Genomic DNA, 71,251 nt, shown 5'->3' with positions numbered 1-71,251 from the left:
TAGAGCACGTAGGAAGTTACCTCGAGATCAGAGGAGATTATCGCAGTGGTCCATTTTGTTCCTCAAAATAAATAATCAACTAATAAAACAAGGAAACCTCAGGGAAGGTGGCTTCTCCTTCCCAAACCAGGGTGTCTGGCTGCAGGGCAGCCCACCCAGCGAGATGTGGGGAAGGGAGGGAGGCCCAAGGCAGGGCAGGGGAGACCCTGGAGGGAAGGTGAGTGTACCTCAGGGAGCCATGGCAAAGCCAGTGGCCGGCAACACCGAGGAGGGAGGATGTGCTGAAAGACGAGATGAAGATGGGAGAGTCATCCTCAGATGCTTCAGCCCAAGCACTGGGCAGAGTTTTTGGGGGGCGACCTGTGGTAAAGCGCGCCTGCCTCACGCCAGGGAAGCGGTGCGGAGGAAGGACGGCCCTGCCCTCTGAGGGGCTGCAGAAGGCGCGGGGGCTCTCACAGCCCGCCTAACTCAACCCACCAGCGGGGCCCTTCACCTTCATTCTCCCCTCAGCCAGGACTGCCCTGCGGAAGGTTTGAACGACTCCAGCCCACAGGGGCTGGGGAAGGAGCGAGCGCAGCCTCCATGCGCCGCGCCGGGGGGATGGCAGCGGCGCGGTGTCCCCCTCAGCGCGGCCGCCCTCTCCCTGAGGCGGGCACAGCCCCCGGCCTCCCCGCGGCCGCCGGCGCGAGCCGCAGCGCGCGTGCGCGGGGCGGTGTCTCCGGAGAACTCCTACCGCCCGGCGCCGCCGCCATTTTGGTGCTCGGCTCCGAGAGGGGAGGGAACCCGTAGGAGAAAGCGGGAGCCCGGCGCTTCTGCCTCCCCCGCCCCCCCTTTCCCTCCCCGTCTGGCTCCGGCGCTGAAGCACCGTAGCGGGCTGTCCTCGCCACCTTCCCGGGCCGCCTGTCCTTGTCAGCCGCCGCTGCTCTTCGCCACCCGCCCGGCCGGGCCCGCCGCAGGCCTGAGAGAGAGGCGGGAAGGATGCCCTGCACACCCCGCCGCTGAGGGAGACTCGGGGGCCCTGACCGCCGCGTCTGGCTAGCCCCACCCCAGCCGCTCCTCGGTGCTCCGCTTCCAGAGGCACAGAGCTTCCTTCTCCCTTATTCCCCTTTTCCCTGGGCTTCCTATCCGCTGGGCTGAGCGCTAGCCGCTTCCTCCTAGCCCCCTGCCCGCTCCGCCTCCCAGGCCTCCTTGCCCAGGCCTTCCCTTCTCCGGGTCTCTTCCTCCGCCTGGGCCTTCGGGCTTTGCACCTTCCTTCCCCCCCTCCCTTCCCCTTCCCCGCCCGGAGCCATGTCCTCCGCCGCTCGTTTCGATTCGTCGGACCGCTCCAGCTGGTACGTGGGCCCGGTGTCCCGGGCGGAGGCACAGACGAGGTTGCAAGGGCAGCGGCATGGCATGTTCCTGGTGCGGGACTCGTCCACCTGCCCGGGGGACTACGTGCTGTCGGTGTCCGAGAACTCCCGGGTTTCCCACTACATCATTAACTCCTTGCCCAACCGCCGCTTTAAGATCGGCGACCAGGAGTTTGAGCACCTGCCCGCCCTGCTGGAGTTCTACAAGATCCACTACCTGGACACCACCACCCTCATCGAGCCTGCGCCCAGGTGAGTGCCACCCTCCCTCCGCCCCACCCACTGCCATCTTTGCTCGAGGTGGCGCAAGGAGGGAGGGTGTCTTGGTCCAGCCTAGCAGCTCCAGGATCTTATCACTGGATGTAGACTAAGGAAACATTTGGTTATGGCCCTTGCTTGAAGCTCTTTCTAATAGTGGTCCTTAGCCCTCTGGATCTCAGTGACCATTGTGGTTTGCTTTCAGTCAGATCATGCACAGGGCCTGTCCGTACAGTGCATGTACACATATTGAAAGTTACGTCTCCACCACTGGCTGTAATTGCCTTGCAAGAGGGTGTGGTCGTGCTTTGTGTCAACCTTTTCTTCTGGTATTGTCCTTCTGTTCCTGGCATGGTTGAGAAGCTGGTTCACAAGTCTTCTCTATGATTGAAGTGTAGCTGCTGAGCTTAACTTGCTGTCTACCCCTGCATCCACACTGATTGCAACAGAACAGGCCTTTATGTGATTAGACTTGCTACACCATGTTAAGTCAGCTTTAATACATTCTACGACAGCATTTTCCAAACTTCCAGAGTGGCATTTCCACCCCCAAAAAAATGTAAAACATTTATTTGTCACAGTTTGGTTATGGAACTGTTCATCTATATCTGCATACACTACATTGAGAAATGCTATTCTAGGAGGGTGGGAAAATGTGACTTGGCTATGAGCTCATTCTTTGTCCTGTTCCCAGCGTGGGACATACCTGCAACTTGCATCAGTAAACCACTTATCAAGAACTCTAGAACACATTCCTTATTTTTAATTAAGAAAGCCTTTCCCAGTGTCTTATTTCAAAGCTTTTGGGCTTCCTGGATAAAATGAAGTGAAATAAAAGCTAGAAAAATTGTGACACATTAAAAAAGAAATTCAGATTGGTTTTCTTCTAAATTCTGCAGTTTAAAATCATACTATGTTTTGCATAGAATAGAACTATGTTTTGCAGATTAGCAAATTCTTAGCAGAGGAGAATAAGGTTTATAGGCACAATCTAACCTTGGCATAGGCCAGTACTTAATGACAATCAGCATCTTGTCAAAGGTTGACAATAGCTTGTCAAGTTGAAAAACTCAAGTGGTCAAAAAAAGTCTTTCTGTAAAGCTGTCAGGTGATGGGAGGGATGTGATAGAAAGCACTATCTTCAAGAACTCATAACAGTTGCTGAGAAGTCTTCTGCATAATGATTATGCTGTGGCTAGAGAGATAGGTAGGTGAAAAAAAAATCACCATTGCAGGAACGCTTAAATGGAGGTGTCCAGTGTTATGTGCAGGCTTGAACTTGTGGACAGTTGGGAGGGAAAAACAGTCTACACAGAAGCAATCTTTACACTTATCTGTGTTCTCCTTAACCTGGATAATGTTGTGCCTTCCTGGATGTAAAAACTTAATTCATTTATAGTGATGACTGACTTGGATTCGTCAAAACACTTGAAAACTTAGCTGATTCCACTTGGTATTTGTTGGGAATTTTGCGTGAAACGTTTTATGAACATTTTACAGTACCACCTTATTTTCAAGGTTTTGATTGCATATTGTTCTCTCAGTGTACAGAGACAGATGGGACCTAGCCTACCATGAAATGACAAGCTTTTTTATGAAGCAACAAATGGGATCAGCTAGGTGGTTTTCCTTAGCATGATTTTTATTCAAAGCTCTTTTTTTAAAAATCAATGACCTGGTTGATGGTTTGAAATTCTGTTTAAAGGAGACTTACTGCTGCAAGAGGGAGGATGAGAGGAGGCATTTCTGGATATTTTTTCTTAAATTTGTTTTTAGTTAATGAATTAGATTTAGAATAGGGGTGGACAGGTATGTGCTTCAGGACTGTTACTACCAATTCTTGTTTCCCTGGCATTTTGAGGGGAACATCACACACAGGTGCTTGAGCTTTTAAAGGCTACTGATTCTTTTAATTTCATAAAGTACAGTATAAAGAGGTGGTTTTTGTGGTAGGATTAAGTAATTTGTGTATCTAGCCATACACTACTTTTAGCCCTTGGAGATGACACTTTAAACTCACAAAACAGTTGAAAACTGACTGTTTTAAGCGTTCTGTTTCTTTTGTGTCAATACTGAGCTCTGACCATCATTGCAGATATTCCTGAGCTCTTGCTTGTACAGAGTGGGTGCTCTCTAAAGGGTTCCCCCTCTCCCCAGGCTTTAGTTGCTGCAGGGTGTCATAAAGATGTGCGTATCTTTCAATTTAGGGCTTCTGGCATACCTTACAAAAATCACAGGGATTTGACTTCCATCTTATTTTGCAAGTAGCAAAAGAGAATTGAAGTAGGCTAATGACATGCATTCTTGCTATCATAGCTCAGATAATAAGTATGCGCTATGGCCTATATATGTTAAGATTTGTGACAGCTGCTTTGAATAAAACGTATAAAGTTTATGGTGAAAATAGATTGCAGTGAAAATAGTCTCATTTGATGAGCAATCTTACGTGTTGTCACAGACAATGATGTGACTACTGAACAGATGATGGGCAAAGTAATAAATAATGATGTGAATAAATTAAAAGTAATATGATTAATAAAGCAAAGGGATGTTTCTAGATGGTTCGCTTTTTCACTTCTTACTCCATTCTTACCAGTGGATGTATTTCATGTTGTCTTTTATGACGATGTCACCTTTAGGTTATTAGGTATTTAAATGTGCAGTAAAGATAAGTACTTTGAGGCTAATAATTTTTCTGTTGTGTTGTAACAACCCCTTGAGAGTTGAAGTTGCAAAAATTAGGGAGCTCAATTCCTTACTGTTTTCCAGAGAAGAGGGGAAAAGTGTTGTCTCCTAAAAACACAGGATCTGCCTATCTCTGTTCTTAAGGAAAGGAGTTTTTGTATAAATGTGACTGACTGTCCCCAAAATTCTTCATCTTAGTAGGATTCAGTTAGAAGGATGCTGTACTACTAATCAGAAATATAACATTGGACTTCTAGCTTTTAGTTAGAAAACTAAGTTTTTATCATACCCTCCTCTTACTTTTTTCCCCTTTTTCCACTATGCTCCCTCAAATCTGGTATTTAGAATTACTAAATTCTTTAGAAGTGGGTGCTGAAGTTCATGTAGATGTGATGAACTGAAGAGGATTGTTTAGCTCTCTGAGAGCCCTTCCACCCTAAATCACACAAATAATTTTAATTTATGTGTCATGACTCTCATAACTTAAGCTATATAATTAATTTTATTTTATCTTGAGATCCTCACAAGAATCCACAACAGGTGGATGAAGATTTTGCATTATTTCCCCCAGTTTTCTGCATCCATGATAGATTTTTATGGGATTTCTGTTTTTTTTATTGCGCTTTATTTGGTTTGATTTGGGTATTTAGGTAATTGCTTGAGAGCATGAGTTACTCACTAAATGCCTCACAGTGCTACCAAGCTAATACTTTTGTTACAAAGCTGAATAAGTAATTCTCCTCTAATTGGTGTTCCTACTGTAAACTTGGTACTTAGCTTTGTTACTGGAAATAGAAAACAATAGCTATTGATTATACTAAATCTTTTCTAACTGTTTTCTAAACTTAGGTATCCGAGTCCACCAATGGGATCTGGATCTGCCCCTGCTATGTCCACTGCAGAAGAAAATGTGGAGTATGTTCGGACTCTCTATGACTTTCCTGGCAACGATGCTGAGGATCTTCCATTTAAAAAGGGCGAGATACTGCTAATTGTAGAGAAGCCTGAAGAACAGTGGTGGAGTGCCAGAAACAAGGATGGTCGGATTGGGATGATTCCTGTTCCTTATGTAGAAAAGCTAGTCAGATCTACTCATGGGAAGCATGGAAACAGGAATTCCAACAGTTATGGTATTCCAGAACCTGCCCATGCCTATGCTCAGCCTCAAACCGCAAGTCCCCTTCCCTCAGTATCCAGTGCACCTGGAGCAGTGATCAATCCTCTGCCATCTACACAGAATGGACCAGTCTATGCCAAAGCTATCCAAAAGAGAGTACCCTGTGCTTACGACAAGACTGCGCTGGCATTAGAGGTAAGTTTTTCCTCTCAGGTCTTACGGTTTTCAATAGTTTTATAAAATAAGAAACTAAAATTTGTTAGTGGCAGTGTTGGTGTGGATGACTTCACATGGAGCCTGCTTATCTATGTCAAAGAACTCCGAAGAAGTTAGGTTACATTCTGAAGAAAGATCTACAAAAATTGCTTCATCTATACCACTTCCTTTAAGTGACCAAGTTACTTCAGGCCCTGTATTTACCCTCTCTTCTTGCCTGTTCCACATGGCAAATATGTTACAAGGGTAGTGGAGCGTACACATCCTGCTCTGGAAATCAGTGCTAGCAAGAGGGTGACTTTGCTCCTCCCCTTAATCTTGGGGAAAGAAAGAGATGTTTCATTAATCATTGCAGTATTCCAGGTTGAGAACTGGCAGTAGCATCCTTCAGAGAAAGGTAAGGATTGCTGATAAACGTGGACTTTCTGATACTCAAATATATCTCTCACTACAGCTGAGGATCTGGGCAGAAATATATCAGAAGTACTCTAGTCCCTTTTACTTTAGTTTTTAGAAGTACAATTTGAGAAATCTTAAGACTTAAATTTGGGGCAAGGGGTTAGATGAAAGGCTGTTGTGTAGCCTCTAAACTTGTGTTAAACCTTTAAGTTCCTGTGCCTGCCAAAGCATTTTTTATTTTATTTTTATTAGGGATGTCTTTAAGACTAGAGCTTTATTCTGTAAATGGTAAAGAATTCATGTTACAATTGTAGTTCATCTAGCAGAAATGATGGATTGGATGAAGTGTTTAAAGCTATATCCAGACCACTGAGACTGTTACTTTTACATTTATGCTGAAGTCTCGTTAACTGATAGTTCAAAAATGTGTCACCTGGAAAAAGTGCTAGTCTCAAAGATGAAATTTGAGCGTGCTGCAGTACACGTAAATGCAAGGAAACAAGCAAAGGAAGCAACAGGATTTTAGCAAGTAAAATGATAGTAGTTTTAAAAATACTTTTGAACTTTTCCTGTTGCTTTTGCTCCATTACTTTTCAAGTTAAAGCTGTTACCTGTTGCTGATGCTTTTGGCTGAAATTTGAAAGGTTTTATTTGTGACTTTGTTATTCATAATAATTGCCCTAAGTGGTTTTCCTCCTGTAAAACCTCTACAGGTGATTTACAGGGATAAAAGTTAAGTTAAATATGTGTCACTGGATTTTCCTTGAGTCTTATGAAATCTAGCGGCTTGTTATTTGTGAACAGTGTGTGAAAATTATCGTAGAGCAAAGTGTAAATTCACTGCCAACTGCACTGTACAGAAGATTCCTGCCAAAACTACTCATGCTTCTGAAAACAAAGCAAGGCAAGCGATTGATTTTGTTATGTTATCAATGTGTCATGGAATTACTTCAGAGAACTTGCTTTGCTGCAGGGTAGCAGGAGCACTTGGGAGGATGGCCCTCACAAACAGATTTTTCTGCCTTGCTCTTTAGTGACCTAGTTAATTCTGTCATTTCAGCTAGTCTACTGTACCTGTAGGATTCATTCTGTGACCAACATGTAGGTTTGAATTGTTTTGAACCTTCAAATTGCAGAAGTTTTGTTTGAGGGACTCTTTTCTTCCACTGAGTTCTAATCGCTTGTTGCCTTCATGTCTTTGGGTCTCCCACCACTGGCATATTTTGTCTTCCTATGTAGTCTGTTTTCTTTGCAAATGCATCTGAGCCACCATGTGGCTTCTCAAGAGGCTTCAGAAGCAGAATTCTGGGAACTGATCTACATTTTCATTAAAATCAGCAATTGCAGCTTCTCCATACCTATCCGTGCACAGGGAACTTCAGCAACCTCATTATAGCAATATATTTTTTGTCACATGTACTACTCAAAAAAAATCCAGCTTTTTTTCATGGTCTTCCTTTATATTGACTAACACCTGCTGGGACCTGATGATGTATTTAATCCCAACCTCGTCAGGGCTCTACATGTCACTAAATAAAGTGGACTATTTGAAGCTTCTGTTTTTGTAAGAGCACTGAAAGTAGCTAGTGGTAGAGAAAGAACAGGTTATGGGAATATTCTGGGGAAGAAAATTAATGGTGTTCTTTTAGAATAATAATATTTGACAGTACTCCACCTTAGTATAGGTATACTCTAAGTCACAATTCAGCTTGTTAATGTAATTATACAGTGTCTGATTGTGTAATGTCATTTAAATTGATACAGCATTATGTGAGCAAAATATCTGTTTGCTGGCTCTAGCTTTGTGTGGTCAGCACACAGTCAGTACTTAAAAGGAAGAGAACACCATCTGGAGTAAATAAAGCTATTGCGTAGTAATCTGCTTGACTTCCTTTTAAGTGGAGGGATGTCATTCTCCTGGGTCCAGCTTGAAAATGGGACAAGCTCTTTGCCTGCAGGTCCAGTTTTTCTGTGTCATGCTATTGTTTACATAAGCTGCTAGAAGTTTTCTTTAAGAAAAGATAAAAACTCATAGCCTGTTACAGGTAAGTTTGTTTTGTAAGCAAGGTATAACTATTTTAAAATTTCTCACACTTTTAAATAGTATTTGAAATGTGACAGTTTAAGGGCAACTACAATGTTGTTCCTGTAAGGATACTAGTTAGTACCGCATTTATTACAGTTTGGACCTTGCTGGGCTACAACTATTTAGCATTCATATTGGTATTATTGAAGTGACAAACATCTAAATGTTGACTTGGTCCTACTGCATTATATACTTTACGTTTATGCTCTAAAATAAACAATTAATTAGTAATCTGCTTATAAGCTAAAATAAAAGTTTTAAGTACAGCTACTATCTCGGAGCATACAGCTGGTATACATGTAACTTTGGGCATTTCCCTGCACCAGTGAACTATTAGTAAAGCCTATGATAAATGATGTGTATTTCTAAGATTTACATACACTGTTGTCAGTTTAGTTAGTTACCTTGGCAGTTCAGACTTAATGTTTTTAATGAAATGATTGAAGCCTGCAGTTCTCTCACTTATATTACAACTAACTTTGCTACTAATGTGTGTAGTATTTTCATGGGTACTGCATTTAAAACAAAACAAACAAAAAAAACCCCCAACAACCAAACCACACCAAAAAAAACCCAGAAAACCAACAACCCAGATCTGTTTCTGTACTTGTGTGCTTGTAGCCAAGAAGCATTTCCTTCCTTTCTGGTGCTCTAGAGGAAGGAATATGAAGGACAGGGATACGGTGTCATGTATTTACTGGGACTATATTGCAGGGTTATTTACTGCTGTTCTTCAATCCTGCTGCTCTTTGGGAAAACAAGGAGGGCAATTCTGCGTTCAAAGGTTATACAGGATAGAACTTTAAGGAGGTAATGAACTTTGTAAGAGCAGAGGTTCTTTGGCACTGTTACTATGAGAAAGAGCAGCAAAGTCTACCTTAAAACTTCTCAGCATTTAATAACCTGTAGTTTTATAGCCAGCAATAATGTGCTAATGAAGCCTTGTTTTAAGCTGGTGTGCTCTAACCACCATGTGACATGTAGGCAGTGCCCAGTAGGGTAAGTCCTGGTATGTTTTACTTTAAAGGAGCTTATCTCTTCTACACAACAAAGTTCCTTATGTCCAGCATAGGCAGTAGATAAGCTAATGGTTGGTAATTTCCTTAAAAATTAGCAAACTGTTTGAAGGTTGACTGAGGACATGAACAACAAATATTAAATTCAATTACAAAATGGAATGAAATGGCGTAAGGAACCAGAAAATGGGACCAGCAGCAGCCACTAGACTGCCATGTGTTTAGAAACGGTCCTTTAATATCTTGCAAATACTGTAATAAGCATTGTAGACCATTCTGAAGGCAGTAGTAGTCCTAGAGTTTATCTCCAGACTTAACATGGCAGTATTACAGACTCTGAAGATTTGGTTGTTTTTTTTTTAAATAAAAGCTTCACTATATAGCAATTTTTTTATACTAATGATGGCTTCTTCTAGCCCTGTGCCAGCATTATAGTATTAAGTAGTTTATCTGTTCATGAGAGCTCAGACATATCCCTGCATGTTTGCTAGTACAGAGTTAACCCATCACTGAAATGTTTTGGTGAAGTAAATAGCCATTCACCATAATTGTATAACTGACTTACAATATTTCTCTTGAGCTTATTACAATTAGGTTACAGTTAACTTTTTTCCTCTTCAACGGAAAGTTGAGACAAGTAGGCCAAAATGTGCTAGTAATAGAACTTTCTTAATTAGGAAATTAGGCTACTTCTTTCACTAGACAGCAAGCATTGTGCTTTTCTTAAGCCAAGGAAACTCAGTATTGCTGTGTTAAGCATTAAAATGTATCTAAGCCACAAGATCTAGATTTTAAGCAAAATATTGATCCTGTATTTGTGAAGTGTTGATCTGATGACTATTGAATTGAAAGTGACACTGGCAGCAGGACTGTGTCTGTGCTGACATGCACCAACTTTTCAATATACTACCTTGGAAAATACAATTCACAATTACTTCAGAAATTTTTGTGTACAACCTTAATCTTTGTAATTTCCTTTTCTGGTCAAAGTTATTGATGGTTCGTTCCCATCCTGAGAGTGCTGAGCGCCTCACAATAATACACATTCACCCTCAGCACTGTTTGCAGAGGTTGTTTTCAGATGAAACTGAAAGTGCCGTGGCTCACCTAGAGGAGATCCTGTGCTACAGCCAGAGTCAGTGTGGTTCAAGAACTCGGTGGGAGTTTGGAGCTCTAAATTCTGTACAACCAGGACAGCATGCTTAGGCAGATGGACACAGGCCACCATCCTTTAATGAAAAGCAGCACTTTATCTGTAGTGCTGCCACCCAGACTCTGGCAATTGTCCTAGCTGTATTTGAAATGCAAACTTCTATTGTTCTACTCTGTTCCTAGATGAGGCTAGATTAATTGCATCTAGGACTTCAACCTTCTTTGCTGTCCTTTGACATGACATGCTTTCATGTCTCAAGAACAGTTGAAGATCTTTCCTCTGAACTACTTGATTCTCTGGTTTGGACACCAACCATTATTCTGGGCAACATCAGAAATAAAGGATAATTAACCTGTTGGTTTCTTGAATTTTCTAATACCTAAAGCACCAGCTACTACAGTGCCACTTTGTCCTGTGTGCAGTGCAGCTGAACTCAGCCTCTTCTGTGTAGCTCAGCTTTATAACTTTTGGGGACAATGGGATATCAAGTAATTTCTTACAGTTGAGCCTTGTTTATTTTTCTCCAGAACAGGCAGCTCATCTGAACAGTTGTTTCATTTTTGGTACTAATGCTAGTATTACCAAAGAAGGTGAGTTGTGACACTAATTAGGATAATGACTGAGATTCAACACCCCATAAATTCCAGAGCACATTATGTTTTTGACAGCTACTGACCCAGTGGGCTAAAATGATAATTTAGAGTTTTGGTGCATTTTTATATCCTTAAACTTATATTACAGGGCTCTATCAACCATAGAACTATTAATATAAACTTGTTGGAATATCTCTAAACCATGTGGAATTGGTTCACTGTGTGACTAAAATGGCACGCAGAAAACCTCTGCAGTGTATGAATCAGCTTCAAATGGCAGACAGGTATGGAAGAGTCTGGAGTGAATGAAGTAACCCTTCCGACTGGCATGTTCCACAGCTTGTGTTTCCCCAGGGCTTTGAATTCATGCTGTAACAGGGATATAATGAAAGGATGCTATCTAAAATACATTTTGATTTTTATCATTTGGGTGGAACCAAATGGCTGCATTTCAGAAGTATTACTCACTTCAGCAGTTGATACTTCCACAGAGTGATGCTGGCATGCTTTACAAGGGAATTACGTTATCTGAGAGATGCTGAGACTAAGGAAAGCATCATCCTAATTTATAGATAAGGGCCATGAGCTGTCCAGAGTCACACAGGAAGTTTGTGGCAGAGATGAGAATAGAACCAGGTCTCCTGACTCTGTCCTGTGCCTCATCATAAGACAGTCTTCCTTCTGACTGGCTTAAAACTTTGTCTGAAAAAAACTGTGTTAAATAATTTTAGTGGGAGATCACACCTCAGCTGACCACATCATAGATGCTTCTACCAAATACTGCTTTTAGTACTTTGAGGAAAAATACATAGAGGGACTTCTTGACCAGATTTTTCCAGACAGGGTCAAAATGGATGCCTTTAACATAAGATCCATGAATTACTCTATCATGACATCAAAAATCTTCTCCAAAAAATCTTGTTTCAACGTACTGTTTCATTTAATCTTTTCAGGGGAACTACTTTTTTCTTTTTTTTTTTCCTAATAATCTAGCACAAGAGGATATTCAGAAACTTTCATTAATAAAACAAACAACACTGAAGAAAAATACAGTTATTGCAATTCAGTTTACTATCCTAGTGGTTCTTGGCCTGTGAGAGTATTTTTGGAGTAGCTCTTAGCAGCGAGCACTCTTGAATGGCAGATATTGATTTGTAGCAATTTTGCCCACCCAGCAGCCTACAGAACACTTTCCATTGTTGATTTAGGTGGAAGTTTGTTGCAATGCAATAGACTTACATTGTAAATATTTTTTTTTTTTTACACTCTCCTGAAACAAGACTTCCAAACCTGTTCATATTGTAGAGATCGTTTGGAGTCTAGAGCATTTTCTAGGGCATCAAAATGAATAACGGATTGATCTCTACTGCACGTGAGCAAAATCAAGTTATCAGACTCTCAGAAAATGCAAGTCTATGGTTTTGATCCAGTGTAGTACAGATAGTGATTTTTTTTTTTTTCCTTCCATGAGTAAAGTGTTTGAGAGTAGATTAGTTTTAGGGTGTGGTGCAAATGCAGTTTCTAGTTAAGTTTTAACTGTTGGTGACGTTGGTTGCGTCTTGTTGAATTTAGGTCTAAAATGGAACTTGGATCTATCTTCAAGGGCTATTTAAATCTAGCAGTGTAACTCTGAGTATTTATAGATGTTATCAGCCTTTTCCTAAAGAGACATTTGTTAGGTTCCTCTTTAGGTCATCTTGTTACTATTTTAAGCTTTCTCTAGCCTTTCTCTTCAGTGAAAAGTCTGGCAAACTGTGCTTTTTAGCAAATAAGCAACTAAAGCGTGCTGCAGTAGTCTGTGAAGAGATGAAAACCAGTCAAATTAATGCTTTATGTATGTGCTAACTATCATGGGCAGTGTATAACTACTTAATGGTATATGCTGGCTTCCTGTTTGAGTTCAGGAACAGCACAAGTTAAGATGTCCATTTAAGAAGGTAATAGAGTCCAAGAGCTTATGGGAGATCAGAGGGTCTTGTCCTCTCTCAAAAGCACAAGATTACAATTGGTCCAAGTGTGCCAGCCTCGAATTTGAGGTGGGGGAAGCAACACATTTTGCTTAAATGCCTCATTTCATTCTAATATGCAACATAAAACTTAAATGTCTAAAAATAAAAGTTTGAGAAAACTTATTTTAAGAGATATAATACTGAGTGATCGCCAATGAGTTTATTATAGTATCTTGAACTTCACTTAAGGATTCTTGCTTCTGAGTGATCTTCAAAAAATATTTATTGGAGCAATGGTAAGTGGTTTAAACAGGCTTCAGATCATCTAGTGACACACATACTATTTTGTAAACTCGGGGTTTCTTTCTTTAAAGGAAAAATATAGAGGTTTTACCTGAAAAATTTTAATCTAATGCCCTTGGCCAAGGTTCTTAAACTATCTGCATCAGTTCTAAATTTTAATGCTATTTAAATAACCTACAGTATGTGTAACAGTTTGTCTATCGGGACCAAAATGTACTTTTTCCTTAAATAAGAAGATCAAAGCTAGTTGCCTTTGGATTTCACAGAAGTGGCTTAGTCAGCTGAGATTCAACTACAAAGAGCTTGGGATCTAGTTTAGAGAAGAAACTTGCTAACTGTTTGCCATTGGGCATAGGCTGGTTCTGCTTGTTGTGAAATTAGTTATTAGCTGCTAATGTCAGTTTTCTAATATTTACTATAGTTACCACATAGAGTAAATGAAATAAACAGGAAGGGAGGTGTAAAGTTAAGAGCTGCTGCAACAGACCACACGTTGAGCTATTCTGAAAAATTTAAGGGAGAAATGACTATTTAATGAGTCTTAAATGCTACTTGTCACATTCTGTATTTTGCTAATTCTAATTAAATACAGGTATTGAACAATGATAAGAGTATAACTTATCAGCCCAAATGATGACGTTCCTTGCTTGATCATAGTTTAGCTCTTCTCGTCTTTCACCACCAAATAGGAAGAGACTCAGTTATAGTAGGAAAGGCCTGACATGTCATCGTTCCTGTTTCAAATTCTTTGGCAGGAAGCAGAGGTGAAAACAACAACTAAAGCTAGAATCTGTACGTCTAATGCTTTAAAAAAAAAAAGTTTGCTTTTGCCTGCTTCAGAAACTACAGAAGCTCCTTACACTGTGATAGTCAGAACTAGAACTTCAAGTAATGCTTTCTTTGCCATAGGAATCTCTCTTTGAAAAAACTAAATTTCCTTTGAAGTCAGGCAGCTGATGCTAAGATCAGCGCGAGTGCTGTGCTCTTTTGAATGGATGTTGCATCTCATTACTGAGGGTAGCTTTAGTGGTGTTAATTTATATCTAAGTGAAATAAATTGTTGCATTAAGTTGTAGGCTTTCTACAGGAAAAGGTGTAGTTCAGCAATTTGTCTCAATATGTAAATACACATTTAGTTAAGAGTCTGAAAGACTGCAAACAACATTATCGCATTTAGCAGCAAAATGTTGGTATTTTAATTAAGTAAAAGTAACTTTTCAATTAAACCTTACTCTAAGAAGAGTGTGGGGCTTTTTTCCCTATGATGGACTTTTATTTGTTGTTCCTCTTCATTTGATTTGATTTGTATCAGAAGTGAGATTCCCATGTGTGGTAACTTCTCTTTTTTTTTTTTTTAACACCGCAGGTTGGAGACATTGTGAAGGTTACAAGGATGAACATAAACGGTCAGTGGGAAGGAGAAGTCAACGGTCGAAAAGGGCTCTTCCCGTTCACACATGTCAAAATATTTGACCCTCAAAACCCAGATGAGAATGAATGATTCCCTTTGCCCAATTTACACTGCTGCTTCGTTTTCCTGGCTATCATTAGCGTCGTTTGAGGTGGGATGGTGACTTAATGGCACATTGCTAGCATTGCCCAGTTTCCAGCTTGCTGCAGTTTGACGGTTCTTTTAATCTACATTTGGAATACGTACAATGAAGTCACTGCCTGACCTTCATACCATAGTTGCATCATCCAGAATTTAGTTTCACTTTTAAAACTCTCTTGGGCCTTAAGCTGCAGAAGACTGAACCAGTACATAGCAGAGAAGTATGGAAAGAAACCCTTTCCTGTTGGGACTGCCATGGACTTTTTCTGGCTTGCTCAGTAGGAAGAGCCCTAACCTTAGATCAAACATGCAACTTGTGCATTACTGTCCAACAAAAAGCAACAACAAAAATGCAATTTTAGGACTGAAGATGACTTAGTTTTAAGAGAATCTGTCCTAAGGTAGTACATTTAAAATGATGGTCTCTTTAAAGGACAATAATTGAAGCTTATATATTCTAAGCGGTTGTATTAGAAGCTGCTCTTCTCTGTTAACTCTTAAGCTTGTTGTTGACCTTCCTGAAACAGTGTGTGTTAAATGCAAATAACCATTGAATGAGCTGCATTGAAGCAGAGACATTTATTTATAAGGAAACTTAGGAGGGGTTGATACTTGTAACCTGTTTTGACATACTTCATGCATTTCTGTTGATTTTTTCAAGCACTAACTGTAGAAATCGAGCTTTAAAGGGAAACACTTTGGCCTGGTCTATACATAGCTCTTCTGCAGTGTTGAAAGTGTAGTTTTACTAGTATAGAAGTGCTTGTCACCAAGCTCTTACTTGGTAGACTGATCAAATTGCCATTGTGTGGAGAGGTAGGAGAGGAGTGGGACAGAAGAACTTGATAAATACTCATTAAATCCTCTTATTTAAACATACACCCTTTATACCCATTTCTCTGTAAGGCTCCCTTATCTCTCCAAAGTTTCCTAGCTATGCCAGCCCCAGCTCGTTCAAAGCTCTTTTTCAAACACAGTACCTTTTTTCTAGGGTGTCTCCATGTTGCTGTGCTTCTTTTCCAGAGCTGCTTTTGCCTTCTGTTTTATTCTTCCCTCTTTTTCCTTGCTTGCTTCCAAGTCCTTTGCATGCTGCCATCTTTTTTTTTACCCTTCCCATTGAGTTGGCTCTGGTTTATATATGTCTCAGATCCCTCCCCCTCCCAGCATCCTCTAGAAAATGGTTAATTGGGGTCAGCTGCCTGGGTTCCCCATGTGATAAATTAATGCTCAGGCTGGAGGAGGCCACAAAGGTGTCTATTATCAGTATAGCTTCTTTCCCTTTTTCTGTACATAAGCTATACTGCTGTCATTGTACTTACAGTAGGGAACTATACAGCTGCAGCTAAATAAGTACAATTCATGCCACGCAGGTTAAGTCCTTAGCCTGTGTACAGGATCTGAAAGCTGAGGTACAGTGGTATCCTGTGCTGCCTTCTTTAAATGTGTTTTGTAGGTGAACTGGAATGCTCTTTTAAAAATAACGGAACACTGAATTAACAGAATCCACGTCTGCAAAGACTGCAACTGCAAACCCTCCCGTTTCAGACAGCCTGGGTGAAGAAAAATGCCTGTTGTGGGAGCTGACAGGAAAACAGCGGCCCCCATTTGTCAGCTTTTGAAGGCTGTCCATTGTAGCAAAATGAGAAGCTTCACACACCCGAGAATCTCACCAGTTCTTATAAATGTCAAATTATATAAAAGTTGTTGTCTTAAGTTCCAGCATGTTTTCTTGTTGATTTGTGTCGCTTGATCCTAATAAAAGCACGTTGTTCTTAGCTCATGTGAAAGTGCCGTGAGATCCTTAATTGGAAGGCACTGAAGAAATGCAAAAATGGCATTTGCAACCAGACATGAAAAATGCCGGGGTTTTTAAAGAAGTCTCTCTCCGTTCATCTATTAGCTGTTTTCTGTAGTATTGATCAAGTGGCTGACAGTCTAGACGTTCTTGTAGAGCATTTTACTACCAAATTAACTGTGAAGTAGAGTAGCATTGACTGAAGTGTTTGGTGCTGTAAGAGTAATTCTTGACAATAGGCATTGACATTTTGTCTTGCAAAGAAAAGCTATGCAGCTCTCTTAACTAAAGAAGGTCATGTTTTTCCTGTGCCCCAACTATACCTGTAAGTTTACTACATAGATTGTACTACTGAAAGTCATCTTTTGAATACAGAAACTGCACTAAACTCAGTCTGCTGCAGAGAAATCTGATTTCAGACCTGACCTAGTTACAGGCAGCTCTTCAGAAGACTGATTGTAGAATTCTTCTTTTGCATGGTAAATAAATACTGTGAGATTTGAGATCTTGAGCACAGCTTTTGACCTTGATTTTTTTTTTTTTTTTTTTTTACTGAAATAAACATCTTGACTCATCCCCTCATTGAATAAGGTGCACACATTGAACACAAGCATTGTTTTAGGTTTAATTATGTTCTGATACTGCAGGAAAGCAAAACATTTTACCTTCAAAACTATGCAAAATTTGTGTGTAGTGGCATCTGATGCAAAGACAAGAATTCTTAAATTTCTGTGAACCTGGTTTTGGGCCACGGATGAAGGGTGTTTTTCTGAGTAGCAGTGGTGTGGTTCAGGTATGTGAAAGGTGGTGTAAATGTAGCATCCTGACCAGCCCCAGCCGACCGTCACCTCGCTTCAAAATGTGTCTTTGCTGTTTTACTACAAGACGAGTATTTTCATATAAAGACTGCAATTCGATCAGTTTGTGTTTCTCTTTGAAGGACTCTGGATTCTCAATGGCTCGTTGCTCGCTTACACGTGTGCTGTCTGTTGCTTTATGAAGCCTCTCACATTTGAGTGATGCCCTGCCAGTGTCAGTGGTGTTGGGTGTGTCAGGTACCCTGAACGGGAAGCGTGAGCCTGCAAGAGATGGCTTCAATCTATGCACCATTAGAAGTTGTCCCTGCCTTTGAACTAGGAGCTGGTGTAATTACCTGGTGCCACAATAGTTAATTATCATGAAAGGCTTACTGTTCGACTTCCTCCCGCCGTGTACATGTGTATATAGACATTGAAGCCTCTGACCAGTCTGAAAGTTTAAATGAAAACTGTTTTAATCAGTGTCCATCACTGGATAAGCGCTAATTTAATTCATGATTGTTTACAAATTGGGAAAGAATAAACAAAAGGGAATATCCTGTTTGGGTTGGGGCTCTGAAGAGCCTGAGCATTATTTTTGTAAAGGGAAAAACAGCATTCTTTGTGCCATTTCATGTGCCTGTAAAATAATTTTTTATATTGTATTAACATCCTGGGAACGAGTGGGCTGCCTTTGTTTTCTAGTCAAGTTTTCAAGCATTTTCCTCAATAACCCGCATTTGAAAGTGAGACCTGCCTAAAAGACTGCCTTTTGGGACCAGTGAAAGCATTCTTGTATAGTTGTCATTTTCTGTTTATTTGTGTTAAATGAAAGTGTGTTTTTTGGGACAAGGATACAATTATTGCAGTGGGAAAGGTGGCCTTGTATTTGAGACAGTCTTCACTGTGTAAACTTTAAAACACAATATGTAATTTAAAGACCATGATCTTCAGGCAATAATATTGAGTGTAAGCATTTAAAGTTTATTTTGGGGATCATAGCTCGTTTTATTTTTTGTGCTATAAGATTAACAGTATTAAATGAATTATATTCTTAGAATATATGGAGTGTTCTTTCTTAAGATTAGTGCCTTTTTAATTTCTTACTCCACTTATTTCATAGAACTGGTCCCAACATCAAGCCACTGATTTTTTTTTTCCCAGTGCCCTCTTTGTACAGTCTAAATAAAACTTGCCTCAACTTAACAGTATTATTTGTTGTCTTTAGTCTTAAAACCGTGACGATATTAGCAGATTATTTAAGTCCTTACTCTGTCGTTACGATGCCCTGTTCTGTGGGTGAATGGGAGGAGAGTGCCAAACGAAGTTTTCCAGCATCAAAGGAAGAATTAAGCAGGAGAAAAGGCTGTTGCGGGTCTGAGTGGTCCCCTCCTGTCCCCTCCTCGAGGCTGCTCTGCAGGTTCACCTGAACAGCTGTGTCTCTGGTCAGACAGGTTGTCTCTGTCTCCTCCACCCTCACGCCCAACACGTCACTTCCTGTCACTGTATTCAATGCTGCTCTTTCGCTGAGGCTCTTAAAGGTCTCTCTAGAAACCGTGACCTTTTTTACTGTGATACCCTTGACTGTGCTTGTAAGAACGACTGGTTTATGCAGATGGTTTGAATTTTGCTTGTTATTGTTTAGGTAAATAAGGCGTAACCTGTGCCTGTTCTGGAGAGGGGGACGGCTGGTGCTCCAGCCACTGCTGAAAGGTGTCGGCGCAACGCATCAGGTATCTACTTCTGCAAGTTGAAAGCAGGAGGTTGTCTTTTGCCTTTTTACAGTCAATCCAGATGAAGAAGAGCACTAAGTACAGTTTAAGGGTTGGGGTTTTTTTAATATTTGGGATCATTCAGTTAAATTGTTAACATGTTGAAACTTGAGATGATCTTATGTTGGAGAAAACCTGAAGAGGAACATCAGACACTCAACTGCTGCAAAGGAGAAGCTGAAAAAGCTTGCGTTGTTTCCCTGGACTCTGTAGGTATGTTCACAGCCTGGTGTTTGTCTTCTCTGGAGTACAGATTTCCATGTGATGTTAATAAACTGTCATAGCCAACTCTGCATAGTGTCCTATCATCAAATATTTACATCCGACGAGTTACTTTTCAAAGAAAAACAGTATTTCAGGTACACAAGGAGGAAGAGGTGAGGTGCACGCAGCAGGCTTGATAATCCCACAAACCATGTGTGCCTTTTGCTTTCTCACAGAAGCTGGAAGTGCTCGCCCGTTGCTGCAGCTGCTTCTCCTGACGTTTCCAGTAGCTCTTGCTTTTTTATTTATGCAGCAAAACCAAGTGTCCCCTGCTGCGCTGGGCGACTGCTTCCTACAGACGGAGTGACCAGCACGGGGGCCACAGCAGCAGCAGCAGCACTGCTGCACAACACAGCACTGGTGCTGCACACCCCCTAAGGCAAGGGCGGGCCACCAACCCCCACAGAGATGTTCTGGTGACATCCAGGCTTCTCTCACACGAAAACAGGCTTTCCCCAGTTTAAATTTGAATGGTTTAGTTGGGCCAGTCCAACACCAGCCAGTGTAAACCTGAATTTCTAGGTGCAAGCCGGCTGGGGTGAGCTGGGCTCACCAGTTTGTCACTCCCATTTAATTTAAGGGTTTTATTTCTAAACCAGTGCCCCAATAAACACCTCTTTGGGTTCAAGCAGAGGGATCCCTGCCTGAGCTTACACCAGTGGGAAATATGCCTGAATACACTCAAATAAAATGCTGCCACAGCAAAAGAATATGTTTCCTTGTAATTTTTTCCATAATTCACAACGGTGTGGGTTGTCCACGTAGGAAAGCTCCTCAGGTCCGTATTCACCAGCGGGCACGGCTCACCTTGGAGCAGCTGGAGCGGCTTCTGTCCCTTACACTGTCCCCTCTGCCTTTTTTTAGAGGGCAGATCAGCTGCTCCCATAGCAGCTGTTGGACCACAATTCGCAGGTCCCTGTGGTAAGGTGAAGCAGTTCCCATTTCAGGTGACCTTAATACCCCGAGCCGCAAACTGTGGCGGTGACTGTGCAAACGGCTGAGCCCTCCTGCAGCAGGACAAGGAACCATCACAGCCAGCCCAAAGTGAGCTTCCTGCTCCGAAATCCGAGCCCCAAGAGCTTGCCTACACCCAAAGTTGCACCCATGATTGTAACTCGTGGACTGTTGTGTGCCCTCCTTGAGTCAGGTTTATCCATGCGCCGCTCCAGCTGGAGCACCCTGGGAACCCAGCACCCACTGGGTGACCCAGACCCGTCTCTGCTTCACAGGGGTTCCTGCTCCAGCCAGCCATGAGCCTCAGGAGCTAAAAGCTGAGCCACTGCTGCTCCCCGTGCAGTGATGGTGGCTCACCAGGGCACCCAGCAGCCCCTCATGTGCGAGACACAGCCTCACCTGTGGAAGATGCCATCCAGGCTGCGTCTGAGCAGGGAAGGGGGAGTGAGAAGCGACAGGGAATTAACACAGCACTCTCCTCAGATAACCTTCCCAGCACCTGCTCGCTTCATTCCAGGCATTTTGTAACCAGAACCCTCCCTGCAGGAGTTATTAGTCTCACCCGCCGCTGGCGCAGCAGACAATCGGGATCAGAGCTAAATCTGGGGTATCCGTAGGGAACCGGCTCCTGCTTTGTGCGTCCTGGCTGGTCCAACAAGGGCAGCTGAAAGTCAGCGCTGAAAAATCCTCCACTTGTAGATCTTGGTTTAGAAATTAAGCACCAAAGCACAAGAGAAAGTGTGGATCCCGGGGACTGTTACCGCCCCTCCACTGCACTGTGGTCCCCCATCTGCACCATCTAACGAACCCACGCAGAGCCCGGGGCAGGAGGAGCTCTCGCTTGCTCCTCAGAGGGTGGTGGGGGCAGAAAGGCAGCGCTGGACACACCGCTCTGCCCTCCCCCAGCTGCCCCTGCACCCGAGATTCGGCTGCCTCGGGGGGAGCGGTGAGTCAGAGGGGAGGATGCTATTTTGAAAAGACAGAAGGGACTGACATAAGTGAACAACAGGAGCTGGTTTGAAGCTCTTGGCACTCTGCTCCCTCTCAGCCCACCAGCGCTCGGCAGCCAAGCCCAGGCAACGACAGCCCCGGGGATGCTCCTGACAGAAGAAATGACAAACCCAGCCAGGCCTTAGAGCACATTGTCACTATCCCTATCATTAAAAACATAAAAATCAAAGTTGCCCGTTTTTCATTACCGCAAAGCAATGGCCCTGTGTATTTCCAGACTCTAATCTCATGGTTTTTTAATGTATTTTATGTTCCTTTACTAATTTGATCTGGATTATGAAGTAGTTCAGGGGAATCTCACTGGGACTTCCACACGCTGAACCCATTTCTGTAATCTTGGACTGTCTCTTTTCTCCCCTCTTCTTGTGACCAGTGATATCATTAATCCACTGACCTTGGAGAGAAACAGCTTTTCTCTTTCCAGGTATCACAGCTGGTGATCTGGCTCCGAGTCCGCAGCGATGGCCGACACAGGCAGCACTGGGCTGGCTTCCTGCTGAGCATCCAGCCTCACGCACTGCAAGGCACAAAGGAGATGTAATTCACCAGATTTGGCTGCCTTAATGTACAAAAGAGCCACATCCCTCAAAGATCGAATGCCTCCCGCTGCCCCCGACTACCTGGAATAGCCACTCAGCACCTTGGAGAACTAGATCTAAAATTAACAAAGATAATTTCTCTGCAAAAAATAGCACCTTGGCCTGGACATGGGACACGCTGGGGGGAGTCTGAAACAGAAAGGCTAAAATTGGCTCCAGCCTGGGATTCTGCTGGATGGGCTCACACAGGCCTGACACACAGGTAGGATATCAGCGCTATTGGAAACCTCTGGCCAAAGCCATCCCAAACTGCAGGATGTATCCCAGTAGCAACAGAAAGGTTATTTCCAGTACTCAGTAGCAGCTCCTGCTGGTATGGGGCTGGGTGACCCACTGTCACCATCACTAGTAACCATCTGATTGAGGCAGAGGTAGGTGATGGGATAGAAACAGCTCTCCAACCCGGGCTTCTAGCAAAGGTTTGTGCTGTGCAGCAATGGTAGCCCACAGACCTCCACGGCGGTGTTTGTGGTATCAATGCTGGCCTAAATTTAAATAGACAAAAATAAAGACACGTGGGAGAGCAGCCCAGGAACAGGAAGCGTGCACGGTCCTTGACAGGGCAGTGAAGATGTAGGACTCCCACCCATCAGACGTGCAGGGCTGGTGCCTCCCTCGCTGCAGTGCCCTGATTTCAGCCACACACTGCGGTCCCACAGCCCAGCGTGGCATTGGAACAGGAAAATGGAGGGGAGTGGAGGGAGGAGACGATGTACCTGGAGAAGGACAGGCTGATTTAACACCCCTCCCTGCTGCCAAATGCTCCGTGGGCTCTGCAGTCATCACCCAAAATAGAGCCATAGTCTGTGCCTCCTCCAAGAGACAGCCCCTGCTGGAAACGTGTCAGGGCATTGCCGGGGCAGCAGTTTACAGCACGGGGAGCCACTTGGGGAGCTGCTGACACCCCACCCCACTCTGCCTGGCTCCTTTCCCTTTCCCCCACCGTTCAAGCTGCCTGTTGGTGCTTGCTGTAGCCTGGGAACCTGACACAGGGCTCGACCCAGCGAGGAATGTAGGCAGGGTTTGGGCAGGAAGGAGTCGGAAAGTCAGAAAGCCACCACAGGTGGCCGTCATCAAATGCCCAAGACACCCTGGCACAAGGGGTCCCTCCCGGTCCAGCCCCAGCCTGGCAGAGGCTGAGCTGCTCCGAGGTCTCTCCGGGACCAGCCACACTGCCCCAGTGCAGACACATCCTCCCATGGAGAGCAGCTCCTCCTTGGGTAACCACCTCTTCCTTGGGTAACCACCTCCTCCTTGGGCAACCACCTCCTCCTTCGCTTGTTTTGCTGCCAGGGTCTCTCCCGAAACGTGAGCTGCTCCAGCCCCAGCTTGCCCTTGACTCAGCCCCTATCGGCACCCGAACAAGCCGGGTCACGCCAACCCCCTGCTCCAGACACGCCGTGACAGAGGGAGCTCGGTCCCTCCTGCGCTCCAACCACAGAACAGCAACGTGGCCGCTTTCCTGGGTCTCCCCATGTTTTCCACCCCCTTGGGACGCCCTCGCTGTGGCTTCCAGGCCTCAAAACCTTTGCAGCAAATCCCCCCCGCAGGCTGCCCCAGCTCTGCCCCTGCTGTCCCCTGGCAGGTCACACGCAGTCACTGGGTGGCACTGTGCCCCTGCCTGTGCAGCCACCCGGCTCCATCCTCCTCCTCCTCCTCCTCCGCTGGGGGTGCCCGGCAGGAACCCCCAGCTGGGGCAAGGGGCCAAGTGTCCTTCCCAAAGAGCACCCAGGTGTGGCTGCCACCCCACCTCAGCCACGGTGGGAGCCAACAGATGCCCGGGGACCCCAGGAGTCCACAGGGAGGTGACCCCCAGGGCCCAAACGCAGGCTCCCGCTGCCTCCCGACCAGGCTTTCTTTCCCCACTACGGTTATATTTTCATTACCATGGTAAAAGGAGATCAACTGCACCTTTACAATATCCCCCTCCATAAAACTAATAGGCCAGGCAATTGGGACAGCCCTGTGAAGTACTTTATAGTCTGAACTCGAGGAGTTCGTGCCGCATCTCACAGGCTGTCCCAACCCCAAATCCCGGGAAACGTGGCGTTATTTCTCCCCACCATCCCCCCTTTGGGGCTGGGAGCCCTGTGAGGATGAGTGTGGCACCCTGTTCCCTGCCTGCCTTCACTTGTCTCCCAGAGCCCCACTCGGCTCCAGCAGCACCAGGCTGCTTGGAGCATCTATAGGGATGGTGGTTTCTTCTTTCCAGGGCACGGTGACACAGCTCTGCCCTGATTTGGGGAGCTTTTACACCATCAGGGTGAGTCAAGGGCCAAGACCCGGGCCAGGGCAGAGGCCTGGGAGGTTTCTTTGTAAACACTTTGCCGTTTGCTTCATTTGCAGTTGAAAGCCAGAGGCCAGGCCCCCCCTCGGGAGGAGCACACAGCCCTCCTTGACATGATGATGGCAAAACCCCGCTCAGCTCTGTAGAAGGCCCTTCCCTCCACACTGACACCCCCTGTTTGCTTGGAAAGCTGGAGGGGACACATTTGGTGTGACCCAGAGCCCTGTTTCAGAGGGTACCTGGAGTGGTTTGAGGGACAGGACTGGTTTTGCTTTGTATGTTGCTGTGACCTGACAGATCTCCGTGGCGTGCTCCAAATGTATGTCAGCCTGAAACCGGTCCCGGCTCCGGCCGTGGCTGAGTGTACGGCCCTGGGGAAAGTGATAACCAAACGGAGCGATGGCTGCCCACCTTCCTCCTCCTGATGTGTAAAAGCAGCCTGAGAAAAGCTTCCTTTAATCGTTCCTCCTACATTAGACCTTCCAGGGAAACTTAGCACAAAGGCAACATCAGTGGCACCGAGGGAATGGACCCTGAACAACTCGGAAGGGAATTAATTACTTTGTTGGAATCCTTCTCTCTTTAGTTGCCACCTATAGCTCCAAGCTTCGACAAACAGTTGGGAAAAGGGCTCTCTGCTGAAAATCAATGCTCTTTAGAGGTAAGAGCTAAAGATCCTCCAAGGAGTATACTGTTGGGAAATAAAGTGGAGGTGACTGCTCCTCTACCATTAGGGTAGAAGACAAATGGAAGATGGGAAAGCAAAAGGTTTCCAGGGCTCCATAAAAGTCAGAAGGGAGACAAAGAGCCCATTTCTCCCCTCTGTGGTTTACTGTCTTTAATCTCTCTTTGCCTTAGTGTCCCCACCTACCCCGCGGGACAGAGTCACGTTTAGACGTGCTGAAAGGCTTAACTAGCGCTTGCAAAAATGATTCCAGATCCCCAGCTACCGAGTGCCAGAGAGGTGCAGTGTTACTGCTGGTCCCTGGGGAGGACGATCTGCTCCTCAGCGCTGGAGCTGCCGGCAGACAGGCTCTCTGCTCCCAGGCAGCTAACAGGAGTGTGCTAGGCAGAGGGAGCAACACCAGAAACCCCCCTTACAAACAGTCTCCTCTTCAGATTAATTTAATATTAGACTGTATTCACTCCAGAGAATTTTGTAAAACAACTCCCAGTCCCACTGTAGCCTCCCTGAGCACCGCAGGGCTGGGAACCTGCAGCAGAGCTGGTCTCTGCCCGTGGTGAGACGTGGCCCTGCCAGCACTTCTGCCGTTTCCACCACCATTTTAGCATTGCAATGGGAAGGGAGGGTTAGAACACAACGGTACAACTGAGTGACCACCAAGGGCAGCACTTTGGGACTAAAATTTCCTCGACTACCTGGTTTTGAAGCTGGGACTCACTTCGTTCAGACTCCACAACAGAGCTCCACGCTGCCCTGTGGGAGACAGAAGGGAGCACAGCTCCAGCTCCATAACCAAGTCTCCTCCTTTAATAGAAGGACAAGATCTCTTTGCGAGGCGCACCATGAGCTGCCCTCCCCACCCTCTCCACTGTCTGCTGACATTTGTATTTCAAACTAATTGCCACTATATCATCTGATCCTGCCCAGCTGTCTAAAAAAAACAACCCCCTGCGTGCCACTGGGACCTCTTTGTCAGAGGCTGTGAACTCATCTCCATCCAGCACCAGGATGGATTGAACAAACTGAAGTAGTATTTTATTGCTGAAGCATAAAACATGGGAATAAACAAGCACCAAAGTGCTACTGATCATTAAAACCAGATGGGAGCCCATTTACTGCCTCCAACAGCGAGGTGCCACCCCTGCTCTGCTGAGGCCCCACTGAAACAGGAAACCCAACACACGTATCTGGGAGGTGCTACGGGCTGTCCCTGCAATTCAGGCCTGGATTATCTCTGCTGTCCTCTCACCACCACCCTGGGGATGAGCAAAGAGTGACCAAGCTTTTAGTCCCAGCTCCAGAAGTACAGTTACTCCTGTAAGGTTGTGCCCCTGTGAAATTAGGGGACAAGCAGCATCTCCAGGGCCAATCCCACCGTCCAGGGGAGGTGGGATGGGGAGAACCACAGGCCAAACTGTCCACACACAGAGCAGGGACTCGGTAGCGTTTCAACAGTATTTGTTCAAATGTACATCAGAAAACCATCACAGGTTCTGGTTACCCCTGTGCAGTTCAGCTCCTGGAAGGCAGATTCCCCAAAGCAGCCCAGCTCTGATCTGTTTCTTTACTGACCAGTGCTGTCTGGCACAGGGAGCTAAGCACCACGGTGGGAAGAGGCCAGGAGCTATTTCCTCTCTTTCCTAATCAGCACAGCCAGAACATCCCCAAAGTCTGGAGTACTGGGAACTGGCCCTCAGAGACAGCTTGGCCCTGCATACCCAGAGCCAAAAGCTGGGCTCACCCCTTGCTGAGACCCAAGCTTTGCACCTTTGCCTTCAAGTCCCATCTCCCCGTAGCAGGGAGCCCCCGCAGCAGCCCCAAGCCCCAGCACCGGGTTTGGGGCTGGGGGAGGTTCCCCAGGCTGCCCCTGCAAGCCCTAGAGGAGATGCAAATGGAGCTGGAGACTGCTGGAGAAGCAGAGACAGACAGATGCTTTTACACTTCAAAGGAAACGGGGCCCTGTGAGGCTTTCAGGAACACGCACAAATCGATAGACTCCTTTTAAACACCAAGCACATTTGCTCAAGTGTGAGGCAATTAGTCCCTGAGGATGGAGGCAGGACAGGGCCATTAACAGACATACGGGCAGGATGAAACGAGGGATGAGGAACATGTGGCACGGCTCCACGCGAGGCTGCCGGGCCAGCCCCAGGAGTTGGAAACCGTGCTGCTGCCCTGGCCTCGTGTTCTCAGCCCTGATTTTCAAAATGCCGTTGTGTCCCCAGGGGTTCTACAGGGAGCACATTAGTGTCATTCAGCCCATGTCAGTGCCATGCTCAGCATAGCCCTTCGGTAAACAGGGCGGTTTAGATCACATCCCCTCCACTGCTCAATTGTTCATCGCTTTTATCCCTGGAGAACAACCAGGGATGCCTGGAAGGACGTGGGAGGGCTGACTAACACTTACTGGACCTGCAGCAATTCTCAGTTCCCCCTCACCTGAATGCTGCTGGGTGGTGCCTGAGCTGCTCTGGACAGCTCTGTCTCTGCAGAGCCCCTTCTAGATGAGAGCCAAAACCAGATCGTGGGCGAGCAGAGGGCTGGCTGCTCAGCGTGAACAGAGCCAGCACGGGGACAGACCCCATGGTGTGACAGAAATCAAGCCTGACTCATCCCCTTCTACTCTGCACCAGCTTTTTCACTCACATCTACCCTTAATGCACCATCTCCCAGGGAGGATGTTACACAGATCTCCCAGGTGCCAGTGCTTCGTGACCCCGCAGATGGGAGCTGGAGTGACAGTGCCAGCACACAGGAGGTCTCTCCTGTGAACAGCTGCTGTGTTTTACACGTACAGTCTTATTTTTACAATGAGAGGGCAGAGATACCAAAGCCAAGCAATGTTTTATGCGTGGCTGCGTGACTGACGGTGTGCCTGTCCCGTATCGCCAGCTCCCACTCCCTTTATGGAGGCACAAAATATTCCCTGTTCAGTAACAACAGGAGAGGAAGGAATAAAAATCTCAGCGTGTCCCCAAAGAACTATAGGAGATGGAAATGAAATCCATCCATTAGACTCACCAAGCATGGTGCTGTCTGGGCAGGAACACTGCAGTCGTACACCTGCACATTCAAAGAAAAAAAAAAGAGTATTAGAGAAGTGTCAGAGGCAATCCAGCACCCTACAGCAAACTACTTCGTGCCATAAACCAAGCTCACACGACTTGGAAAAACAAAAAAGGAATAACACTAAATCAAGCCAAGCAGCTCCACTGCCCCTCATGGCTCAGTGCCTCTCCCCACCCCTGCACTGAAGAATTGCTTCACCCTGGGTTAAATTTTTGTCTGACGCTGCTGCTCAGGCCCAGGACTCAAGAACACCTCACCATTTGTCCTGGGCAGCGCACGCTGCAGGGAGGAGGAGAAATGCTTTCCCCACTTGCTTCACTTTTATCCTGTGAGCCTGCAAGCAGCTGTGTTACCTCTGCCTTGGGCTTCTTCTGCTCAGGTTGGCTGTAAATGTCTAGAAGCCACATTTAAACCTTACTACAGCTCTGCAAAGCACGACAGCAAAACCATCTTACCTGGAGCTGCTGGGAGCACGTCTGCTTCTCGCAGCCGGGGGAACCGAGTCGAGCCCTGGAGGAACAGGCAGAACCAGGCACCCCATACAGCCACAAAAGGACAGCAGCAAAGTTGTGGCTCCGAGCAGCCAGCCTCTGGGTGGGCTTTGGGGCCGGGGTCACTCAGGGCAGAGGGGGTAAGTGGGACAGACGACCCCCTCCCCACACTTTGGGGGAAACCTTTTGTCCTCCCTTCTCCAGCCAGCCCCCGACAGTTTTACTCCCTTCTCTCTTTGCTCTTGGCCATTCCCAAAGTGAATTCAGGTGGAGGGCGGGGGAGCAGGTAAGTGCAGACACCTGCAGGCTGCACATTTGGCCGCTGACGAGCGGGAGAGGGGCTGGCAGCTGCCCACAGCTCCCGGGCAGGAAGGGTCTGGCTTTGTGCCGGTGCGGCCCCGCACGGCGGGTGACGGCTGCTGGTGGTTGTTGTCAGCCAAATGCTGCCTCCCCCCTGCTAAGAGGCTCCGTATGGGACCCCAACCTGGGCCTCGCCAATTAAGTGGCTTTTAAGCTCTGCAATAAAAAACCATTTGACTTGAAGAATGTTATTATTCCTGGGAGGGGGTTTGCGCCGCTTGCTGGGAGTTGCTTAAGGTGACCCAGTACATACACTGGCCAAGGAAATGCACAGCAGGAGTCTCCTGGGAGGCTCACCAAGGACCAAACAACAGACACCCCCATGCTGGGCAGTCATGTCAACCCAGAAGGAAGCAATGAGTCCAGCTTAGCCCAGCTGTCCAGCTAAAAGACAATTCAAGTGCCCCAGCCCACCTGAGCATGGAAACGCTGCTCTCCAGGATGCCCCTGCACCTCTCCACAGGCAAGAAGCTTCCCTAGGTCCCCGCTGAGCACCCATGGGGACAGGCAGACCCTGCCCCACACTATGCACATGAGGAGGTTGGCTCAGCCCAACCAAGGATGCCGATCTGATGGCACCAGACAGTGAGTTTGGTTTTCACCAGCTGAGCACATCTCTCTCCCTCCACCACTGAGAAATCAGGTAATGTCTTACTGAAACCAGATGGCGGCTTCTTTTGCAGAGCCAGAGGGTGACCGAGTGGGTACAAGCAGAGAGGCCACATCCTGGGTCAGGCAAGAAGGGACCCTGCACCTCTAGGAGGACTCGCCATATCTTTTGCAAACCATGGGGAAAGGTGGGCACTTTGCTGCGCTGCCGGGAAGCAGCACCACAGGAGCTCTGCGGCTGCTCACTGGGATGCGGCTGTCTGTGGAAGGAGAATTGCAGCGTTGGCAAGAAAGCATTTTTCTGCCATTCCCATCTGTATTGAAGCAGTGTCAGACAAGGCTTACGGCTGCAAAAACCAATAGGAGAAACCAAAATAAATCAGGATCTTTATTTCCCATAGGAAATTTACCTAAATCCCATTTATAGTCCATTTGCCCTCATCCTTATGTAACTCCTCTGCAGAAGAGGAGCAGAAAACGCAGAGAAAATAAACAATTTGCTGCAAAGAATTAGTGCGAGAGATTGAGTCACATCTAGCAGTGCAAGCAGAGAACCTGGGGCTCACTGAATACACTGCGGAGAACAATGAACGCTGAGATCAACAGCGTGTGTCATGCATGTACAAACTGGCCCCAGGTAACATGACTAAAGTGGAGCCACTGGTGTGCTCGAGAGAGATGCACAAAAAACACACTTTAGAGTTTATTTTATTGCTCTTAATGGCCTGCCTTCCACATGTCTCATTTCCTTTTATTGAAGCTGTCAGAGAGGCATTACATTATCTCACATGCGTGCAAAAACAGCGTTTCAGTCGAGCTCACACAGACTTTTAAATGCCACAGCTGAAGAAAACAAGACAGTGGGAACTGCAAAGGGAGGAGGCGGCAGCAGAGTCCAAAGCACACACCTACGGGCAAAATTTCCAAAGGCTTCACAAACCAGCCAAGCCGCAGTCTCTAACCAGAGACAGGCGAGCGAGGAAAGGAAAGGTACTTTTCTAATAAACTGGATGAATCACCGAAGAAGGGCAAGGAGTCCTGTTGCAACAGAAGGCTGATGAGTAATTAATGGCTCGTCCTAGGCAGAAGGCTGAGTCTTACCCCAGTGCAGAGCTGTCTGCCAAACCAGCTCTACCGACAGGCCCATGGGGCAGCAGCACCTGCAAAGCTGTTCTGGTTTGGAAAAAAAAGGACATTACACCCAGATTTGCACAGGAGTTTCCCTCCGCTGCCCAGCTCTCCTCAGTTCCTCATACTCACCACAGCACGTTTTTCATCCTCATTAGCACCCTGTGACAGAGGGAAATACAACAACCTTCAAAGCTAAAGAAACAGATATAACCAAGTGGCCTGTGGGGGGGATGCATTACTTTCTATTTCCTTGTTAGCACGGCACTGGCAGTGATCACGGCGGGTACCAGCATGTCAGTCTTGCAGAAAGTACCTCTCCCAGAGTCCCTGCACGTGGGGCTTAAGGCTCCAAACTCCCTAGCCAGCCTTCTCACCCCACTTCCAAGATGTGGAAAACAGTGGTGGCAAAATCAGCTACTAATGGTCAGAGACAGAATATTTTTCTCATCCACAGAGGACAGCCTTTTACAGCTGACCTGCCTTCACGCAGCTGGAATCTGGACAGTAGAAAATCACAATATTCTGGGGTTAAAAACAATCTCCTCTATATTATTTTCCCTAACTAGATGTCTTTTTACTGAGTCACTTGCATTCACATGTGTCGTGCACAGCAGGTATAAATAACTACTGGCCAGGGTATATGCTAATGGGAGGCTAATGGGGTATTATGTACATCCACTGTGGTGAAGTCTGACCTTTATTTAAGCGCTGCACGTCTCACACCCATCCTATGAAGCTGAGGGGAAGTACTTGGCTGCTCTCTACATATCATAATTATGGTACAAAAGCAGTTAGCAATATACTATTTAAATAAGGAAGTAGTCATTGTAGTGGAGTTTCATAAATTTGCAGGGCTACTTTTCAAAGTCATTTTAACAATAATAAAGATGGCTTGACACCTCTACACTATGCACACGTGGGGTGCCAACCTGGTGCCCAAACAGACCAGTGCACAGCTGCTCCCGGTGTTCCTGCACACCAGGCCTGATGCACCGGTGGTCACAAACCCGCCCAGCTCTGCTCACAGCTCACAGACAACATCTTGCTACACATACACACGTGTGCACACACACAGAGAAAACCATCTGGCATACGTGCTAAATGACACACCTCATTGCCTACTGATGGCTACGGGCCACAAAGCAGTTTAAACACAGTGTTACAAGAAAACATTTCCTAAATAACACCTAGGAACACATCTATCCTCCCTGAGAAGCAAAGCAAAGGTCTCAAACAAGACCCCGTTGCCAGGGCCATTCTGTCCCTTGGACAAACAGGGATGCTTCCCCCTTCTAACGTGAAGATAAAGATAAATCATCTTTGCAAGGCAGCGTGCAGCCTGGCCAAACAGCTCCTCCCACGATGGGACCACAGAGGTAAGGGAGGTGACACTGCTCAGATAACTAAACATGGCAGCAGATCCCTACGGACTTCCAAACAGCAGCAAGATGACTTCACCAAACACCCTGGGAGGTGCTGAGCTCACCAGCAATGCAGCAGGTAACTCCGTGCCTACAGGGTATTCATTAAAGTATATGCCTGATGAGCAATGCCAGGCTGGTGGGAACTGTTTATTGACAAAGCTTGCTCAGAGTGTAGCAGGGTTACCACAGCTATAAATTACATTCTTCAGGGCTGGCAGGGGGTGGAAGAAGGAAGAAGTTCACACTGAAAGAGTTCCTCGAAGTAACACGGCCAGCACTGCTGTTTGTGGCCCTGTTTCTGACAACCACAGCCCTTTGGAAACCCCCAGAGCAGCCCCCGCATTCTGAGAACAACCTCCCTCCACCAGCCGCAGAAAGAAAAGCGTTTCACTAACCTCCAATCTAGGGGTGACAGAAGAGGGATGGGGACGGGGGACACGCAGACACAACACTCAGCCTTGATGCTGCTTTTCCTGCACGGGACAGACTCTTCCCCCTCCAGACACACAGGCGTTGCTGTGTGTTTTACTCTTGTATGCTGCTGGAAGAAAGGCAAGACTCTAGCTTTAGTTTGACTACACTAAGTGATGAAACTGCTCAAGGCGGTACCGGGATAGCTTGTTTTAGTCATCTTTGCAATAATTCTCTACAGCTTCTTGGCCACCTGGATGCCTTACTGAAACTCCTCAGCCCCCATCTCCTTGCAAATGAGTCCTGGGACAAAAGGATTTTGGAAACCCCCAGTTGAGAGATGCAAACAGGCTGGGACTGAGAGTTTGGCAGCTCTTTAAATACTGCTCTCGCAGCTCCTGTGCTTTCCTACTCCTGCTGGGAAAAAAAAAACACACTGCAGAACACATTGATTCATCCAGACCCACACTGACATGGCCGGGGCAGTTACCAGTTTGGCCATTGCTTGTGAAATGCACTGAGGGTTGTTGTGCAAGGAGACAAGGAAGCGAAAGTGTCCCATGCTACCACGTGCAGTAATGCCTCTTTGCCTAGTGTAGACAAGATCAACGCTCCAGAGCAAATATTATCTCATTTACAATTTTCTTTCAGTCTTTTCATTGGGAAGGGTCTTCCCCATTCACCAGCAGGCGTATGGGAACAGAGGGTACTGGCTCCACTCTGCCATGGTCCCGTGAGCATGTCCTGGAGCTCCCTGTGTATTGTACTCTGTGGAGAAGGCCGAGTAGCTCATCGCCCTGTACTGGCTGTGGGAAGGCACCATCCACTGGCCGAGGCCTTGCTCGGTGCCATAGGGACTGTACATGGGTGCTCGGGCCCCGGGTTTCCCGACAGAGTCTAGAGCCATGTTCACCACTCCTGTGTAGTCCTGGGGAGGAGGCAGAGGCGGGGGGAGTGGAGGCAGGTTGGTGAAGCCCTCTGGGAGCTGTTTGGAGTCGTGCTCGGGCACTGTGGCAAGATCCAAGGGGTGGCACCTTGCCCGGAAATCATTCAAGGCCACGGCGTCACGGGTGGGAAGCTGCTGGCTGTCCCCGGCTTCGTGGAACCTGAGCCCCGAGGGCAGAGAGAAGAGCGAGTCAAACCTACCGCAGCAGAAAACCACTGAAAACCCACACAGATCCCCCGGGGAAAGGCAGGGCAAGCTCTTAGCATGCCCTCTTCCCCTTACCTACTGCTTCATCTTACTGTTCGTGTGCTTTTTAGTCCAACTTGTCACGCAGAAAAACTAAATGCCCAAGAAAGTAAGCCCAGACAACTCTAGTTCTGGCTGAGTCCTACTCCAGGCTCACTATAACTCATGCCTGAATTTGCAACAATAAGGAGGAAGGGGAAAAAATATAAAAATCACTGGAGTCCTGCCACTCCTCCAACATGCTTCCTTCAAAGGACAGGCAAGCTCTGCGGTACACAGAGCTGGCTGGGGGAGCATTTCAGGATAAGGAAATAAAGAGGAGTCCTAAGACATGAGTATGTCCAGAATCAGTGGGTTTGAAGTCACACGGAAAGGCTTTGTTGTGGAGCTCTCTCCATGCTAATCTACCACCTGGAACTCAGGTATGCTGTCCAACAGAAAGGCATCCTTCCTCACTCCCACTGGCTGATTTTCTTAGGAAATATCCAGTAGAAGAGGAGGAATCCCACCAATCCTCCCAAGAGCACTGGGAAGTGGGACTCACCGATATGTCTGGTAGGATGGTGTAGGCACTTGCTGCTCTCTGGCCAGACCCTCCCTCTGGTCAGCTGGCACAGGCGACGCTGCAGGAAAGGCATGGCTGCCGTTCTGCTCCGAGACCCAGAAGGGGTACCCGCTGCTGACCACGATGGGGTTACTCTCTTCCTTCACATCTGCATTCTCATCCTTCTCAAAATCTGACTCACAGTGGGGAAAAGAAAGAAAGAGAAGAAAATGAGAAGGGGGAAGAGAGAGTCAGAGTTCACAACGGTCTATTGGCAGCTGCATTATTCACAGGGTGGTGGAAGGAAACACACTGACACCTCCTCCGCAGTCATATTGCCTTAAGGGACTCGCCCTTTGTGGCTTTTTTCTGCCCTTACACTGTGGTGTTTGGTCCTGCCCCATCCCCTCTCCTTAGGTGTGCTACCACAAGCAACACTGTGTACTGGAGCAAGGAATTAACAAGCTTAAAATCAATCAAACAGAAAGAGTAAATTTTTTTTTTTTTTTTTTCAAATGGTATCAGTTCCCCCATCCCCACCACGACCCAGCTGCACAAACAGCATTGCTGGCACAACTGTGCCATCCAGAACCAAGAAGAAAGCAACGGGTGATACTACAACCTCGTATCGCTACTGAAGAGAAGTGTTATGAAAGCACAGCCTGGGATCATACATGGTTACAAAGCATGGCCAGGCTGGGAGGCTGGCAAGAGAGCTGATGAGCAGTCAGTAATGACAAGTGACTTGAGAGCTGTTTTTTTTTTTTTTTTTTCAAATGGTATCAGTTCCCCCATCCCCACCACGACCCAGCTGCACAAACAGCATTGCTGGCACAACTGTGCCATCCAGAACCAAGAAGAAAGCAACGGGTGATACTACAACCTCGTATCGCTACTGAAGAGAAGTGTTATGAAAGCACAGCCTGGGATCATACATGGTTACAAAGCATGGCCAGGCTGGGAGGCTGATGAGCAGTCAGTAATGACAAGTGACTTGAGAGCTGGCTCCTGTGGATCATCGCTAGAGTCAGAGACTCCAAGCCATGCACAGCTCTCTTTAGGGACTCCACCCAGGCCCCTCTCCCCAGACAGGGGGCTACGTTGCTGCTTCTTTTCCTTTCCATGGCCTGGGCACTGCTTGGAACCAACTCTCTGGGTTTGTTGTGATCAATATTACCACGTTCTTCAGCACCGGACTCCTTTTCCTCAGGCAGTTTCCTCTTCTGGCCCTTGGCTGGACTAGGCTTCTGGCACTTGGCTCGTCCTTCCCTGGAAAGAAACAAGACATGGGGGTAGCTTTTATGTAAACTTTTTGCCGAGATAAACACGCAAGGGATGTTGGGCAAATCCTGGAAGACAAAAAGATGGGATGAACCTCTCTGACATTCTGTGACTGACACCTCTCCTAGCAAAGCACCCTGATGGGCCCCCGGGGATTATGTTTGCCACAGCAGAATTGCAGGGTTAGCCATGCTGCCTGGCACCAGGGTGTGCTTCCAGTGAGAGCCCTCACCCCGCAGGACACTGGGGATAAATCAGTAAAGGGGATAAATCAGTAAAGGGGATAAATCAGTAAAGGGGATAAACCTGCTTCAGGCCAGTACAAAAGACACAATCAACATGGAAACTGAGCACCACAGGCTTTGGCTCTGAGTCTGTTAGTGTAGCCTGATGTTGGATATGCATAACATACACACAGGTAGGTGTATAGCAGGGTGGTTCTTTCGCTTGAAAGCAGCTTTTTCCTAAATGGAAAATGAGTCTAAGCTTAGTCAGAAATTATCCTATTAGGAGAAGAAAAAAAATCCCTGACATTTTCAAAGTTTAAGTAAGAAAGAGTCAGTTTTGGCCTTTTTCATCAGGAAATGAGATATTTTTTTTCAGGCATAAAATAACACAAACCAAAATCTCAGATATTTTCATAACATTTTCTGCTTGGAAAAAAACATTTTTTCCCCTCTCTATTGCCAATTTATGGTTGCATGTAAGCTTTTTTTTTCTTTTTAAATCTCATCCACTAGCTGCCCTCAGACCAGACAGAAGATCTCGCTGGTGTTGGTATTCATCTTCCCTCTTGCAGATAAAATCTCCTGTCGGAAGAGATGCTTTTCCACACAGGGGGAAAGGAGACGAGGGAGCCTCCAAGTATCAGAATCAAGCTGATCTCAAAGAGACACAGCGATCTACTGTGGTTGCCTGTTATCACTCCTATTTACATGTCAGACTCCAGCCTAGCTCCAACTTGCAAGGGAATGCAGGTCTCAAATTTGTCACACCTCCCACGTTTCTGTAGGAAATCCTGTATCCCTTCCCACTCCCCAAGTCTCTCGGGAGGAAGCTGCACAGGGAACATCCCTCTGAGATACAGGCAAATGCAGCGTGCACAACGCAGCAGGCTCTGCAGAGCTGGCTGGTGCAGTTTTGCTCAATGGCCCGGGGTAAAATTCACAAGTGAACTCCAGTTATAAATAAATTAAGATGAAAAAACAGTTTACCTTCGAGTGTTCTTCCCGTGCTCGCGGAAACCTTTAGCAAACGGATTGTTGTCGATCTTGAGCTTTGTAATCTTAAAATAAAAGGTGCAAATTCAGTGTCATGGTGACTGGTTGAGCTCTTTCCTGTTTCAAGACCTTCATCTCAGTATTTATCACAACAGCTTATCTGAGGGTTTGGGGCATGCCCTTGCCACAGTATCTGAGCTCTCAGCAGCTCCCATTATTGATTAGGAACTGACATACAGAGAGAAGTGACTTTGCCAGAGTCAGCAGGAATTTGGGTGGGATTCATCTGACTAGAGAAGTAGACAAGGTCTGTACCTACTATCTGGCATTTGCCCATACCTTTTACTGCATTTAGGATTCCATTAGTCACTGACAGTGTACTTAATACAATTAAGGTGCATGATTCCTTTCATCTCACAGTAGGTGTTTTCCATAGAAACTATAATGTGCCTATTTCTTTCCACTGTCCATCAGAGGCACCCAGGATGACCAGCTTGGAAGGAGACACCTTCCTCTGCAAGACTTCTAAGAGTATTTAGCAATATGTCCAAGAGCAGCACCTGCCCACTATACCTGCTCATTCTGGTAGGCAGTAACAGAAGTGAAGACAGTCTCAGGGAAGCTGAAGACTTGGAAGATGCTCCAACGGACACTGAAGAGGTCATCTGCCTGCACAATGTGGAAGCGAGGCTTGTAACGGTGCATGGAGTGGAGGATGATCTGGCACAGAGACAGACAAAGGAGAAAGTTTTCCATGTGCAACCACTGCCAAGACGCTCTGCAAAGTCTACTGTGGAGACTCCCAGGACATCCATTTCAAACTAGAGGTGCCTGGCTGGGACTGGTGTCCCCACCACGTCTCTATGGTGGCAGCACAGACTAAAGCCTTCCCTTGCAGGTAGTTAAAAGAGCACAAGGGCTGTGCTGAGGAAGGAAGAGAGGGCACTTGCATGGGCTTTAATTTCCACATGATCTAATTTCTCATAAATCTCACTTATTTCCCTTAACATCCATCTGCAATGGATTCCGAGAGAGCACAACACAAAGGCCAGCTACAACCTACATGCCCGTGTTGGTCCAGAGTGTTGTTGGTGAGCTTCAGTTTTTGGAAGGAGACAGGTTCCTTCATCCAGTGGCTGCCAGGAGCTGGGGAATCTGGGTGGACGTAGGTGCGACAAGGGAGCTGGGGCTCTGCTTTTCCAGCAACTTCCCACTGATCTTTGTTCCACTGTGAAGGGAAAGACAAGAAATCTAGAGTTTAAAAAACAAATTACTTTCATTATAGGAAAACTCCAGCAACTTCGCTTCACTGTTTATTAGTGGATGACTCTTAAGCACAGTCTTGACAAGAAGCAGATTCTCTCTTATAAACCATGATCATGTTACCAAAATAGCTCCAAGTTTAGGCCTCATTTTTCCTCCCTTTCTCCCAATGGCTGTCAGAGAAGTCTGACGTTAATCATGATTAAAACTGTACTGCTTACAATGAAAATTAGTTACCTTTCCAGCTGCTCCCCGAGCAAAACTGACAAATAACTCCAGAGAGGCATAAAATCCACCAATTACTTCTGAACTTTGTCCAAAGACAATTTATTTATCAGCCCGGCCAGTGAAGCATAAAGATTAATCTATTTCAAATGAAGATGGAAGGACAGCATAACTTCTATTATTTAAAGTACTTACCTTGTACCTGAAGTTGTCCATTGGCACAAAATCTACCAGCATGAGGTACTTGGCATACGGGATTAAGCCAGAGACTTTGATTTTGCATTGTGGAAACATTCGTCTGAAGGAGAAATGAAATATACAGTATAAGGGTTTCTCTATAAAGCGGCTACTGTCTGATCATCAAGCAGCAGGTAATGTTTACTCACTAGTGTGCAATGTTCTGGTAGCAGTATTTCTACAGACCAGCTATTGCACATTTTTACCATTTTCCTGATGTATTGTCTAATCCTACGGGTTTATGTGGAATAGGCACTAACAGGGCAGCAGTCACTGATGGCCTGACATTGTTACTGCTTTTGTTCTTCTGATTTCTGTAACACAACAGTGAGAAACTTAAAAGAAAATATTTGGAATTTGCACGTAGTTCCTAGCCTTCTGCAGCTATCACAGACCTGGAGGATAGATCAGAGCATCTTCTAGCGTGGGTAGAAAACGTGCTCTCATCTAAGAGCACATCTAGCTTTCCGTTCCAGTACTCCCTGCCACCACTTTCATCTTCTGACTCTGCAAAAAAGCTTTGACACCTACCTCCCTACCCAAAGGGATTATTTCAGCTCACAGCAGCTTTGACATAATACATTACAATTTCATATTCTTTCACTGCAAGCTCCACAATGCATGACTCATTTAAACCTCAGAGTAGTCTGCACGCACAGATCATTACTATTCTACGCCATGTTCCCCTCTGCAAATGCAGACTCAAAACCAGGTATTTACTGCCCAACTGCTGCTGCCTGTGACCGAGGCAAAGGAAGCCCAGGGCACTTTCCAGAGCAACCTCGAAGCAACAGGAAGAACATCAGTGTTAAGTGCTGAGATAAGGGTACAGAAGATTTCTCAGCACATCAGCCCCACAGTGACCTTTTGCACTTCACAGTTTGGACTTCTATGACATCCTGAAAGTGCAATTCTTCTGCCAGAGGCAGGGAAATGTGCATAATTGGCTAAAAAACTGGTTTAATGGCCTCTATTCAAAAAATGAGCTCTCAGAGATTTTGTTAACAGCTTGGAGAGGTGTGGAGTGGGCAGCTGTCCTGCTCCCCTCACCTGCCAGATTTGGTGATGATCATCTCAGTTCCTATCTGATGAAACTTCATCCAGAGACCCATGTCCTCCAGGGTGACCACAATGGAGCTCTGCGGGTAGGGCTCCAGGCTGGGGGAAGGAAGGGCCTCACACGGCGCTTTCACGTCTACCAGGAGAGAGAGAGAAGAGTAACTTCAGAGAGGCAGGAGGGGACCCAGCGTGAAGCTGCCTCTCCTGCTCCGAGACAGGGCCCTGAGATGCAGCACCTACACCAGCCCTCCCGTTACCCTCCAGTGCTAATGAATTTCACATGCTGTTGTAACAGATGGGGTCCCTACATCTGGCCATCACTCCTCATGTCTGGCCACCTTCCGTCTCAGCCCCAAACCACCGTGCAGAGCTCAGGGAGCTGAATGCCATGATTTCACCCATGAAGGTCCCATGAAGGTGCTGCTGAGCACTAGGGAGTCTGTGCCACAATACACCTCTTAAAGAAAAACCACTATTTTCCTTCAAAGGCTTTTTGTTACTTAGTAGTAGTAGTAGTCGTTAGTTACTTTTCTTATGCCTCAGAAGGCATAAAGGCTTTTCCAACAGGTTTCTTTTTAGCTGTTAAGTTCTTTTGTAGAGATTTGTGTGTTGAACAAACTCAACCTGACTTCCTTTGTTCCAAAACTCATACTGGCGAGTAGCCACCATCCACTTTCATTCCTGTCCTGGTATGATCAGTGTTACACAAAACACTTTACTGAGAGAATAAAATGAAAGCTGAAGGGATTGGAAAGATTTTGACTGTACCAGTGGGTAATGGGAGAAAATGACAGGTAGGTGGTAGCAGAGGTGAAAAATCTCTTCAGAGGACAAAGAAGGGACAAAACAGGAGACCTAAATCCAAGTGAGGGCAAGAAAGGAAGGCGAGAGCCAGATTATGGAATATTCTGAAAAGAGGACAACTGGTCTGAACTAAACTTGGAGATGGAGATGATCGAGGAGCCCGTGACCACGGTGAAAGGTGCCTCTTCAGTAACACACCAGGACGGATCAGAGGATCTGCCTGCAAGATGCCTCCACTTTCTATTACAGGCAGAGTTAGAGGACTAACTATGGTCTTGGGGAAGAGGAAAGGAAACTATTCTGGAGGAACTATCTTCGGTGTAGCTCCTCTGTAAAGCTCTTTGGATTAAAAACCTCCTATAGGCGTTCTTAACTATCTCGTAATGCAAGATTGCTGCTGCCATTCTGAAAAGCCCAGGCAAAAAAAAAAAATAAATAAGCAGTTCCATTTTAGGTCAAAAATGTGACCTGGCATAGCTACTGGTGGCCTGATTTCATACCCAGCAAGGTTTTACTAACATCACCCTGTGGTCTGAAGGAGGTATGGAGAAGCCTGCCCAACTTGGGGAGCCCCCACAAAGCAGTGCTGTCCCCAGCTCAGCCCCCGGCAGGACACTTCTGGGTGATGTGATACCAGCCACACACGGCTTTGTTCACAAGGGAGATTTTTCTGCCTCTCAGCCTGATCAGGTCTTATTCACAGCATATCAGAAATAAGGGAATTTCCACCTTGTTACAGCTTTCCTGAGTAACATCTTCAAAAAAACAAGCATGAAAAGTAGACAACTATTTCCAGAGAAATCAGCTTTTTTCAGAAAGCGACATCTTTCCACAAAAACAACCCAATGCAAGTCTAAGAGGTTCTTCCCACGGTACTAGGAAGTAAAAAACATTCAAACATAATTTTGTCAGTTTGTAAAGGTCTTTAGGCGTTTTAAAAAAAAATATCCTCGACCCTTTTTTTCCGCTTTGATCCAACATTAATGAACTGGCTAAGAAGTGACACCTAGTTTGCTCACTAAGATTAGCCTGTTAACATCTTCTTACTAAAGCTTCCCCCATATCCTCTTGCAGAGACATGAAAGCTGCCATGAGCCGATGCATTCGGTAGCTCAGTGCAGCACATGTATCAAAAGGAGTTACAATAAAATTGGGCTGATTTCCCACAGGAGTCATCCAGTCACAAATGCATGCAAACAGATTTTGATTAGCTAGACAGATGCTCACTCCTTCCCCAAATGAATTTTACAATTAACATTTTTGTAAGCAAATTCCAATGCCGTTAAATGAGACTACAACAAGGCAGATCTCAGGAGTCCTTATTGAGGGGAGACTTCGAATGAAATGAAGAGGAATTGAAGTGAAAGGGGTTCAATACTGAATTAAAAATCAAAGGCAGATGTTATAATCTGGGTTTTAACAAAATGAGTCCACAATGCACCTGTATGAGTGAGATGCTACAGGAGACAGGGAAAAAGAGCTGCATGTACAGTAAACATTGCAGCAAAGATTTTAAAATTTAGTTATTGTCTTTTACCCTGCAGGTTTTGTGTGTACCTTTTGAGGCTGAAAACCAGAACATTAATAGTTGGCATGGGGATCTAGAGCCTAGGAAGGGTGTAAGCTTGCTAATGGACCCACACAGCCAACTACACAGTTGTGTGCGATCGCCTTCAGCGGGATTCTGCAGTGGTGGATCCATTTGTAGGATCCAATTTGGATGTTCTTTGCAGAGCCAAAGGCTGGCTTGCAAGGCACATTGAATTCACTCTTAGTTTCTGCCTCTGTAACTAATGCCAAGACTCACACACGTCTCCCCGACAAAGACACCAGCACGTTGGAACTACAGCACAAAGAGGTTCCTGGCAGGGTGTCCAAGCCCTGAGCTGAAAATGTTAAATCTCTACTTCTGTTGTTTCCTCTTCTGTGTAACTTTTTTTACAGGGTGTAAGCTTGCTAATGGACCCACACAGCCAACTACACAGTTGTGTGCGATCGCCTTCAGCGGGATTCTGCAGTGGTGGATCCATTTGTAGGATCCAATTTGGATGTTCTTTGCAGAGCCAAAGGCTGGCTTGCAAGGCACATTGAATTCACTCTTAGTTTCTGCCTCTGTAACTAATGCCAAGACTCACACACCTCTCCCTGACAAAGACACCAGCACGTTGGAACTACAGCACAAAGAGGTTCCTGGCAGGGTGTCCAAGCCCTGAGCTGAAAATGTTAAATCCCTACTTCTGTTGTTTCCTCTTCTGTGTAACTTTATTTTTTCCAAGTATTATTTGAAGGAGATTTAAATATTTTCCAATAATTTTAGTTGTAAGTTATTTTAAAAGTATTCATTATTATCATCATTTTGGTGGTAACACCGCATGTGGCACATGTTAAAACATACTACATATGCCAGGATAAGATTGAAGAGGATGATAGCTGCTATGATAAAGGCACTGAAAATTAAGAGATCTTCAATCTATTCCATGCTTGATTTTAAAGTCCTTACGCAAATAAGAGTGGTTTATTCTTTGGTTTCTGTATCTAGAATAAGTTATACAGGACAGGCTTTCCTATCTTGGAGATGGAGAGGAGAGAAAGAGAAATGAGAGTCCATTCAGCAATGCTTAGCAGGGGGATAAAATCTTTGTATAGAAGATGCTGGAGTAGTTGCAGAGCCAAAGGCTGGCTTGCAAGGCACTTTGAATTCACTCTTAGTTTCTGCCTCTGTAACTAATGCCAAGACTCACACACGTCTCCCCGACAAAGACACCAGCACGTTGGAACTACAGCACAAAGAGGTTCCTGGCAGGGTGTCCAAGCCCTGAGCTGAAAATGTTAAATCTCTACTTCTGTTGTTTCCTCTTCTGTGTAACTTTATTTTTTCCAAGTATTATTTGAAGGAGATTTAAATATTTTCCAATAATTTTAGTTGTAAGTTATTTTAAAAGTATTCATTATTATCATCATTTTGGTGGTAACACCGCATGTGGCACATGTTAAAACATACTACATATGCCAGGATGAGATTGAAGAGGATGATAGCTGCTATGATAAAGGCACTGAAAATTAAGAGATCTTCAATCTATTCCATGCTTGATTTTAAAGTCCTTACGCAAATAAGAGTGGTTTATTCTTTGGTTTCTGTATCTAGAATAAGTTATACAGGACAGGCTTTCCTATCTTGGAGATGGAGAGGAGAGAAAGAGAAATGAGAGTCCATTCAGCAATGCTTAGCAGGGGGATAAAATCTTTGTATAGAAGATGCTGGAGTATCATCCACTGACCCAAAGCAGTCCCTCAATTAATTGTCATTTACTGAGACAATGTTATGAAGCCAGAAAATCTGCTGCAGACTTCCTACAAAGTATGGGACAGGGTTTGCAATACTGGGAAAACTCCAAGGCAAAACGTCTGCTTCTTACCTTCACTAAAATCAGTTATTATTACAATTGTTGCTGTTATTTTCTGCGTGAAGAGGTCCAACATTAACAGCTATCCAGTGACCACAGAGAAGAAATGTATGTCAATATATAAAGCTATCTGAAAAATTAATCTTGCCAACAACCAAAAAAAAACCCCTCCCTGTTCTCTGATCTTATAAATGTCAGTAGAAATACCACAACTGCCTGGAGGGTACCTCTTTTCTCAGAACCAGGAAGCTTTTTGGCAATAATTAAAGAATGGTGATTCCACAAATGAAATGGCTTCACCTCTCAAATGCATCCAGTCATCATGGAATATTTCTGCCATGTGGGGTCAAACACCAGAAACTCAATAAGAAAATGAGATGACTTCTGCAGTAGTTGGAATCTTTAACGTGATAAAATACCGTACTACAGTCTGTGATTTTTTCATTGTTGCTCTTTTGCTTTCAAGTCAAACTTCCCTTGAAGTGGCAGAAATCAGTATGAATCAGATCAATACAGTATGCAGTGCTATATAAAAACCCAAAACAATGGGTGAAAGTGAAGATTATCTGAGTCACTGCACATGTATTTTGCTTATGAATGAAACGGCACATTGCAGGGGTAGAGAAAGGCAGCTGAGAATACCCAGCCACCTCAAACGCGGAACCGCACGCCTAAACTGGGTAAGTAGTTGTTTCCTTCCAATGTAAAGCCCAAGACTAAATTTGGGGTTCAGTTATAATGACAAATGTGGCACCTGGACTGGCACTTCATTTCCCAATGCATATCTGTCATTGTGCCCAATCGGATCGCTCCCCATGCAGAAGAGGTTAACAGCATGTTATGAGATGGGCTGATGAAGAAAACCAGAAATAAAACCCTAAGGAAATCACAAAAATCCTGCATTTGGGCATGAACCTGGTAGAGGTGGGGTATTGCTGCTTGGGGTTTATACTTACAACGGGTGGAGAAAAAGCAGAGAAAAACCAGATAGTTTGTGCCAGAACTATTATTAGCAACATAATTATTTCCAAACCTTCTGTGGCCTTCAAAGTGAAGGAACTCAGGGTACTTTGCAGACAATATACAAATAACACCTCCAGCCTTCAGTGAACCATCACACTGCACAAGGTGATAAGAATAAGGGAGTTTTGGGCTCAATTGTGAGTAAACCTTCGCTACCTTACAAAAAAATCTTCCAAGGCTCACAAAGAACACTCAAACCACAGTTTCTCATCTATTCCTACAAAAAACCCAACCATTTTTGAAATCCTCTCCAGCCACACTCATGTTACTATAAATGCTGCTAACTCTTCAGGAGCACTTGTCTTTCTAAAATGACTGTATGCTCTTGGTGTAAGGCTAGGATCTTTCCGCGCAGTAAGGAGAAGGAGGGAGTCCTTTACTTACCTGGTAAAGCTTGCATTTTTCCATGTACCGTGGAGTCTAGGAGCTTGCCTGGCTGAGACAACCACCAGAGTTCTTACAAGGGAAGCCAAAATAGTCCAGTTCAAAAGCAGGTCTGATTTCCTGAAGCAAGCAAAAGCCCTTCCCTTCTGAGATCCAGTGTCAAGAGTGACCGGGATGAGGATGGGACTCCAGGCGCAGCTAGCCAAGGTGAGTTCCTGTTTTATGGAGGCTAATGAGCAGGGAGGAGCTTCTCGCCAGGGCTGTCCCCTTGCAATCCTTTGATGTCCAACGGGACAAAGAGAGGAAGGATCTGCAGCAATGGCTGGGGCTAAGGGAAGAAAATCAAAGAGAATTAACATGGCTTTGACATACAGGAAACCCTACAGGGGAAATGCACCTTGATTTACTGCTAACACACTTTTAAACAAATAGAAGAACCTACCTACAAAATAGCTAACACACTTTTAAACAAATAGAAGAACCAAAAACATCAGTTGAAGACCTACCTACAAAATAAAAAAAAAATCCCTTAGACAGCAAGTGGGAAAAATTTCCTTCTGCTTATTCCATGGATTTGATATAATTTTCATCTCCAGAGTCCAGAATTATTTTACTCTTGATTTCTGATATCAGAATCAGGACTGTATTGAGCTTGTTCCTTCCCAAGTGGGTGAATAGGCTGCGGTAAAGTTTGTCCTCACAACTGGGATGCTGCAGAAAGCATCCATTCACCAACAGATGTCTCGTCCACTAACAGAAATGCATTTGGTGACACAAGATTACTTACCTACCCAACCTCTGCATTCACAGAGATTCTTTAACCGCACATTTAAATTTCCTACTGCTCTGTTTTTCTATGGCAGGATCCTCAACACTGCATCACATCTGCTCTGAAGCTCAGAACCAAGGCTGCTCTACATTCAGTATCCTTTCAGCTGGGCTTTATGAGTGAAAGTTGTAATTACTTAATGACACAGCCATGCTAACATCGCATTTTACTGGCCCCAAACCCCTTTGGCTGGCTAGTGCAAGTGATGGAAGTGTCTCATAGTGGATCAGGCACTGGTTTTAGGCCTTGTTGAAGGCACTGCTCTCACTGAAGGGAAGGCTGAGCAGAAACTGAAGGACTTGAGCATTTTCCCTTAATTAGTTTATTCTGCAAGTGTGACCATTAGCTTTTGTACTTACAAGTGCTAAGAGACAGCAATCAGGTCTCATGCTTCAGGGCACAAAACAGCCGCTGCACCTTGGTGAAGAAGGGACTTCTAGGCATTGGTGTACAGAAATGGCTATACTAACATTTAAAGGTCAAAGATGTTCAAAAAGAAGAGCTCAAAAGCAGCATATCAGTCTTAATGGGCCAGTGCTGGATCCTGCACAGCAAATTTAGGAGCTCTGTTCATTTCAAAGAGCATTGTGATAAGGCTGCAGTTGATTCATGGTCTAGTTTTGCTCCCAGTGAAATAATTTTTTTAAATTATTTTGTCAGTGATGTTATTGGGACATCCGATTTTTAGTCTGACGAGCAAAACATTTTCTGACTTTATTTAGTCAGTCTTTATAACTGAACAACATCCCTTTAGTCTGGCTTTTACTGCCTCTTGGAAGAGACAAAGCAAGGACATGCAAAGAGGACAAAGGAGTTTAATCAGAGGAGGGACTGTCTCTTTTTCAGCAGTATATTTAATTTTAGGCATCCCAGTACTAGGCAGGGAGAGAAAACCCAATGCTTAGTATAGCAAGGAAGGACATTTAAAAGAAAAGAGTTGGAGAGTTTGAGAAGTCCTGAGGATGATTTTATAGCAGGAGATGGTCCGCTGGCTCCTGGTACATTGGAAGGACCACATCCAGTCTTATTGACATCCCTTTAAAACTACCAGATCACACAGAAGACCACCGGCTCTTCTCCTTCAGCTAACTTGGGGACACCCAGAGCTGGGGAGTCTCAGTACCACTGAAGAGAAGACTGTCATGTGGTGGAGGAACATCAACATGTCGCCCAACTGGAGATTATTTATTACATACTTGCAAAAATAAATTGGAAGGGAAAAGATCAGCTGAAAATGGTATCAAGGTCAAATCTCCTCTGCTTGTACTTGCACAGCCACTACCACACCCAAATAAAACAGGATTGAATTGCTCTTCTGCTGCTACAAAAGGAAAGCCAGCATCAAATCTGCCCCTCCATATCGCATTTTTCTAATGCTAGTATTTTAATTGTAGAAAGTGGAAGAGACAACCATAATCAGAATCCGAAAAGGAAAAATAGAACAAAAATTGGGTCATATTCAAGCTAGCAGCAAGATGGATCAACATCCCACACAGTACCAAACTGCACAACAGCAGCAGCAGCACTGGGAATTTCAGACTCTTCACCTGACAAGAGCGTGGGATGTGTATCATGACTTACTGCTTCCTCCCTGAAAGGGGATGAGATGGTCTCCTGCTGCCACTTCATTTGCACACTGTGTATCAGCCCGTCTAGAGCACAGCACATTTGCTGCAAGTACTCAAATCCTTTTGGCGTTCCCCAGCTGATTGATGGGGAAGGTGGGGTCATTAATTACCCATGACTAGTTAACAACTAGCTTTCTCCCAGCCATTCTAGTTGCACAGGAAAGGTTTTTAAAGGAAAAAAAAAAGAAAAAGAAAAGTGAATTTGTTACTATTGCTGGAAAGCGTGGCTAACAGGAGCAATCCCCAGGAAATTCATTACTAGCAAAGGGGGAATTTAGCACATTACCCTCGTCTGTCTGTCCACGGAGTGCCCTCAGGCAGTTTGCTGGGAAGCCAGAAGTGAATGTGCTGGTGTCTAACAATTCACTGGCAAATTGGAGGCTGGTGGGGCGGAAAGGGATGGGAGAGAGATAGTGGATCTGACATGTGTAAGTCAGTGACATACACAGCTCTGCTCCAAACTCATTCCCAGCAGCAGGTAAAAATCCCACTGTGCCCAGCTCTAACAGTAGGCTCTCCCCTATGCCAGGTAGGCCAAGGCAGGAGGGAGGGGATGTTCGATGACAAAAGCAGAGACCAAGAGCTTTTGCTTTGCATCTCTTTGAGGAGGTGATTAGAAAGAAACATTCCCCTCTGGGTTTTGTGGTCAGGCAAATGTTTTCTGGCACTTCTTCCCCTTGTGAAGCTTTAACCCTTAACACTCAGCAGGACCCTGTAGGGAACTGCTCTGCACACATAGCAATCCCCATTCCTACCTTCTGAACTGGGAGCTCTCCCCGGGTGGGGTGATCATCTTGCCATCTCTGGCTGGCAACTGGGGCTCTCAGCTGCAGGAGAACAGTTACGTGTGTCAGCTGACAGGAGGTTTTGGCTCGCAAGATCCGAGTCTGCAAGTGGCTGTGCAGGATCACAGAAACATAGTCATTTTAGTTGGAAGAGACCTTTAAGATCATTGAGTCCAACCATTATCTAGCATCGCCAAGTTACCACTAAACCATGTCCCTCAGCACTTCCTAATATCCAGTTTAGATGGAGTCTTTTAAATACCTCCAGGGATAGCGACTCAACCACTTCCCTGGGCAGCCTGTTCCAATCCTGGATAACCCTCCCAGTGAAGAAATTTTTCCTAATATCCAATCTAAACCTCTCCTGCTCTGTCCAGTCAGAACTTCCAGGACAGCATTCTGCCCTGAGAGCAAGCTCAAGTGTGAGGGATGAGGTTACTGTCTGGGAAACTGCTGAAATGCAACAGAAATCCAGATTAGTAACAATGACCTTTTGAAAGAGCCGGTCTTGGAGCAGCACCCCAGGGCTTTAGCCAGTGATCCTACCCCCGCAGGCTGCCCTCTGTGCACAGGGTTGTGAGAATGCATTATATCAGCTTTAATAATTCGGGCCTAAGTGAAACAGTGTTGTCCTTCTGAGTTTGCACAAGTGAGAAAAAAATGACATGGAGAACTGTAAACGGTATTTAATAAATACTCTCCTCTGAAACACGAAGACAGCCTTACTGCCATTTAAATGTGACACATTTAGAGATTCCCACCTGGCACATGAAGGCCACAGTCCCGGAGCATCTTGGCAACTCTTTATGAGGGATACTCTGCCATCTGCACAGGATGAATACTGAAAACATGGAAGGACAGTGTGTCATTAACAGGATCCAATACAAAATAAACAGATAGCCCTACATTGATAGCTACTTATTTTCATACTTAATTAAAAACAGAATTGACCTCAGATTCTCCACACAGCTTCAGAATACACGAATCTGCCCCTTAAATACAGGCTCAGCTTGTTATGAAGCAAATGGGGCCTGATTATGCACATAGGGCCATGGGGAAAAGTGTTTTTCCAGAGAAAAAGCCTGATGAAACTATTGCTCCTACAGCTGTGCCAGCCTCAAGGCATGTGACTCCTTCTCCTTGGTAGTGACCGCTGTCTCATACAGAAAAAAAAAGAAATACAAGTGCAATTCCTTGGGCAGCACTGAGCTGCCTGAGTCGTGACTGAGCAGGGTCAGTCATGACAGAGCAGCTGAACTCGAGCAGCTCAGGCACTGCCTGAATTTGGGCAGTTTTGTGAGCAAGTCTCTGCAGGAGGCTACAGAGATGGTAAAAGCTTCCAAAATGTTTTGAGATACTCTGAGAAGTACTACATGAAATTCCCTATCATGTGGCAGCATAAGGAATGGTTCTTTCCCAGCTCCTTACAGCAGCTCACATAACACAGCATTTTCTTATGATGGTGGGAAATGCCTTTCCATACCCTCCTTTTTTCAGCTGGGTTTGATTGCTTTCCTGGGAAAAGCTGGCTGGTGTCTTCAGGCATGTTACATGTATGTGCATTGCCATGCAGGCATTCCTACCCTGGGTCCCCTACAAGGGGCCCTGTAAAAAGGCAGACCTCCGGAGGGCTGAAAGCCCCATGCTGAGCCCCACATTGCATCACCCCCAAATCTTCCCTGTGTTCTCAGAAAGAAAAAATAAAAATAAATCACATTTGGCAAAAGAAAACAGTAGGTTGGAGAGGGCCTGTTGGTAACAGCTCAACGCTAATTCCCAACAGGATCCCTGGGCTAAGGTGCAGTGTGCTGCGGGGAGCGGCCACATGCCTGCACCCTACAGGAGGCTGTATCTGTTTTGGAAGGGAACGTGTGAAAGTGGCTCATGTAAATGAAAAGTTGTACATTCTAAGTTTAATACAAGGGTTTTCCTCTTGCAGGTTTGTGGATTGAGGTATCTGGCCACAAAGCTGTGCTCCTGAACTAAAGAAGAGAGGATGCTCTCCTGTCTCCCATTTATCATATCCGCCCTCCCCAGCCCTCCTGGAATATGCACCCTTCTCCCAGCAGTTAGTTAGCATTGAGACAAGAAGGGAAATACTTAGCGGCCACTTAACACCGAAGGCTGAGTTTGGCCTCAAAGGCTACAGTCCAGAGTCAAATGCAAAATATTTCTGTCTAGAGCCCTTTCAAGTTTTCACAGACTCCTGATGTTAGGTGCACTGTTTTCCTGTCAACCCATTGTGATTCCCAGACACAGCTCAGCGCTCTGTCCCACTCAAATCCACAAAAAATACAGACTGAAAGGACTTTACAGCAGCAACAACAGCTTTGCAGCACAGTGCCGGGACCGGCCACCAGGCACCGCGCTGCAATCACTGCCTCCTCTCTCCAGCGCCGGGGAAGGCTCTTCTCCTCCCCGCACCTGGGGACAAGCATCCCTGCCCCGACCCACCGCTCTCCAGCAGCAGCCGTAAAGGATCAGCCCTAGGAAACAGGCAGCAAGGCAGCTCTGCTTAACATCCAGATACTTTTATATTTATACACATGCACGCACACTCATATGCAAAGAGAAGCATCATGCAGAGCTTAAAAATTGCTGGCAGTTTACTTAACCGTGAATTGAGCCCAGAAAAAAATCCTGAGCAGAATGGATTTTGCTGAATGGAAGCCCAGCTAAAAGTGCTTCAGCAATCTCAGTTAAAAAGCCCATTTTTTCAAGAAAAAGCAGCATCCCAAACCCTGAAGCTTGTATCGAAACTTTTTGGACTTGCAGACACGCTGTCATACTACTTTGGTTTCTGCAAAAGATCTTTTTCGTTGGCACACAAGCATTTGTGAAGCCACGAAACCAACAGATCAAAAGCCAGGCTTCAATCACGCAAGTCGGTTTGCAAGTCACTTTGTTTTGCCAACACAGATTTATTCTATCAGTTTCATAAAGAAATTTCCATATACTGTTCATTACAGTGAAGTTCGAATCAAAACAGGAAATCAATAAACAGCACAATTCCCGATCAAAGGAACTATCTTCAAAGAGCAAATGAAAATTGTTAAGATTTAAAGGTTTTGGAATTTAAAAATAAAATCTGTTGTGAGCTCTGCAGAGCTGAGTAGAGCTCTGATCCTCCAACATCACTATTGACTCTAAAGAACTTTTTGAGGAAGATAATTAAGAATACCAGAAAGCATGAGAGAACAGATAAATTAAATTATATGTAGCAGAATTGAATTCAGATCACTCTACAATAACTCATGCTTCATTTTACTAAGATTTTATTACTGCATTTTTTTTCCCCGTTTACATTACAATTTATCATTTCTCTAAAAAAGAACTATGAAAGTTATATAGCCATAGGTACATACAACTGTGCACAGGAAGAAGGGACTTGAACCCACAGGATCTCTAACTAACCTGTAGAGCCTGAGCTGAGCTATTTATAGGATCTCCCATAAAACCAAAATGAATGCCAGGAGACTTCATGCAGTACATCCTGCAAGACAGTTTCTGAAAGCTGATATAGAGCATTATGATGGGACATATATAATCTGCAGGAAACAAAGAGCTGGAAATACGTATTCATTTCAAGCAGAAAGTCCTTGGATAAACTCTGAGGAATACTTTTTCTCACCCAACGCATTCATCACCTGGCAGCAAAATGATACTGGTGTCCACAGTAACAATATTCAGGTAAGAATCCTTCAACATCACCGATAATAGAAAAAAGCACCTGTCAGATTTCATGGATTCCTCAAGTCTGCAGTGGGATGAAGCTGTCATGAACATACATGAATGGAAATAACCACAGCTACCACTTTTCCCTGCAATCCCTAATCTGTCTAGATTTTTTCCTCCATTCTTCTCATTTTGGCAAATTCCTCATACTCATTCTTTGTCGCAGTCATGGGCCAGGGGTACAAACTCCAGGCAGGATCACAGCCCCACGGCTCCCTCCCCCTACCCAGCAGATTGTGAAATGTTTATGACCTGGCTCTTATGGCTCTAGAGGTGCTGAATGGCCTTTTCCCCCCTCCGAGTCTCAGCTCCTGATGGGCAGCTACAGACCAACTTTTAGCCGGTTTGGTCCGTAGTTGTGGATTTTATTGCCCAGTTTGTCTCTTCAGCTCACATTTGTAAGCTCCAGAGTAGATTTTTCCCTGGGTAACACTCTGCAGCTCAAAGAACAATTCTTGTTTTTATTACATCCTTAATGATTAAAGGGATATTTAAACCTCACAATGCTCCCTGCTGTGAATATAAAAGCCTAGCATCATTTTGGATAGATGTGTTTAGAAAAATAAATTAAAAATTAGCCCTACTATAGTGGACAAATGCTTTTAAGTTGTTGAGAACATCAGGCACTTGAATGATTTAAGTGCGTTGGTTGCAATTCCTTGAGAAACCCAAGGGGCGACCCATGGCTTTGAGCTCTCCGAACAGTTTTACAGACAAGTTCCACTTGGACTGAGGAAACAGAGGTGTGCAACGATGGCATTATACTGAAAATACTGGATTTCAGCTGCTTAGTCATAAATGACTTAGATTTCTTCTCCCCTCTAACCTAGCAATCACTAACGCACACATAATAGGTACCAGTCTTAAAAGCACAATACTTGCTTTTGTGATGGCAAAACTTTTTAAGTGACTGACAGCTTACAACCCAAGCCATGCCTGCCAACCAAATGTAGACACAAACAACAGTATAACGTAAATTAAACAGACATATTTAAATTCTGCTAAGAAGAGTGCAGAGGAGCATGCAGAAGTCACATGTGAGAGCAAGCATTCCTTCTGAGCACAGGTTAGATGCTTATCAAGAATGAGTTCACTGGTTTTGCCTCCCCCTAATACTGCAGTTACTGATTTAAGCTTCTGCAGGGAGCTACTGACGGTCAGATTCAGTGAGAGTTCAGTCTGCCTGCAGTGGAGGTTTGGACTCACCACCAAGGAGCTCACAGCACTTTGCTGGCTTGGTGCTGTTCAGTTTCTTCCTCTTAATACTAAGTGAAAACCCAAACCAGGCAGATTATGACAGGGTGCAAGGAATACTCACACGTGTGCATTGCTACATGTACCCTGTGGCCCATCCTGGGCCTTGACTGATGCTTTTCTCATAACTGAGGCATTTAAAAAGCTTTCCTGTTTGAATTCTCTACTGTCTACGATTATGGTAACCCATATTGCAGCTATTCCCTCAGAAAGAGCATTTTCAGGAAACCTATAGGACCTAACACATTTGTGTGACTTCTACACTTCTGCCAAGTTGGGCTGAAACCAGGAGACTGGGTTAAAAAAATTATTGGGAGGGAAAGACAGGCAGCAAGATCAAGCAAGTCTTTAGACACGTTTCACATATATTTGTTAGAGACAGGACAATTCAGCATTTATTTTCTGCCTCTCCATGATGTTCCTGCACACAAATCCTGGGTGATCAAAAGCTAACCTGATGCAACCTCAGAAGAAGAAATGTTGAGAATATTGCTGCACTCTGGGGAATATCTCTCCGCAACAGTTTGAGGTTTCAAAGGCTTCTACTGGATAAAGCTGTGGCAAAATTCCATTGCAGAATTCTAGGGGGGTTTATTATGTCCAAAGTACAAAAAATGATCAATTATACTAATTGTATATACACTCTAACTTAAACTAATTAATTTAAAATGTATGTACTCTAACTTAAAAGCATTAGAGTCTGAGTTCTGCCCATCTCTCTCTCCCTGCTCATGCACATTTTGCATTGAGAGACATTCCTTTGTGGCATGCAAAGTGAAAGATTGATGGAGTGAGAAAAAGAGATTAAGAAGGTCACCCTGGAATTGTGATAGGCTGCCACAGCCATAAGAATCACTTCTAGGAATGAAAACGCAGCTACCACGTTCCAGGGTAAGGTGCAGGCATCCATACTGGTCAGCACCACACAGAACCTGGGCTGGTGTTTGTGCACCAAGTGCAAAATGAACTGGAGCCAGAGATAAGATAAGCAATCAGGAGGACTGGACAATGGTATCAAACCCGTTTGCATCCCTGCAGTCAGCTACGGTTTTGCAGAAATTGCTAGTATTCTACTTCATTTTCATATAACTACTTACTGTCTAGAAAGAGCCAACCAGATCTAAAGAGTGCTTGTGCTCTACAGGACAGAGTAGAGAAGTTATGACAGCAGTTTGGGAGGACTGGATTAGATTATCAGAAACCTGAGGCAAAAATTTGAAATCTAAGCCCATTTGTGGTCCCCCATTATGTCTTTTTGACCTCTTTGTCTTGTATTTCCTCTCAAGGATGGAACAACTTCTCTTCCTTTCACATCATACAGCCAAGGAGTTATTCAAGGGAGGAACTGCTAACTTCTGCAGTTCCTTGTCTCCGCCTCCAGATTTTCCCCTAAGAGTTGTTTAGTATCACTTAAACTTTTCTTTTGAAGACGATGATGTTCAGCCATAATCCACCTATAACAAACATGGCAATATTAAGGAGGCTACAAAATAGAGATTGCTCATATGGTTTTCTGCAGTAAGTGTGATGCTCTTGTTTCCAACCAAATATAACCATAGGATGCATCTATGAAAACAGCATATCAGTGAGCAGGGAAGTGGCAGGGCTTCTTTCACTCTGCTGTAAAACAAACTGGTAAAGAGTGCTCCAGAGCTGAAACACTGATCATCCAGAAGGGAGTCAAAGTGCAAATCAAGTGAAATGCAAAAAAGAAAGAATCTTTTGCGCTCAAGTTTGAACCTCAACAACCACCCTAAGCAAAGGTTAGGCCTGCCTTTTGTTCAGAATCTTGACAATGAAGACCTAGTGTCAATTAACAGGAAACAAGCTACGGTAATCATGCTGAATTTTCCTCATAAGATTTTTTGCTAGATGTTTATGTCTCACAGTATATATATACACAGTTACTTTACTACAGTCTGAGGTGATAAAATCATGAGATATTAGGTGACTCAGATGACAGACCACTCTCTCCTACCTGACGTTGTCACTGGCGTTATTTGCTGCTGGCCAAAGCTGCAGCTATTGCAAGGCTGGAGCCCCTTTTGGCACTGGTACTGTGAGCCATCTGCAGACAGGTTTCCTGAAGAACCCTAGAGAATAAATGCAGAAGGGCTCCATAACTCCTGTTCTTCAGAAAAGTGGTCCCTTACTTCAAAAAGTGGGTTGGTAGGGAAAAAAGGTATGGAGAAGTGAGGACAGAAAGAAAGAAAGAAGGGAAAAAACACAAGGTAAGACACAGTGAAGAAAAAAGAAATAATCTAATGAGTTTGCATATGTCTGCCATTGTTATCCTCTTGCTGGGCTCAGGGGTCCTGCCATCAGCTTTTGTACCCAGCTGAGGATTTACAAAAATAAAATCCTATATTTTCATACATCATAATTCACAAAAGACCAGCTATTGACTCCCAAGGGAGTCATGACTGAAATCTAAATATTGCTGAGCCTGGTAGAGCACTCCTCTTGAAATCTAAATATTGCTGAGCCTGGTAGAGTACTCCTCCCTACTCCTAGGCCTAGGCCAGAGTGATGGGAAAAGTGTCAAGTTATTGAGCCACTGGGTTTCATTTCCCAAGAAGTGCCTTTGGGTGACAGTGGAGATACACTAAAGCCATCAGCCATTGTGTTAGGGCTGACAAAAGATTGATCCATGAATGAAAGAAGCATTTTTTCTGCAATTCTGAAGCACAAAGTTTACTAGCTGTTCTCCTCTCTGCTTTCAGAGACTTTCAAACAGCCCTCAAGGGAGAAAAAGGACATCAGTTTACACAAACCATGTCCACTTAGTTTATTTAACTCATACAGAGTGCCCACGATTCACCAAGTCATTCTCCATGTCCTGACAATCTCCTGCCATGGGCAGCTCCTCCCTCCTTCCATCACAACTTTCTTTTCTATCCTTTGTTACCCAAAAGGAAAACAGAACATTCCCCCTGCTGAAAAGTCCTCTCCTTCGAGGAATTCAACCCCGGGATGCTCTTGTAACAAACAACAAAGATGGACAAAACCTGCGCCTCTTCTGTTTCAGCCCTAACATCCATGAAAGCACCAGATTCAGCTTTGCAAAGTGAAGTCCTTTTTTCAAGAACTGATTTAGCTCTTGTAGAGGCAGTGGGTATGTCTCAGGGACTCTGGAGAAGGATATGTCTGTCTTTGTCTGACCAGGCAAACCTTAAGATTGACTTCCCACCTTTTGATACCTGAGTTATGGTCTCTGATTAGTAGAAATACAGCAAACCTATTGACTCATTGTTTAAAGGTGACTGCAGAGAAGTAAAACAAAGGATATTTAGGAAGGGAACTTGTTAGGTTCTGGCTTAGCACTTACTGCCTGAATTTTTTCTTGCCTGAAGTCAAATTAAAATATACTTGCAGAAATACACATTTTTTTCCATATGCAACCAGGACCAGGAAACTCATAATAAAGGAAGTCATTACTGTTACTTGCATGTCCTAACTGACTGGCTCTGGCTCCTGTAGTGCAGCCATTGTCAATGATCTTGTGATACAAGGAATTACAAACACTTTCTGTGCAACATCCACGTTAGTTATTTCTCTCTTGCATTAGGTGAGCCAGTGACAATGAGCCTACAGTGGCATAATCACAGTTAAAAAGTTTTTTGACTAGCCTGGCCTCATGAGTTGTTTGCCATCCTTAGAGTTAAAACTGAAACTTACATCTTACATTCTACTCAGAAACATAGCAAAGGTCTTTAAGTCTCAGTCTATTTCTGTTTGCAGAGATGAAAGTTATGCTAATGGCTGAAGCCAGTGTGGGAGAATTATTTCTTGAGCAACCCCTTCCAAGCTGAAGAACCCTGGGTTTTCTGAAGGCAGTTCTGCCCCAGGTTTTTCAGAAAGTCTTCTTCAGAAATGGAATTAGACCCATAAGAGAACTATCATTTAAATGTATTTGCCAATAAGAGGTCATCTTAAATAAACCTCAATGTACTTGCACTCTTAGTCCATGTTTAGCCAAACAATGTAATAGATTTTCTTCAGCAAATAAAGCAGAATTCAGCAAAAATAAAACAAGCAAAATCAACCTTTTCTTTTTTTTTTTTTTGTTGTTGTTTTAACATCATCCTCCACTAGGCAAAATACTAAATCTACAACAGTATTTCAGCAGCAAAAAAATATTTTCAAAACAACAGTATCACAGCAGTAATGTCTGCTGCTTTGGAAATGTGTTACCTTGATGTTTATATAGCCACAGGAGACCATTCAACAATGGCAATGTGTTAATTCCATTGACATTATCGCTCAAATTCAGTCACAGGGGTTGGCGAATTCTTTTTTTACATGGCTCTTTCATCTAAAAGAGAATAAGGCAGGACATAATGGATGGTTAGTAACATATTGTTAAATGGTTACAAGACACAGGAAATTTCAAGTGGCGAATGGGAGAACCTGAAAAATCCAAGTCAGTCTTGATTAGAAAAAAGACTTCGTTTTGCTGCACTGAATTATCCCAATTTCTCAGCAATCAGAGCTAAGGACTCTCAAAAAAACTGAGCATGTTCTACATTTATATGAGTGGACACTTGCTAGTCTTCTCCACAGTTCTGCTCTTGGGAAGCTCTGTGTTATTCACCGTGACAAAAACTCAGGTGACTTTCTATTGCTTTTATTTAACTCAGCTATAGGAGCAGTTCCTACTGGATATTAATATTCATTCACTCAAAATTAAAAAAAAAAAAAAAGAAGCCATAGTTTTAACTAAAATTAGTTTATAATTTTATCTTGTAACAATTTAAGATATATAAAAATGTCCTAGCTTCAAATTCAGGGGCAATTTGGGAAAAGGGTTTTTTTGACAAGTAATTTCCATTTTATGGCAATAGAAAATGGATTAATCAAAAAACTCACCAGCTAGTGGGAAAAGCTCTGATGCACAATTCAGTTCTTTTGACTCTTGTGATTTAACCAATAAATCAATGGTGTTATTATGAAATAGGTGCAGAAAGTGAATATTGATAAAGCCCAGACAGAGAACACACCAAGAATGAGCCAGCTGCTACTCCATCACATTCAGTAAATATCACCAGCTCTGCTGCTGCTGTTCTGAAAGCCACCAGGCTTTCCTCACTGGAACAATATCAATCACTGAGGATGGGAGAGAAAGTTGTTAAAGAAAATAATATTCCTAATAAACACCCTGTCCCAGGGACTACACCAGGACAGGTATCACTAAACGGAACTTCATTTTATGATCTCCCTTCCTGGAACTTATGTAGATAATGCCAATTGCCCTCCAAAGTTCACCTATATGCCATAGCCATCATAATTTCAGGGAGAATTAATGGGGGAATTTTGACTTCCTTAGTACTGCTCTCAAATGAATGTACCACAATTTTAAAAACTATAGTTTGTTCCTGCTTACTCTGATTGATCTGTGATCAAAATGTCACATTATATTGCCATTTTATTTGCACACCCTGCCATACCCAAGCCTATTCTTTACAGTCACCCAGTTTCCCACAAATTTCATTTGGGCTGAAATTTTTACTAGCAGAGGTACTTCCACTTTTCTTTAGCCTTTTACATTTTTCAGTGGTTACCTGTGAATTTCTGAATTTACAAGTACTAAGAAAGTTAAGCTATTTATTTTGAAGCATCCGTTTTCAATGGAAATTTTAGTTGTAGAAATACCTTAGGTCACTAAAGAAAATGTATACAATGTGAGCCTACGGTAAAATATAAGCTGATGATGCCCTTTTTCATCTTCATTGAAATCAGCAGTAGTCATTCATACTTAAGTACCTTGTTGAATCAGGCTCATATTTTAGAGGAAACACTGTCTTCCTCCTCTGTCCCTCTTCCCCAGCAGACTCTGCACTTGGAAATAACGTTTCCATAATTTAATGTTCTTTACAGCTACTTTTCCGTTAGTACTTTTCCTAGAACTAGTAACAGGACAGTTGCTGCACTGTGCTGTCTTTGTAGCTGAGCTGTCACTACTGTAACGTGACCATACACAAAACTGTGCATTATAATGATAATGTAAGTCTTTCTGAGTTTCACCAAAATTGCAAGAAGTTCACCTTATTAAAAAACCCAGTGCAGCACAAGCGCATATAAGCACATACTATTTACTCTCTCTTACATTTTAATTCAATTATCAATTGCCTAAAAGCAAACTCATTAATTGAGACGGTAACATCTCCAGGGCAGTCATCTGAATTATGTGCAGTTGTTGAAGGACCCTGTGTCTGCCCCAAAACAGCTGCCAGTACCCGTTGGAGGAGCTCAGCCTGGGAGCTCCTGGTTCTGCAGAGGGAGGGAGGGTGGCAGCCCCAGGCCAGCACCTGCCACCCCAGCCCCACAGGGACCCACTTGTAGCTGAGGGGGAGGCAGTGGGAGACACAGAGGGATTAAAATGACTCTGAGGCTGCAGGCTTTCCAGCCATCCTGCACTGCTTTCTCATTTTTTTTTTTACATTGAGAAAACCCACTATATTAACAACTTCCAAATAAAAGTACAGGCCTGACAAAACTTGCCACTGTAGGAGAATCTTCGCCCAGTTCATCTGGAAGATTGATTTTAGAGACAATGAGGAGCATCACGGTGCATCCAAGAGTGTACCAATAAATGCAGTCAGCTTGTTTGGTTCCTATAGAAAGAGCCAAGTCTCTGTCTTCTCACGATTAAAATGTGAGCAGCACTGTCCAGATGCCATTGGCAAGTTCTAACTGCACTGGCAAAAATTAAAGACTTCTTTACACTAGGAAAGCAAGGGGATCAATGGACCCAAGTTACCAAGAAACTCCTGCACTACTTTTTGCAGCAATACTTTACAATATGCAATCCCAAGCTGTTATTATGTTCATAAAAGCCAAACTGAAAAAACATCTTGTACCGCTGCTGCTTGCTGGGAGACAACACGTCAGACCCTTTGTTTTGCTCCCAGGAAAGCCCATTTACTTATTAAGTATAGGAAGAACTTCCAGCAGTGCTGTCTATTGGGAAAGTCATAGCAGCACTGTTATTTATTTGAACTTACATTGATTACTTGAGGGCATAGCGTTGCAAATTGATGTTGTAAGCTCAGTAACTTCCACTATGAATTTCTAAACCTTAATTTTTTTTTCTAGCCCACTCTAACTTAATGGAAATCTAATATACAGTCTAGACGTTCCTAGGTGACAAATTTCTGTACTCAAACTACTGCTTTCTGACATTCATGTAGCATGGTGGTTTTATATGTTGACTCAATTAACAAGTTAAGCTATTCTTTGAGAATACATCTAGTGCCATCTCTTAATGGGGAAGAGAAAATGATCATTGCAATCTTATTGAAGGAGTTACATTTTATATATACTCACACATTTGGAAGAAAAAAATGTGACTCCATACATTTTAGTGTGTAACTTAAGGAAACTGAATCCCTGGTGTGATTTACATTACAAGGAATCAAAGAATATTTCTAAAGTATGAAGCTTTTTGGCTCATACAACATCCTTTACTAATTACTACTGAACAGTATGTGTTCAATGCTGTATTAGATAATGTTCATGCAATGCATATTTGCAAATAAAACTCAGTTGCATATTACTTCTTGTGAACAGCCCTTTGTATCTGTCAAAAACCTCAGAGAAGTAAAAAGAATTTGAATATGTAGACAGGTTCTTCAGCTAATTGTAGTCACATGTAACAATTAAGCATTCACATAGATGTCTAAAATGCCTTTGGCCTGCTCCATGGCTTTTCACTTGTAGTTAGAATAATATCACTAACTAAAATGAAATGTGGTTCTCACATGCTTATATCAATAGGAGCTTTGATCATATTCCATTTATACTGGAATTCACTGTTGTTTGCAGGGTCTCTGAAAGAGAAGGGCGAGGAAAAAATAGGCTGAGAAATAAAAATTGAGGGAGGGATATCATGTCCAACCTGAGAGCAAAACCTACTTTTTACCATAGATATTGATGCGGTTTTAGATAGGCAGTTTCCTCCAATAAGACAATGTACTTAAGAGATATTGCAAAGTGCTCCTCCCACTGGGATTATATAATGGAATGCTTTTCTACCAAGCTACATACACAATCATTAAATTGCACAGATAAATCTTAAATGACGGCAGAAGTGCCATTTTACTTTTCCCCTTGGTAGAAGTAACTTTGTTTTTCCGATTCTGTAGTAGGTTCGTGGCCTGAGCTCCATCCCACTGTCCCACATCACGTGCATTTCTGCACCACAGAACTGCATCTGACCTCCTGGCTACTTTAGACAACAGAGACTGTTACACAAGAGCTTTTCCAAGCTTGAAAGCTACGTATTTCTTCCATCATTTTCATACACATTATTGCCCCTAATTAGAATTTTACTTTAATGAAATTATCTCAAAAACACTGTACAGATCTGCAAGTTGCATGTTTGCCACCTACTCTTGGGCCCAGTTACAGCAGTACATCACTGCAAAATGAACTAGGACTGAATTAATCAGGATTTACACTGATGAAGATGAAAGCATTATTTGAGTCCTTTCACACATGATTAACTGTCAAAACATACTTTCTCTCCCCGACTATAATATGCTGCACATTAAGAAAATGGAAAATACCCAGTAGGCTTTTTATAGGGGAATTAAAAAAAAAAAGGAAAAATACAGTTACAGCAGTTACAGGGCAAACAGATTTTGTGTGAAAAGCATGTATACAGTGGTAGTGTTTTGCTGCTAAGTTGTAATATTAAGGGTAACAAGGTGAACTCTTTGCTTTTTGCTGTGGCCAGGAACATGGGACAGAACCCTCTGAACAGACTATGAGGATTCTCATTGCCTCTGCTTTGAATCAGACTATACATTACAAAAAGGACATATGGTACAGCAGCAGTAGGCTCTCAGAAGTAGGTGAGGTCAAAAACAGCAACGTAACTTAAGTCTTTCAGAAATTTAAAGATAGATCCCAGTCATCCATTTTAAGGTTTGGTGTGGGGTGAGAGTTGGTTTCCCCACACTTTGTTTTTTAACCCCTTTTTTCTTTTCTTCTCTGTCCTAGGGCCCCCTCTAGTGCTACCAGAGCAGACCGTGTAGCTCCCAAATGACACAGGATGAACTTTGGGCACAAGCCCATATAGAGACAGACCCACAGTCCTGAGACTGCACCCCAGCCAGATCTGCCACATGCCTTGTTCTTATTCATACATGACATTTCATTAGGGATAAGGCCATCCGTACGATCGAAAATATTTTTGAGATAATACACAAAAAAGACCCTTGACATCCATAGCTACTGTACTGTTGCATCTGAGCCTGCATTGGAGCTTCTGCAACTATTGAACTATCTATTGAACTCCTAAGGACATGGCAAATAGCTCATGTGCTTGGTATAGATGGCTTGTGGTATGGGGGGACAGGGAGGGAAATCAAACAAACATACACGTTCATATGTAGTCTCTAAAGCCCCAAGTCTTTTTTTAAGGGTCAGCTGTAGCTAAAAGACTTGCATGGAGTCTCCAGCATTAATGCAAAAGAGCCCTTCGAGCAAAGATAAGCCATCCTCCAGAAGCCAACAACTCTCAGACATTGGTCTGTTACCCTTCACAGTGCCACCCATTGCACTGAGCTCTGCAACAACAGCTCAGTCCCCCACAGAGAAGCTTTCAAAAAGGCATAACTTGGGCTCAGATGGCCTGTGATACAGTACCCCAAGGTTACTCCCCAAATCCTGACACACGCTTCAAAGCTTAGCATCAGGGGATTCCTAGTCATCAGCTAGAAAAAAGGGAAAGATGGCAATTAGCACTCAACACCTACACTGAAGTTCTTACCATCACCTTCAACTGCAAGAACAAAGCTTCTTCATCCCAACCTTACATGACTAAGAAAGAGATCATAAGGTTTATGCCTGCTGCTTTTTCTCCCGAGCACCCCATTTCATCTACTCTACCACCCTTTTCCTTAAAGAATAGGACAAGCACCTGCAGGAACAGAAGTGAGCTTTGTGCGACATGTAACACTGTACACACAAGCTATGTACACTGTATGCACAAGCTATGTACACAATGGATTTTTCAGCTTCCTTGAAATATCAACACCAGTGCCAAAACCAGAGTGTTGAATTTAACAATGCTGTGATCCCACCCTGGATGGTAAGACTTAGTCTATTCTCACCTGGCCCCTCCGTTTCCAGTCAGTCCATTCTGTCTCCTAATCAGCTCCGGCAGCCTTCCTCATCTTTTCCTGGTCCCTTTCTCCCTGACCATATGGTGTTTATTTTGACTGCAAAAGACATTAATTTCATTATTCATGAGGAAATCTCATTCTAATTTAAAAAAAAAACCAAAAAACCCAAAACTAAAATCAAAATAAGAGACAACAACTGACAAACCCTAGTACATGATAAAATTAAGGAAGATACTCAGTATCTTCCTTGATTTGATATTTTGGTTGTGGAATGAAATATTACTTTTTGTGAGACAGTGGGCAGAAGGCATTAATGACAGCTGTGCCCAACAAAATTAATCCTTAGTAAAACTCTAGTCCTTGCCTCAGAGAGATAAATTCTCGATGGTCTTAACTAGACATGGATTACATAATCCTTGTGTTAGGGAATGAAATTGTATTGAACACAGCCAAATGCCAGTACTACATACCTTAACAATGGTATCAGTGAAAAATACCTTACCACGTGTAAAAACTATGCCCAGAAAGGGTATCAACTACCCACAAATTACTCTTGACATCAAGTTCAAAATAATTTCTGTTTCCATTTGTTTTGGAACAGAAACGGTTTTGCTATTTGCCTGGAAGTCTTAACAGTCTGGATTTTCAGTAGCCAAAAAGGATTTGCTTTTTAAACAATTACTGGTGGGGGCAAGGCAGGGGAAAGTAATAAAAGCCTCCCCTGCGCCCCACTTGGGTCACAGACCTTACCTTTAAGTTTACTTTAGGTATCAGACATTCCTGTCCCCACAGCCTCACAGGGAAAAACCAAACCAAACCAAACCAAACCAAATTACGAAAGAAATATCCTTCAGTAGCTGCCATTTGTCTGTCACATTAGAAAGGCACCATGGAACACTTGACATTTCAGAAGCAACAGCTACCCAGTAAATCCTGAAAATAGATGTTGTGTTTATATTTGATACACAACTCTGAAAAGGGGGAGTTGGCAAGTTGGACCTGGACCATACTGGGATTTCAAGCTATTGCAACTAGGATTAGACCGAAATAAAAGAAATTACTTCAAGTAAACTAAAAGCTAACTGCAGTTTTGCCATAATGTTTGGGTTTTTTTTTTTGAAAATGCCACAAAATTATATTGCCAGGCTTCAGAAGATTCCACATTAAGAGAATACTTCTGTGTGTAAGGATTTGAAGATCTTGCTCAAAATACCTTTAGGGATGGTGATTCAGCCAAACGTATGTAAATGCATCCACTGGTCTTGGCGTCTTCGCTCCACTAAAAGCTAACTGCAGTTTTGCCATAATGCTTGGGTTTTTTTTGAAAATTCCACAAAATTATATTGCCAGGCTTCAGAAGATTCCACATTAAGAGAATACTTCTGTGTGTAAGGATTTGAAGATCTTGCTCAAAATACCTTTAGGGATGGTGATTCAGCCAAACGTATGTAAATGCATCCACTGGTCTTGGCGTCTTCGCTCCAGGATATGGTTCCTTGAACTGAAGAACTATATAAACTCTACTTACAGAGAGACATAGAAGAATGGCTCCTTCGATTCACACACAGAAGAATGGCTCCTTCGCCAGGATATGGTTCCTTGAACTGAAGAACTACAGAAACTGTACTTACAGAGAGATGATAGAAGAATGGCTCCTTCAATTCACACACAGAAGAATGGCTCCTTCAGCGTAAATCAGCAGTAACACCCCTTGCAGGAGATGGCCCACAGCTGAGCAATGCACTATTTAGCCATTAGCAGAAGGGCAGGAGTTGAAGGAGGTGGCCTGTGTAGTTCCTTCTCAGTAACGTCTTGAGCTTGAGAAAAAGTCCCTGAGCTACTCAACAGCACAGTGTGAATAAAAGATCATAGACTTAAAAAAAAAAAAAAAAAAAAAGGGGAAAAACAAGTAAGAGTTTTGAATATAGGATAAAACAAGATGCACATTTGTATAGTCTGAAGATTAAAATGAGTTTAGAGCAGATCAGCAAAGTTCAGGTCTCTTTGCTGACAGGAACAGTTTCACTTACTGTTCTAGCTTTTCCTTAGGCAGCAAAAAATTAAATCCTTCTTAAAAAGCAGGACTAGGAGTCAAAAAAAAAGCTCAAGATCAGGCATTTTAGCAAGCTTCGGGGGCAAAAAAAAAAGCAAATGCCTAATGCCAAGGAATCCTTAAGAATAATAAAGTAAAACATCCATTTTCAGTGACCGAAGTCAATTAAGAAAATCAAATGCTCTGTCATCAGACATCAAACACATGCTAAAAGTGCAGACCTAACAATTTAAATGTGATGTTAAAGTTAGTCTTACATTTAAGAATACACATTAGCCATAAAGACTATGTGTCTATTCTATTTGGGTGAAAAAGCTGTATTTAGACGTACATCCTCCAAGTTGTGTTCCACTTCTCATAAGAAGCTGACTTCTTTTTTTCCTTTGCCATCTTCTAAAAAAATAAAGATCATTCCTGATTATCTAAAGATACCTTAGCCTACTACCAGTCAATGACTATAGAGTATGCTATACACTGCATTTATAATAACTTATACCAAATTAAAGAGCACACATTGAAAACATATTACTACTGAAAATACCCATTTGCTTTTACCATTCAGTTACCTGATCTTTTCCACCTCACCTATCACTTTTAGTAAGTGAACAATTTACAGAAACAATTGCTAATAGAGCCAAGACAGACACACTCACTTGCTTACATATTACTTTTTGTTCAAACAAATAACATAGAATATGATAATAAACCTGCAATACAAAGTTTGATGCTGTTTCTTTTTATCTAGGGTCTATTCACTACCCTTACAGTGAATGAGAGCGATTGCTGTAATAGTGGATTAAATGCTAATTTGTACAGCCAAATATCCTAGGTGATCCCGTTCACTGTGTGTTGTCCACCCCATATGCTGTTCCTCAGCATCCAAAGATACTCAGATAGGTGAAAAAGAATTCAGATCACACCTCAATGGGGAAGCAAACCCACTGCTGGCAATCTTGACAACACTGGCTGACCCAGGTCCCAGGTCAGAAAAGGAAGAGGCTTCCCCCCACTCCCTTCCTTTGCTGCCTTCTTATCTAAGGAAGAAAAGGAAGGGGAGTACTTTTTCCAGAACTGTGGCACCTTGCCCTCTCAGACGAACAGAGACAACAGTACATTTCAACTTTATTAGAAAAAAACCAAAAGTTTATACAAAGCTCTGCATTTTACAGAAAACCACCTCCCCCAAACACAAAGAAATCCGACATTGCAAGCTGTATGAATTTTCATTTTTCATATACATACATATATATATGTACATACACATATATATGTGTGTGGGCGCACGCGTGTGTATATAGAGTGAGACGTATTTTTTTTGCATGGTTTGCATTCATTATTTTACAAAGTTAACATTTAGTAGAAAAAAAAAAAGGATCTTTGTTACCATTATTTTCTCATATAAATAACTGTGAGCAGTCCCTCTGCAGATAGATAAAAAACACCTTTTCGTGTCATTCTGTAAAAAACAGACATTACTGAAATGGTATTGAAACCTTTCAGGTTTTTCAATACCACCATAAAAATATCATCTAGCCCCCAATTCAAAATGCTTGTCCAAGGCATTAGAAGAGAAAGGACTGTAAGACAATTCTGGAAAGATCAGTTCTTTAAGCCAACATTCAGGTAGATAATTTTTGCTGGACCTCATACATTGGTGTGAAATGAGCACAAACAGGAGGCCAACCTCTCTGTCTCCCTGGAAAAGCTGGTTCTTTGCCTGTTGTCACCGAGTCAAATTCCAACAAAGCACCCAGCAGTGCTAAGGAGCTGACATGCTCTCAGCTCACCCTTCTCACCCCGCAACAAAGCCATGGACTTTCTAGATGCAATCAAAACCTCTACCAGCTCAGCAAATATTTCCTACTCCATTCACCTTAAAAGGAGCTGTTGGACTTGTGGCATGGCTAGACAGACATTAGGTTGTTGAATTACTGGGAGAAAAACTTAACTAGTGAGGAAAACGCAAAACGACAACTAAAAGGAAGAAAATGCTACAGAAAAGAGCTACTGGAGTGACTTCCAAGGCTCCGGTTTGAAGAAGCAGGAACAGTAGACAGATGTGAATTGCAGATCAAAACACCCTTGCATCTACTGAAGTTAAAGGTGATAGCGTGGTCCAAATCAATTAACTGCCTGGTAGACAATCATTCTTTCCGTCAAGCACCATGATGGGGAGAATGGCGAAGATTCTGAAGGCAATACAAGTGGTAGTGGTGATAACAAAGGTAATGGAAGTGAAGAACACAATGATGCCGATTAAATGGAGCGTAATGCCAAGATGTTTCGACTGCCATAGATGCTGGCAACAAGAAGAATGGTTATATGGTTGGTGTTGATGATGGCCAGAATTCATTCATATGTCCATGTAGTCATCATCTTCATCAGTATCACTTTCCAGTGAGGACTCCTGGCTTGAGGTCTCTAAGATTTCCAAAGCTGGCTGACAAAGGCTCTCCTTCTTTACATTCGCTGCAGACTGAGCAGACAAAATAGCAGACTGATCCCAAAAAGAGAGAGAGAGAATATATTGCTAAATAGTCAGGATAAACCCACGATCACAGGGATAAAAGCCACCTGGTTGCTATTCCTTCACATTCAATAGCTCTCTTACTTCTATAAAAGATATGGCATCCTAATGTGAAACAACATAACATTTACCAGTAGGCTTCCCCACTGTTAATATTCTGGTAGCTTCCACTAACCTAAGAATTGCAATGGCTCCAGTAGCTTCCTCACCCATTTTTGTAATTCTTTCTAAGTCCCTCAGAAAAGGGTTAAGGAGTAGGATAGCTATGATTTCACCCACGGCCAATACTTCATCGGTCCTTTACAACTGGCTCCTGCTGATAATAGCTAGCATCTTCTTCCACTACTTATTCTATCTCTGGTTATGAACTGGGGACTGGAACTGTTGCTCCTTTCATACAAGTATTTTACTAAGGGGAGAATCAAGATAAAAACAATAATCTAACAAATTACTGTTTCCCTTTTATTACCTTTAATTTTTGCTTGGTCTCTTCTGAAATGCTGCCCTTTGGAGAAAGGAGGGTGGGAGTGGGTGGAGTGACAGTGATCTCAGGTGGAAATTTGGTGACAGATGAAGGTATGAAAAGCTTTGGCATGTTGGGCAGAATGCGAGTTTTTACTCGGGTGCCATCTGTCTTGTTCTGCTGAATTCCCAAAGTCTGTGAACTGGAGCTGAGTTCAGGCTTGGAACTGGAGGCTAAACAGAGAATAATAAGAAAAAAACACGTTAGGAAGCTATCTGGGATTTCAGATGTCAAAGAAGAGGGAATAATTCATTGTTAGACATATGGCTGGCTCAAAGGACCTTTCTTCAAGCCATGCTTTAATTAAGGCTCAGAAACAGAAGAAAGGGCCTCAAGAGTCTATAATGACAACTGGAAACCAGTAATAATTAAAAAAAAAAAAAAAATCTTACTGGGCAGTAGAAACTCAATCTGACCAAGCACAAGTGCTAGTGCAGCACTGACCCATCTACATCTAGCTAGAAGTCTACTACAGGCACCATTTTCCCACTTGTATCAGGTGCAATCATCTTATCTTTGCATTCTCTAACTGCCTCTCCATTCTGTAATGCAACAAATAAAGCCACTTAGCTTTACTTATGAGTCTTAAGTTCCTCCACTATAGCATTGCCTGTTTAATTCTTGAGATAGCAACTCCCCAACAGTTTAAGAAAAATATATGGTAACACTCGTCAAATTCCCTCATTACTCTCTTCAAATCCTGTCATAAAAACCTCCTTGGTGTGCTCATGCCACTGTCTCCCACTCTAGTTTGCATTATTTCCATGTACTTCCCAAGTGTCCCAGCTTGTGGTCTTTACAATGCAAACTTGCTTGGACTGGGCCCATCTCATGAAGCAAAGAGGGATCCAGCACTATCACATAACAAAATAATATATACATAACAATACCCAGTAGGAGACAATGCTTTCACATTAAAAACTGAGAATATCTTAAAGAGATTTCTTGATTTCTTACTAATAATGCTGCTTCGTATGGAGTCAAAACTATTTTTTTTAGAAGCTAGGCTCTAGTATTTTCATTCATATATCTCAGACTGATAATGATGACAGGTGCTCATAGACATTTTTTCAGTTTTAGTCTTGTCAAATCCATCTCTTGCAGATTCCTGGAACTGACATGGCCACTTAAGCACAGCAAAATAAAATGCATCTTCCTGATGCTATCCTGAAAAACAACCAGCAGTAGAACTAACTACTAAGGGCCATAAAATTGAATTGTGTGCTCTCAACTGTACACAAGAATGTAAGAAATGCCACAACAGATGAGGCGCAGCTTTCCATCAAGATCAGTGACCCATCTCCATGGGCAGCCAATGATTTCAGAGGAGAGTACCAGAAACGTTGCAGTAATCAGACACAGGATAATCTGACTCTCTCAAATAACAAAAAATGAGATCCCCCAAACATGAGCATCTAGATTATGCCCGCCTGAAATACCAAGTTTTGCATTTTTTCAATTAAAACACCAACTCCTACTTCTCTTGGGATGAGCGCAGAGGAGGGATAGAAAGCATTAACTGCTGTAATGCTGGTTTTTATGTTTACACAGACTGAGTCAGCTTTTGTGAAAAATTGTTTCCTTCTGCTAAATATTCCAATAGTGTAATCCAAAGTGTTGTCATATTGCCCCATGTAAGATTTCAATTAAAAGAAAAAAAATCTACTTTAAAGGATGCAGAAACTATATAACATGATAGTCTGATACTGGGAGGTTTTTTATTTGGCTTTGCTGCCGTGGTATTTAGCATTTGAGTCATGCACCAAAAAGAATAACCATTAAGGGACGACAAGGCAGTTTCCCAGGAAGCTGGGACACTGCCAGGAATGCCTCTAAATTCTGGAATACTTGACTGGAAGGCAGGCAGAGAAACTGAGGAACATCAATCACAACTATCCTATGAATCAATCAATCAACCCCTACAGACTGATCAGCTGCTAATCACCCATTTTCAGAATTCTTTGAAGCACAGAAAGCTCCTACCTTGGGTACAAACATGTCCTGAATTTGTGCTGGTCACCGACTCCACTTGCCAGCAAACAGGCTCTGGTGATGGTGCAACAGTAGCCATTTTCATCTGCTGACAAAGCCGTGACTCCTGCTGCTGAAATCCAAGCCCCTCCAAAGGCACTTCAAGCTCTTCTTCCTCTTTAGTAATGAAATATAATTAACAGATTAAGAGACATCCTGATCTCTCTCCTAAGCCTCAATCCGTTTGCTCTGTAACCAACTGGTAGATTTTTTTTTTAACCCTTGCTCTGTTTCTAAACCGTAATATGACTGAAATCAAATATTGGCAAGCTAAGATGGCAATACCAGCTTTTTCATACTTGGTGCCATCAATTCATACTCTTAAAAAAAGCAAATGTCATTTAAAAAGTGAAAGAAAAATTCTCGTGTATGACATTTTGTTACCTCTGCACATCTGCAAGAAAAACACATGGATCTGACCATTCTCCTTTGGAGATGTGAGGGTTGAAACACCTGCCACATACACAGAGCAAAATCCATCACCCTTAATCTGAGCCAGCCATGACCGATGGGTCCCTCTCTGACCTGCAATCACAGGTACGTGCTACACTGAGGTGCAGCTTACTGGTAAGTAAGATTAATTACTCTGAACACCAGCAACAGGGCCAAACCTGTTTTTTATGAAACCAATATCAAGTTATACTAAATACCCGCTTTCCCCTGATGTGTCCTCTGTGCCTCCATAAATACATTAGCCTAAAATTCCCACCTTCTGCTGTTCCAGAACTTGGGATGGTTGTAACTCAGAATCCATGGCCGCGTGTGTGCAATCTCCTTATTATGTA

At 43.8% G+C, this 71,251-nt stretch overlaps 3 protein-coding genes across 7 annotated transcripts in view; 1 reads left to right on the top strand and 2 right to left on the bottom strand.

Annotated features, from left to right (window-relative positions):
* The first annotated feature begins 741 nt into the window (after positions 1–741).
* On the top strand, positions 742–18,474 carry CRKL (v-crk avian sarcoma virus CT10 oncogene homolog-like). Its single transcript, XM_014964147.1, has 3 exons — positions 742–1,601; positions 5,142–5,604; positions 14,491–18,474. Exons 1-3 carry the CDS (start codon positions 1,288–1,290, stop codon positions 14,623–14,625), a joined length of 912 nt encoding a protein of 303 aa, XP_014819633.1. The 5' UTR covers positions 742–1,287; the 3' UTR covers positions 14,626–18,474.
* An 11,460-nt stretch (positions 18,475–29,934) lies between these two features.
* Positions 29,935–63,423, bottom strand: LOC106899178 (T-box-containing protein TBX6L). Its single transcript, XM_014960889.1, has 14 exons — positions 63,321–63,423; positions 57,397–57,517; positions 55,181–55,295; positions 48,975–49,054; positions 48,184–48,325; positions 44,972–45,299; positions 39,348–39,492; positions 38,256–38,358; positions 37,636–37,800; positions 37,146–37,292; positions 36,567–36,637; positions 35,249–35,340; positions 34,072–34,264; positions 29,935–33,441 (listed from the first exon to the last, which is right to left on the bottom strand). The coding sequence occupies exons 6-14, from the start codon at positions 44,985–44,987 to the stop codon at positions 33,015–33,017; spliced, it is 1,359 nt and encodes a 452-aa protein (XP_014816375.1). The 5' UTR covers positions 44,988–45,299; positions 48,184–48,325; positions 48,975–49,054; positions 55,181–55,295; positions 57,397–57,517; positions 63,321–63,423; the 3' UTR covers positions 29,935–33,014.
* Positions 63,424–66,495: 3,072 nt separating this feature from the next.
* CABIN1 (calcineurin binding protein 1) overlaps positions 66,496–71,251 on the bottom strand; it is a 116,431-nt gene continuing 111,675 nt past the window's right edge. For 2 of the 5 annotated variants that reach the window (XM_014964666.1, XM_014964700.1), the window contains exons 36-38: positions 70,419–70,583; positions 68,382–68,608; positions 66,496–67,882 (exon numbers count right to left, since the gene is read on the bottom strand). In XM_014964666.1, coding sequence (XP_014820152.1) covers positions 67,739–67,882; positions 68,382–68,608; positions 70,419–70,583 — 536 coding nt within the window. In that variant the 3' untranslated portion in view covers positions 66,496–67,738. The remainder of the gene's footprint in view (positions 67,883–68,381; positions 68,609–70,418; positions 70,584–71,251) is intronic. The other 3 variants (XM_014964682.1, XM_014964673.1, XM_014964691.1) reach the window with 2 other exon arrangements.

The sequence above is a fragment of the Calidris pugnax genome, unplaced genomic scaffold (genome assembly GCF_001431845.1).
Source record: "Calidris pugnax isolate Ruff unplaced genomic scaffold, ASM143184v1 scaffold32, whole genome shotgun sequence".
Lineage (NCBI taxonomy): Eukaryota > Metazoa > Chordata > Aves > Charadriiformes > Scolopacidae > Calidris > Calidris pugnax.
Note: the sequence above shows the minus strand (reverse complement) of the source record. Positions and strands in the feature narration are given on the sequence as shown.

Excerpts from the sequence above, each read along its gene's own strand:
- CRKL (XM_014964147.1), top strand. The coding sequence starts at position 1,288 with ATGTCCTCCGCCGCTCGTTTCGATTCGTCGGACCGCTCCAGCTGGTAC. Across the intron at positions 1,602-5,141 it reads CTCATCGAGCCTGCGCCCAG|GTATCCGAGTCCACCAATGG; the intron begins GTGAGTGCCACC and ends TTCTAAACTTAG. Across the intron at positions 5,605-14,490 it reads AGACTGCGCTGGCATTAGAG|GTTGGAGACATTGTGAAGGT; the intron begins GTAAGTTTTTCC and ends TTAACACCGCAG.
- LOC106899178 (XM_014960889.1), bottom strand. Across the intron at positions 37,801-38,255 it reads TGGACAACTTCAGGTACAAG|TGGAACAAAGATCAGTGGGA; the intron begins GTAAGTACTTTA and ends TTCCCTTCACAG. Across the intron at positions 36,638-37,145 it reads CTGCCTACCAGAATGAGCAG|ATTACAAAGCTCAAGATCGA; the intron begins GTATAGTGGGCA and ends TTTTATTTTAAG.